General features: G+C 35.5%; 6 protein-coding genes, 2 long non-coding RNA genes, 1 other non-coding gene and 2 pseudogenes across 20 annotated transcripts; 8 read left to right on the top strand and 3 right to left on the bottom strand.

Annotated features, from left to right (window-relative positions):
• Window positions 1–9,409: 9,409 nt before the first annotated feature.
• On the top strand, window positions 9,410–13,018 carry LOC125216261 (annotated as a pseudogene).
• Window positions 13,019–19,235: 6,217 nt separating this feature from the next.
• Window positions 19,236–19,945, bottom strand: LOC125209632. The gene is made up of 2 exons (XR_007174333.1): window positions 19,472–19,945; window positions 19,236–19,398 (listed from the first exon to the last, which is right to left on the bottom strand). It is a non-coding gene; the product is annotated as an uncharacterized LOC125209632 (long non-coding RNA).
• Window positions 19,946–20,953: 1,008 nt separating this feature from the next.
• On the bottom strand, window positions 20,954–23,845 carry LOC125210073 (annotated as a pseudogene).
• Window positions 23,846–24,382: 537 nt separating this feature from the next.
• Window positions 24,383–25,802, bottom strand: LOC125208871. Of its 4 annotated transcripts, XR_007174255.1 has the most exons (4): window positions 25,727–25,802; window positions 25,480–25,634; window positions 24,678–24,965; window positions 24,383–24,593 (listed from the first exon to the last, which is right to left on the bottom strand). It is a non-coding gene; the product is annotated as an uncharacterized LOC125208871 (long non-coding RNA). The 4 variants fall into 4 exon arrangements; XR_007174254.1 differs by lacking the exons at window positions 25,480–25,634; window positions 25,727–25,802 and adding an exon at window positions 25,301–25,445; XR_007174253.1 differs by lacking the exons at window positions 25,480–25,634; window positions 25,727–25,802 and adding an exon at window positions 25,125–25,271.
• A 1,773-nt stretch (window positions 25,803–27,575) lies between these two features.
• On the top strand, window positions 27,576–27,657 carry TRNAS-AGA. The gene has a single exon. It is a non-coding gene; the product is annotated as a tRNA-Ser (tRNA).
• A 3,502-nt stretch (window positions 27,658–31,159) lies between these two features.
• On the top strand, window positions 31,160–36,147 carry LOC125215085 (probable sulfate transporter 3.3). Its single transcript, XM_048116396.1, has 11 exons — window positions 31,160–31,622; window positions 32,174–32,381; window positions 32,547–32,718; window positions 33,569–33,634; window positions 34,329–34,442; window positions 34,564–34,680; window positions 34,766–34,892; window positions 34,976–35,262; window positions 35,350–35,540; window positions 35,618–35,783; window positions 35,867–36,147. The coding sequence occupies exons 1-11, from the start codon at window positions 31,286–31,288 to the stop codon at window positions 36,023–36,025; spliced, it is 1,944 nt and encodes a 647-aa protein (XP_047972353.1). The 5' UTR covers window positions 31,160–31,285; the 3' UTR covers window positions 36,026–36,147.
• A 1,128-nt stretch (window positions 36,148–37,275) lies between these two features.
• Window positions 37,276–39,461, top strand: LOC125211871 (nudix hydrolase 25-like). 2 transcript variants are annotated; one of them, XM_048111817.1, is made up of 5 exons: window positions 37,283–37,443; window positions 37,960–38,010; window positions 38,263–38,355; window positions 38,584–38,678; window positions 39,068–39,461. In XM_048111817.1, the coding sequence occupies exons 1-5, from the start codon at window positions 37,378–37,380 to the stop codon at window positions 39,279–39,281; spliced, it is 519 nt and encodes a 172-aa protein (XP_047967774.1). In that variant the 5' UTR covers window positions 37,283–37,377; the 3' UTR covers window positions 39,282–39,461. The 2 variants fall into 2 exon arrangements, with proteins under 2 accessions (XP_047967775.1, XP_047967774.1); XM_048111818.1 differs by lacking the exon at window positions 38,263–38,355 and having other exon boundaries at window positions 37,276–37,443.
• Window positions 39,462–48,786: 9,325 nt separating this feature from the next.
• On the top strand, window positions 48,787–52,977 carry LOC125214352 (mitogen-activated protein kinase 9-like). 7 transcript variants are annotated; one of them, XM_048115349.1, is made up of 13 exons: window positions 48,787–48,905; window positions 49,408–49,529; window positions 49,824–49,912; window positions 50,174–50,582; window positions 50,664–50,791; window positions 50,878–50,937; window positions 51,104–51,253; window positions 51,374–51,529; window positions 51,613–51,750; window positions 51,833–51,906; window positions 52,177–52,275; window positions 52,362–52,624; window positions 52,696–52,977. In XM_048115349.1, exons 4-12 carry the CDS (start codon window positions 50,177–50,179, stop codon window positions 52,621–52,623), a joined length of 1,473 nt encoding a protein of 490 aa, XP_047971306.1. In that variant the 5' UTR covers window positions 48,787–48,905; window positions 49,408–49,529; window positions 49,824–49,912; window positions 50,174–50,176; the 3' UTR covers window position 52,624; window positions 52,696–52,977. The 7 variants fall into 7 exon arrangements, 6 of the variants coding, with proteins under 6 accessions (XP_047971306.1, XP_047971303.1, XP_047971307.1 ...); XM_048115348.1 differs by lacking the exon at window positions 48,787–48,905 and adding an exon at window positions 49,182–49,334; XM_048115346.1 differs by lacking the exon at window positions 49,824–49,912.
• A 909-nt stretch (window positions 52,978–53,886) lies between these two features.
• LOC125214351 (ATP-dependent DNA helicase homolog RECG, chloroplastic) lies at window positions 53,887–60,584 on the top strand. 2 transcript variants are annotated; one of them, XM_048115342.1, is made up of 18 exons: window positions 53,887–54,015; window positions 54,335–54,428; window positions 54,873–54,955; window positions 55,035–55,134; window positions 55,486–56,055; window positions 56,131–56,243; window positions 56,379–56,610; window positions 56,697–56,860; window positions 57,226–57,307; window positions 57,461–57,550; window positions 57,833–58,066; window positions 58,331–58,402; window positions 58,485–58,637; window positions 58,714–58,857; window positions 58,996–59,154; window positions 59,293–59,376; window positions 59,474–60,046; window positions 60,123–60,584. In XM_048115342.1, the coding sequence occupies exons 2-18, from the start codon at window positions 54,390–54,392 to the stop codon at window positions 60,213–60,215; spliced, it is 2,985 nt and encodes a 994-aa protein (XP_047971299.1). In that variant the 5' UTR covers window positions 53,887–54,015; window positions 54,335–54,389; the 3' UTR covers window positions 60,216–60,584. The 2 variants fall into 2 exon arrangements, with proteins under 2 accessions (XP_047971299.1, XP_047971300.1); XM_048115343.1 differs by lacking the exon at window positions 53,887–54,015 and adding an exon at window positions 54,045–54,062.
• Window positions 60,585–63,676: 3,092 nt separating this feature from the next.
• Window positions 63,677–65,896, top strand: LOC125216684 (homeobox-leucine zipper protein HOX3-like). The gene is made up of 4 exons (XM_048118444.1): window positions 63,677–63,871; window positions 64,404–64,582; window positions 64,661–64,740; window positions 65,527–65,896. The coding sequence occupies exons 1-4, from the start codon at window positions 63,793–63,795 to the stop codon at window positions 65,738–65,740; spliced, it is 552 nt and encodes a 183-aa protein (XP_047974401.1). The 5' UTR covers window positions 63,677–63,792; the 3' UTR covers window positions 65,741–65,896.
• Window positions 65,897–67,074: 1,178 nt separating this feature from the next.
• Window positions 67,075–68,787, top strand: LOC125210025 (probable aquaporin NIP-type). Its single transcript, XM_048109605.1, has 5 exons — window positions 67,075–67,322; window positions 67,410–67,631; window positions 68,015–68,212; window positions 68,289–68,350; window positions 68,431–68,787. The coding sequence occupies exons 1-5, from the start codon at window positions 67,194–67,196 to the stop codon at window positions 68,645–68,647; spliced, it is 828 nt and encodes a 275-aa protein (XP_047965562.1). The 5' UTR covers window positions 67,075–67,193; the 3' UTR covers window positions 68,648–68,787.
• The last annotated feature ends 1,033 nt before the right edge of the window (window positions 68,788–69,820 follow it).

Raw genomic sequence — 69,820 nt, 5'->3', positions numbered from 1 at the left:
TTAAGTATTTTGTAACATGAAGGATTAGTACACATTCAATGATGTAATTTTCCTACCCCATGGCTGATTTCAACACCACCTGCGGCTGTCCCAGATGCCGCTCCAGATCCAACAACCAAATTAGGCTTGTCTCCTGACAAAAGTAAATAATGCGTGAATTATGATTTAATAAAGCAAAAACCTCTGTTTACAAAGCGTTGTAAACTTTACAAAAAACAGAAACACCATCATGCTCACCTCCAACACCATCAGCTCCGGTCTCCTCGGCATTAGTGTTTTCCTCTTCCCTAGAAGAACCCTCTGCCCGTTGTTCTTTCTGCGTAGCAAAAGGGTCCGGACAATCAAATCCATCCAAGACGAACGATGGCCTATCAAATCCCCGGCTTATTGTTTTCTTTTTGTCGTATGCCTGCATCATCTTCTCCATTTCAGCAATCCACTCGGGACTGTACTCTTCCTCGTCTTCCCTCGCTTGTGTTAGTGTTGTCACGATGTCCTCATCTTCCACAGGCTTTTCATCTTCCATCCCTAACAACTTCAACCCAATCTGACTCCCCAATCGGAAGCACCCATCTTCAAGCAGTTCAATAGGTATCTGCTTAAAATCGTCGACCCACCTCGAAATAGCGTGTCCCATCAAAGAACTCGAAGCGACAAAACGATCTCTGAGTCTCTTCGCCTTGTTCCTGCTGGGGGTTCCACTCACTCCCCTTTCCATAGCGTCCACCCTCCTTGCTTCCTCGTCGGTAAGATACTGATGTTTGTCAATGCGGCCCTCTAACCTCCCCGTTCCGAACTGATCAAGCTCTGCATCTTCCCTTTGCTTGAGGGTCTCCGCTGTCCAACCTTTTATAGTGGGCCAAGCACGCTCGACTCGCCTCCGTATGTGAACTACACGGTCCACGTACGCACACTGACACAAAAACAATTCACAGTAAAGGCTATTTTAATGCAACATATTGGGTTCATTAATGCAGCAAAAAGTAATGCATGTACTGTAACATATAATGCAATGCCACAATTACCTACCAAAAGAAAATGGATTGGCCCGGTGAAGTATGCAGTATCCCCCCTGGCCCAGCCCGGATAAGTGACTTCCAGCACGGATAAGACGTAACCGCACCAATTCATGTCACTGATAGCCTCCACATCGTCGATAAAGTGTAGTATCTTTGGCTTGCAATTGCCATCTGACGGAGTCTCCATCAAGGCATTCTCAAGTAAGAACATGAATAGACGCTTGAAGACCGGACCACCATCAGTTTCTTCCTTAATCATATTTGCAACATCTGTCGCGTTCAGCTTGTACCGAGACTTTTTACACCGCGCAGCAACCATATCGTTGAACTCGAAGTTTGATTGATATTCTTCTTTGCGTGCAATCTGAATCCGCCCTCTCGGGAAGCCCAATGTAAGGTGGACATCCTCCTCATCTAGTGTTAGGCGGTCGCCACCAGATAATGGAATCTCGCACCGAGCCAGATTTAACGACTTCAACACCCGGTAAGCTAGGTAACCTGGGTACTCCCTGATGTTGAACTCTAGGACAGCGCCGAATCCCAGTTCGATCACGGCTTCCTTCTGACGGGGAGTCAGGTTTTGTATACACGATATGAACTCGGTTGGGTTTTGACGACAGTAAAGGTGGTCGGCTTTCTTCCCCCTGGGTTTCTTTTTCTCCAATTCTTCATTGCGTGAACTTGTTGCAGCCTCTTCCTCGGCTAACCTTTTCCGCAGTTTCTCAGCGAATCCTATGGGAATAACATCGTCTACGGCTTGGTCAAACTCAGTCCGACGGTGCTTGGAACCTGCCCAGAACAGGTAAAAACATGTTTTAGATCAAACAATCTATGCGTTGAAGTAAGTAATGCACGCCATGTATTTGTCAATGCACAGAACTGAAGCTGTAATTCACAAAACACAAACATTCCAGCATATGATTTGCTAAAGGGATGGATCCCACAAATTCATGCCAAGCTGCCACATAACAAAATTGCCAAAATACCCTATGCGATTAAGTAAGTAATGCATGTCATCTTTTTACCAATGCACAGAACTGAAGATATAATGCATAAACCCAAGCATACCAATACATCACTTGCAAAAGGGATGCATCCAACAACTACATGCCACATCACCACAGAACATAAATTCCATCTACTCTATGCGTTTAAGTAAGTAATGCAAGCCATCTATTTTGTAATGGACAGAACTCAAGATGTAATGCACAAACATGAATAATAATCCACAAAAATGATGGAATGATGCATAACCTTCATTCTGTTCTGGCTGGCTTTTGTAAAGGCGTTGTCTTTTAGTCATTGTATATCTGCGCGACGATAGGGAAAAAATCGGTGAGTTTTCACCCTTAACTCCGTGCGGTTTCACCCAAAAAATGCTGAAAAGTGTAAAAAATGCCCGAAAAAACAAGAATACAATAAATAGAATGCTCACAATACCAACGTCTCCAACAAAACAACAACGTCTTTTTTGCATTACACCTACGGCAAAACCCAGATCCAAAGCAGAGAAGTAATTGTTATATCAAGGATGAACAAAACCCTATCCCTACCAACCGCAATTTCAACTTTCCCAACAAGATCGAGCCAAAGAATTTTGTGCATTATTTCGATTATAAACTAATAATCGATGTTTCAGAGTGTTTGTGACTTCAATCGATGTTTAGGACTGTTTGTGCCTACCAAACAAAAAAAACAGAACCAAACCTCGATTTTGGGAGGAGATGTTTCGACTTCCGATGACGAAGAGCGCGTAGTGATTTCAAGTAGGGAATCGTCCAGCGACGTAGATTCCACGGCGGGAATGGTGCACCAACGGAGCGTTCGAGGCGGCCGGCGTTCGTAGAACTTGATTCTAATTCACCGATCGGCGGCTAGGGTTTTGTGGATTTAGGAGAGAATATTTGAGAAATAGTGTTGATGGGATGGAGTGAGAGAGAGGGGAGTTGAGAGGTCGATGAAAATGCCGCGTTAATTTCGGACCTGCCGTTTTGAAACCGATTATGTAGTATGTTGTTTTACTGCTTTACCCTTTTAATGCACGAAAATGGACAAATAATGCAATACGGGATCAGATTGTCACTTTTAATCTACTCCATCCATTCCATCAATCTAATGGTTGATATTAAGAAGAGGAAAGACACTTAGGGTGTAATAGGACCTTAATGCTCCCCTATATATATATATATATATATATATATTATATATATATATATATATATATATATATATAGAATCATAATTTAGAGAAAGCCATTAAAATTGAAGTTTAGACTTCTAATAATAGTCATTAAATAGTATTATTTTGTTATTTTTAATAATTTTTATTCTTATCACAATATAATTTATATAAAATAATAAATTTGAAATACTAATTTCGGGTTTATGAGTACCCGATTAGTTAGGTTCAGGTACCCGCACCGGGTATTAGGGTACCCGAACTCACATACGGGTCGGGTATTGAGTATGATATTTTTGAGATTTTGGGTTCGGATACCCGAATTTTTGGGTTTAGGTACCCGCGGGTACCCAAATTTACATGTCTACACGTATGCATCATCTCATATACAACTTGTAAGTTCATAATCTAAATTAAATGAGTTATGAGAATAATTTTGCTTGGAATTAAAAACCAAAACTGAATTTCCATTATCACATTATCTAAATTTTAAAAATAGTAATGTGAGAAAGTTACGTGGAAAGAAGATTCTTTTTAATTTTAGTATCTATACAATATATACAGGGGAGTTTTGAGATATTTAGAGAAATATTCTTTTAAAATAAAAATTATTATTTAAATAAAACTGTTTTTTAGTAAATATTTATTTGTTATTGATACAGTCGGTCACTTGGTGGTTAAATAAGTGGATACTTATTTGAAGTTAATGAGTTAAGAGAGTTAATGGGTGGTTAGTAGTTATTGTTTATAGTAATTTTTTTATATTTATCAAGTGAAGAGAGAGTAAAGTAAGAGAGATGAAAAAGTAGAAATAGAGATGTTTTTATTTTAGGAAACGTTTCATTTATAATGAGACATACTCCCTCCGTCCCCGATTAAGAGTCACACTTTTCCATTTCGGTCCGTCCCCAATTAAGAGTCACACTTCATTTTAACCATAAATGGTAGTAGGTCCCACATTCCACTAACTCACTTCACTCACATTTTATTATAAAACCAATATAAAAAAGTGGGTCCCACATTCCACTAACTTTTTCAACCAACTTTTCTTTACATTTCTTAAAACCCGTGCCCGGTCAAACTGTGACTGCTAATGGGGGACGGAGGGAGTACTAAAAAGGAAAACGTTTCATTTCTGATGGGACAGAGGGAGTATGTTTTTCCGCCAATTGTTTTGAGATTCAGTCGATTCCTAGAAGCCATCAGGCTATTCAACAACTTTACAATGAATGCTGCACGTTCTGGGTTAAATCAACATATAAACCTTAATCCTGAGATGGCAAATGAGATCAAGGTCAGATACAATTTGCCTTGCCCTAATCTAAATCCATTTTCAACTACACCTTGCTAACTCTTTTGAAATGGCAGCAAGTGGAAACCCGGATCAAGAGACGGATGGGGATTGGAAGCCATATTTCAGAGAGGCGGCTTAAGTTTGTGGGGTAAGCATTAGTAATACAATTTCTTAATAAGGTAACAGTTACAAATATTATAATTAGGAATATCAAATATTTCGAGTTGATTACAAATTAAATCACGACGGTTTCATTTCATTGAAGACATAACAAACTAATCCATATATTGGCTTTTCACATCTATACATATATTCCTATAATTTGCATGAACAAAATTTATTCGCATCACATATATTGAAATAGTATTATGTAATATAGTATATTGATTTTTTTTTTTGTTTTTGAATATACTCATACATAATCCTTATCTATTTTTTAATTATTTTCATAAAAATCTATTGAAATTTAAAATATTTTCATGTCAATCATCTCTTCATTCTATTTTGTTAGTATTGTTTTTAAATTTTAATTCTTATGATTTTCGTTTTCATTTGGATTTGATTGATTCCAATGAGGAAAAAATATCGATTCTTGATTGAAAAAATTCTCTCTTCGAAATTGGATGCTACTGAGATCACCAAAAGAAGCAGAATGAGTTTTTCAGATCCCACACAACCACCAAATCAGTTCGTATCACCGATGTACTCCGGCGGCGACGACGCCACATACTAGCCGCCATTCTGGGCCGGCTCCGACCAGCACCAAATGCAACAGCATCCCAACAATAGTGGTCAAATGTTCATTTAGTGTATCACATCTTATGCTTTGTTCTACGGATGATCATTTTAATGCATATTGATTATTGATTTTGTTTCTTATTTTATTAGGTGAGGTAGACGACTTTAAATATGACAAACGAGTTATGCTTCAATGTTGATTTGTATAGATTTTTTACTCTCATATAACTAAAATTGTTAGTCATATTGTTCATTGTTAATATTGAATCTAAATTTGTTCAATTAATTTAATGTGTGCATAGCACAGGCGTGATACTAGTTTATATTAAAATAGTGGATTTTATATCAGTATAAAAAAGTGATTTTTTAAATGAAACTAGTATCACCCACGTGCGTTGCACGATCCATTTTTTTTCATTTAAACTTATTTTATACTGTAAACTAATTTTATAAATTCATAAAAATATTATTGTATGAGATCTGAAATCATAAATATATAAAATAAAAAATAATTATTAAAAAAATATAAAATCAAACAAAGAAAAAAAAAGAACACACAAATATATTGAATGGTGATTTTGGCAAAAATATACATACATATTATTATTAACATTATGATAGTTTAATTAAATTATTTATATCTATTTTATGATTAGTCAATATCAATAACTTAATAAAATTTAAATTTAAATGAAAGATATTCGAAGTGTATTGGCATAGTCCATTGTAAATTATTTTCAGGTACAATTTTATAATTCAATCACTAATAATATAACGATAATTCACGATCATGACTAAAAATTGAAATAATTTTTTTTTGCATCCAATTTAACCTTCCATTCGATTCGACATCCAAATTGGCCGTTTGAGCATTGGGAGATATTACTCTATAACTATAGAGTATAGACTCATTCCCATAAATCTCTCCATTTTCTGTAATTGTCTTGTCTAGGCCTGTATTTTCAAGAGAATCCATTCTTCCTTCCCCACGATATACCACTATTATTTGTGTCAAGTTCCAAGAGAATTCATTCTTCCTTCCACACGATACACTTAGAACCATTGATGTGAGTGCATATACCGTTAGACATATTATTCACCTTAATTTGAGCTTTATCATAACTAGTATCACCCACGTGCGTTGCACGATCCATTTTCTTTCATTTAAACTTATTTTATACTGTAAAATAATTTTATAAATTCATAAAAATATTATTGTATGAGATCTGAAATCATAAATATATAAAATAAAAAATAATTATTAAAAAAATATAAAATCAAACAAAAAAAAAAAGAACACACAAATATATTGAATGGTGATTTGGGCAAAAATATACATACATATTATTATTAACATTATGATAGTTTAATTAAATTATTTATATCTATTTTATGATTAGTCAATATCAATAACTTAATAAAATTTAAATTTAAATGAAAGATATTCGAAGTGTATTGGCGTAGTCCATTGTAAATTATTTTCAGGTACAATTTTATAATTCAATCACTAATAATATAACGATAATTCACGATCATGACTAAAAATTGAAATAATTTTTTTTGCATCCAATTTGACCTTCCATTCGATTCGACATCCAAATTGGCCGTTTGAGCATTGGGAGATATCACTCTATAACTATAGAGTATAGACTCATTCCCATAAATCTCTCCATTTCCTGTAATTGTCTTGTCTATGCCTGTATTTTCAAGAGAATCCATTCTTCCTTCCCCACGATATACCACTATTATTTGTGTCAAGTTCCAAGAGAATTCATTCTTCCTTCCACACGATACACTTAAAACCATTGATGTGAGTGCATATACCGTTAGACATATTATTCACCTTAATTTGAGCTTTATCATAACTAGTATCACCCACGTGCGTTGCACGATCCATTTTCTTTCATTTAAACTTATTTTATACTGTAAAATAATTTTATAAATTCATAAAAATATTATTGTATGAAATCTGAAATCATAAATATATAAAATAAAAAATAATTATTAAAAAAATATAAAATCAAACAAAGAAAAAAAAGAACACAAAAATATATAGGGTGATTTTGGCAAAAATATGCATACATATTATTATTAACATTATGATAGTTTAATTAAATTATTTATATCTATTTTATGATTAGTCAATATCAATAACTTAATAAAATTTAAATTTAAATGAAAGATATTCGAAGTGTATTGGCGTAGTCCATTGTAAATTATTTTCTTTTATATAATAGTTGTAGGTACAATTTTATAATTCAATCACTAATAATATAACGATAATTCACGATCATGACTAAAAATTGAAATAATTTTTTTTGCATCCAATTTGACCTTCCATTCAATTCGACATCCAAATTGGCCGTTTGAGCATTGGGAGATATCACTCTATAACTATAGAGTACAGACTCATTCCCATAAATCTCTCCATTTTCTGTAATTGTCTTGTCTAGACCTATATATTCAAGAGAATTCATTCTTCCTTCCCCACGATATACCACTATTATTTGTGTCAATTTCCAAGAGAATTCATTCTTCCTTCCACACGATATACCACAATTATTTGTGTCATGAATTTCGCTCACTCCAAGCCAATGAAATCAATCCCACCCATCTACATGATGATTTAAATTGGTAGTCGGATGGTAAATGTCGTTTTTTTGGCAAGACTTCAACTTCAATAATTAAAAATAACATATTTTCTAGATATTTACATGAAATAATTAAAATATTAAATATATAATTGATTCAATACGATACACTTTTTGTAATTAAAATAAATTTAACATACCATTTGGCTTGTAACTTTTATTTTTAGGATTTATGTACACTATGCTCCATGCCGCTGCACAAACGAAAATTCATCTTTCCGATTTGCATCACCTTTTCTTCCAATAGATATCGCTGACCATTTCTTATCGGAGAAAGAGAACCATCGCCTTTCGGTTCGACGACTGCCACAGCATTACACCTCTTTCTGACGCTGAGTTCGTATCCCCGTTTTTCTTATCCTCCTCGCTTGCGACCGCTGCTTCGCCACCGCGTTAATGATTTGCAGTGATCACGTCGTTTCTCAATTATCTCGAACGACAGTGAACGCGAAATCGAGATCATCATCTCCAGCATATTTTAGCAGACCTGGCTTTTCCTCCCATTAAAACGGCACCGCCACATGCGTCATAGGAGAACTTTGATACAAGAATTATTTTGGAAAGAGTATTTTTAGAGAATTTGCATGCATTGTTTCATGCTAAGAGTGTCTTTAATTCAAATGACTCCTCACTTTTCATATTCCTATATACATTTCTCATTTCTATATTAATCCTTAGCTATGTTAATGAGTGTTGATTGAAAACAAAAAAATCACTGATTATAACACCAAGCAATGGATAGTTAATGCCAATTAGCCACTCTTCATTCTATTAATCAAACACTCACAAACTCCTAGCAAGTTTGGAACAACAACAAATTATCATGGCAAAATCAATCAATTAGAAACATAATAAGTAACAAACTGTAAATCAACAAAAAAATTCAGGAACATACTTCACTCAATGGTGGCATTGACAAAGCGCACTGCTCACCAACCCCATCCTTCTTATCAACCTTCCACTTCTTAACTCCATGTCGATGATCCTCCTCCACGGTATCACGCATCTTCCTCTTTTTTTAACCCCCTATATTCTCACTCTTCCCCTACTTATCCCTCACTTTCCACACATTTTTCTTCCGGTACAACAACTTCTCAAACTTCCATGACTCGTTAATTATACATTATAAAACCTCCCACTCATTATAAAACCTCCCACTCACTTTCCTTTTAATTTACACTCATTATAAAACCTCCCGCTCACTTTCCTTTTAAGTTTAAATTAAATGGCATTCTTTTCACATCTATATAACTGACGCCTATTAAGTTGAATAAATATATTCAAACAAAGTTTTAATTAAAGTATAATATTTAATATAAAATGGCAGTTTTGTAAATATCCCCGAGACTCTTCTTTTATATATTGTATAGATAATATATAAAAATGAATAAACTTCTTGTCTAAAGATAAATAGCTAATTATTTATTCTGAATAATCCACGTAAATATAGAAAATCCCCCACGATAAAAAGTGAATATTTAAACAGAGTAGGTTGAAATTTTCTAGTACACCAGTTTCTAGCAGCGGCTTTCAAATTCCAGATATTTCTCTGGCCTCATCAAAATGGCCGCTTCATCACTCCTCACTCTTCACTTCTTACGCAAACATCAACCATCGCAATTAACACAGCATTCTCCAAACAATCTTTCGACGCTAGATTCATTGAATCCGAAATCGCAACCGCCAGTTGCTGGTGTTGTTTTAAAGGTATGATTTATGTTACATTCTCCTGCATTTCTGTTGATTGATCATCGCGCATACCTAATTACGATATCCGTTGGTATAATTTGTCTTCATGAGGTTTCAATTTAAAAATCTGTAGAAACAGAGTAGCATTATGTCATGAATTTCATCGAACAAGCTGAAATTCTCCCAATTATCGTATGCTTTATGTGTGCGAGCGTGTGATTGTTGTGTTCAAATTGATAATTCTTCGCTGATGTCGCAGTTTTTTTTTTCTCGCATCTGATTACTGTGTTTTTGAATTTCGTTGCAGCATATTTCAATTAACTGTGAGCAGAAATGAATCCCGAGAATTTCACACACAAGACTACTGAAGCCCTCGCTGCGGCTCACGAGCTCGCAATGAGCTCTAGCCACGCTCAATTCACTCCTCTTCACTTCGCTGCAGCACTGATTACCGATGCAAACGGTATTTTCCGGCAAGCAGTGGCCGGGGCAGGTGCCGGCGAAGATTCGGTTAACGCGGTGGAGAGGGTTATCAACCAAGCGATGAAGAAGCAGCCGTCGCAGACGCCGCCTCCCGACGAGATACCGGCCAGCACGTCTCTGATCAAGGTCATCCGCCGCGCCCAGTCGCTGCAGAAATCGCGCAGCGACACGCACTTAGCAGTCGATCAGCTGATCCTAGGGCTTCTGGAAGATTCCCAAATTCAGGACCTTTTGAAGGAGGCTGGCGTGGCCACCGCTAAGGTGAAATCGGAGGTTGAGAAACTGCGGGGTAAGGAGGGGAGGAAGGTCGAGAGCGCATCCGGAGACACCAATTTTCAGGCGCTGAAGACCTATGGCCGTGACCTCGTGGAGCAGGCTGGGAAGCTCGATCCGGTTATCGGAAGAGATGAGGAGATTAGGAGAGTGGTAAGGATCCTCTCGAGGCGGACTAAGAACAATCCGGTTCTAATTGGAGAGCCAGGAGTTGGTAAGACTGCGGTGGTGGAGGGATTGGCACAGAGGATTGTTCCTGGCGATGTCCCGAGCAATCTTGCCGATGTGAGGCTGATTGCATTGGATATGGGCGCGTTGATAGCCGGAGCTAAGTATAGAGGGGAATTTGAGGAGAGACTGAAATCCGTTTTGAAAGAGGTGGAAGAAGCTGAAGGGAAGGTTAATACTGTTCATCGATGAAATACATCTGGTTTTGGGGGCGGGACGGACAGAGGGGTCGATGGACGCTGCGAACCTCTTTAAACCAATGCTCGCAAGGGGGCAGTTGAGGTGCATTGGTGCGACGACGCTTGAGGAGTACTGGAAGTATGTCGAGAAGGATGCTGCTTTCGAGAGGCGTTTCCAGCAGGTGTATGCGGCGGAGCCCAGTGTTGTTGACACGGTTAGCATCTTGAGGGGTTTGAAGGAGAAGTATGAAGGGCATCACGGTGTTAAGATACAGGATAGGGCACTTGCAGTGGCGGCTCAGTTGTCATCGCGTTACATCACTGGTGTGTGTTCAGGCTAGGCTGTGATATTTTGCGTTGTTGTCTCGTATGCTGTTTTCATTGTCTAACGTTTTTTGAGTGTAGTGTAGGACGGCATCTTCCGGATAAGGCGATTGATCTTGTTGACGAGGCCTGTGCGAATGTGAGAGTCCAGCTCGACAGCCAACCGGAGGAAATTGACAATATGGAGAGGAAGAGGATACAGTTGGAAGTCGAACTCCACGCACTAGAGAAGGAGAAGGATAAAGCTAGCAAGGCTCGTCTCGTTGAGGTGAGTTTGTTTTTGCAATTGAGTATGTGCTTCTGCTGCATAATGTGCAGGAATGATGTAATGTATTAACCTTTTCGACTAATTTTGTAGGTGCGTAAAGAGCTCGATGATCTGAGGGATAAGCTGCAACCGTTGATGATGAAGTACAGAAAGGAGAAAGAGAGAATTGATGAGCTCAGAAGGCTGAAACAAAAGAGAGACGAGCTCACATACGCCTTGCAAGAAGCCGAGAGGATATATGATCTTGCGAGGGCTGCAGACTTGAGATATGGAGCCATTCAGGAAGTTGAAGCTGCCATTGTGAATCTTGAAGGTGGTGCTACTGAGAATGGGATGCTTACGGAAACTGTGGGGCCGGACCAGATCGCGGAAGTCGTGAGCCGCTGGATGGGTATACCTGTGACACGTCTTGGCCAGAATGACAAGGACAGGCTGATCGGTCTTGGTGAGAGGCTGCACCAGCGTGTCGTGGGGGAGGATCAGGCAGTCACTGCTGTTGCTGAGGCTGTGTTGAGATCGCGGGCTGGTCTTGGAAGGCCTCAGCAGCCGACTGGTTCGTTCCTGTTCCTTGTCCAACTGGTGTGGGCAAAACGGAGCTAGCCAAGGCGCTGGCTGAACAACTCTTCGACGATGACAGCTTGATGGTGAGGATAGATATGTCCGAGTACATGGAGCAGCACTCCGTTGCTCGGCTGATTGGCGCTCCGCCTGGGTACGTTGGGCACGAGGAAGGTGGCCAGTTGACCGAGGCTGTGAGGAGACGGCCTTATTGCGTTATCCTGTTTGATGAAGTGGAGAAAGCCCATCCGACTGTGTTCAATACCTTGCTGCAAGTTTTGGACGATGGCAGGCTGACCGACGGCCAAGGCCAGACCGTAGACTTCACGAACTCGGTGATTATCATGACCTCGAACCTCGGAGCAGAGTATCTTCTGAGAGGATTAAGCGGGAAGTGCACCATGGAAAGCGCTCGTGAGTTGGTGATGCAAGAGGTGAGGAGACAGTTCAAGCCGGAGCTGCTCAACCGCCTGGACGAGATAGTGGTCTTCGACCCTCTGTCGCACGACCAGCTGAGAAAGGTGTGCCGCCTCCAGCTCAAAGACGTTGCAAAGCGCCTGGCAGAGAGGGGCATCGCCATGGGCGTCACGGAAGCAGCACTCGATGTCATATTGGCCGAGAGTTATGATCCGGTAAGATCCATTGTTTGGTTTCTGCATATATATCGATATGATGTGTTGTGTTGTGTTGTGTTGCTGACTGTGGTGTTATTCATGCTCTCAGGTATACGGTGCATGGCCTATAAGGAGGTGGCTGGAGAAGAGGGTGGTGACGGAGCTCTCAAAGATGCTGGTGAGGGAGGAGATAGATGAGAACTCGACCGTGTTTGTTGACGCTGCAATAGACGGATCGACACTAAATTACCGGGTCGAGAAGAACGGAGGGCTTGTGAACGCAACGACAGGGGAGAAGTCGGATATATTGATCCAGATCCCTAACGGCGTGCGATCTGATGCAGCTCAGGCGGTGAAGAGGATGAAGATCGAAGAGATTGATGATGATGACATGATCCACGCTTGAGTGTGTCAAAAACAAAATGAGAAATATAACTGTACTGTAATATATTTTGTACTGTTCTAATCAATATTTATATATCCCTACTTTTGGCTATATCGAGATTACCAACTAATTTATGTTTGATTATCAGGTCACTATCGTTAAATTCTAACACTAATTTTAATTATTTTTATCTATTGTGAATCAATTTAGAAAAAAGTAATGAGGAAAGGTCAATTTTTTGGTTTTAAATATATAGTTGAAATACCAATTTGTTCAAAATATCCATTTTTTAAAAATAGGTCCATAAAAAATGAAATTCTTGTCATAGGGGTAATTTTTTTATGATTCTGTCAAAAATTGACGGTCAACTCCTGATTAGCGATATTTTGACTGTATTAGTGGATTTTAATTAGTACAAATCATCTTTCTTTCTCCTTCTCTTTAATCTCAAGAACCCTAATTTTTTCTGCAAGAACACACTACCTCAACTCCCAGAATTCTCTTCCAAATTCACTATTGAAAACCCTATGACGAAATCGTCCAAGCAAAACCACCCTTCAAAGCTAAACACCCATTTTCTGACTCGCATGAGTCTCGATTGCTGAGTTAACAATCATTTTCTGACGATGGTGGAAGCAGCCCAGTCTAGAGGAGCCGCTTGACGGTGAGCTGCGAAAAGAGAGACAGGAAAACGAGAGGGTGTAGCGTGAGCAGGAAAACGAATGAGAAAGACAAGGGAAAGCCGTAACGAATAGAGAGAAAGAGAGGGAGGCAGATCTGGAACAGTGTGAGGGCGACGGTAAAGCGTCATCACACGTTGGCTATGACGGAGAAAAAGAGCAGGTAGGGGACTGACGGAGGCGGCCGCTGGAATTGAGACAGAAAATAGAGTGAATTGGTTGGGATTGAGGAGATAGAGAGGATAAGCGAGAGAATTGAGAAAGAGAACCGGCGGCGCCGCAACAGTAGCGGTGGAGGGGCTGAATTTCGCCGGCGGGGAGAGAATTTTAACGAAGGAGAAGGAGAGAGAGATGTGAGTCGTGAATTTGGAGTTTGTCTCTGATTTTTAGAGACGGAGTCGATAAGTGATGAGGCTTAAGCACCACGCCGGCGAAGACAGCGGCGAGCGCTGGAAATCCGTTTCCGAAAGGGGCGTACCCTGGTTATGCCGGCGATTTGCTGGTAGAGACAGGTTTTCTGACGAAGGTGGCTAGTTTTTTAATTTTTTTTAATGCTTAATTTTATTTTATTTACTTAATTATATATTAATATTCTAATTAGGTCAAAATGTGGTTAATTAGTGTTGACCGTTAATTTTTTAACGGAGCCGTTAAAAAATGACTACTTTGGCAATATTTTTATTTTTTATGGACCCGTTTTTCAAAAAGTGAATGTTTTGGACCAAATTAATATTTCGGCTATATATTTAGGACTAAAATTGACATTTAATCAAAAGTAATAGTATATTACAGTTATCTACTCAGAACATATATCTACACTATATTTTCACACATTTTAAAGGTTCATCACGTATACAAATCGGTCAAATCATGTGACCATGACCAATCATGATTCTAATTTCTAACCATACGGGAGTGAGTAGTTGATAGTTGCAATATAAATTGGATTAGAATGGTATTTATAATAAACAAAAATTATTTCCAACTTATTTTTTAATCTTTATATCAATTTTGGTATCTTTTGTTCAATTTCATTGTTTTTTATGAGTTGTTTACGATATTTGCATGTGAGAATAAAAGAGTGCGAGTGATCTTCATTTTTTGAGATTATTTCATAGTTGTGATTTAAAAAAATTATCTCGTAATATTCCAAGCTTGTAATTAGTAATGTTAGTGATTCTAGATTTTCAAAATCCCATCTACTAGTAAATTTTAATGGTGTCCTATTTTGTAGAGCACTCATTTATTTGAACATGTATTCGCATCTCTAAAATTATATCGAGATGATATTCAGTTCAAAAGATTGTAATATTATTTGAATGATTAGTTAAAGTATGATACTTAAAGCATGTTCTATTAAATTTTATTCATAAAATTCCAAATATAGATGATTTATCTTCTCGCTATTAGTCTTAACACCTAATCTCGATTCCATTCAATTCAAAACATGTTAATCTCGATCCATCGAAGACGAAATTATTAATACGCCAATATGAATTGAACTTTGTTGGTTTAAACCTCCAAAACGCCGTCGTTTCTCCACCTAGTATACATCGCCTGCTAAACCGTTATTCTGTTTCTTCTGCTAATTTTTCTTCAAATTTATCGCCATTTTCTCTAAAAAAACCTTCAAACTCTTCCCAAAAATCCACCCCTCTCTCTACACGCATTGTTCTGCATAAATTCATAGCAAAATGGCTTCGCTCGCCGCTCCGTGTCCGAAGGCTCCGTCGCCGCTGGCTTCACAAGCATATAAAAACATACAAATGTTTCATTTTTTATTTTGAAAGATGTTGATTAACAATTGAAAGACTTTTCAAATGGGAAAATATGTCACTCCAAATTGCTTAATAGACTTGTATTGTTCTGCACCTCTAAAAATGAAACATATGAGTGAATTAAAACATCAACTTAATCACATACGATGAATAGTTCACATTTAGCAAAACATATAATCTATGAACCAATTTTCAATGACAAACTACTACGGAAACCCGGGAGAAATATTTGTCTTCTATGACCACCTACTTAATCAATCCACTATCAAATTCTCATCTGAAAAAATCAAATTCAATAGCACACTAACAACCAATCACTCTCAAACTAGTTTAGAGGAAATGACAATACTATATTATTAGCCAAAAACATAATGTATAAACATCAAGTGCATTGTTGGTAGGCCTACTTAATCGGTCGATTCTGGTTCTAACCGGACCGATTGACCGGTTAATCAATTTTAAATTTTCATAAATCCTAGAACCGGAATCGGAACCGACCGGCTAAAATATGAAGATCAATCAGAAAAACATGTTCTTGTAAGTCAACCACCTTCTGTTTGCTTGTTTGCTGACATGAGAACAAATCAAAGAATCACCATTACCAACATAAACACTAAAAGGTTTGTGTCAAAGGAAGACTTATCTTTTCTGCAGCCCACGGATGAATGAAGTCGTGTGAGCTGCCTGTATCGACAAGTATGTTCACTGTGACTGCTTGAAGAGAGCCTGCAATATTAATTGATTTGGAGTGATGTCTTCCTTCCACGATATTCAAGTGAGATAAGTCGGTGGTGATGACATTATTTTCTGGTAAATCACTCTCAATTTGTTGCATATCGATGTCATCTTCGTCAACACCCATGTAAGCAAGAAAGTTATGCTTACAGGCATGTCCAGGAGCCCATTTGTCCTCACAGTAACAGCACAAGCCACGTCGAGAGCGGTCAGATTTCTCTGCACTAGGCAAATGGACAACAGGTAACTTCCCTAAATCATTGCGAGATCGGCACGGAACAGGACGCGACTGTTGTGAAGATTGCGGAACTGGAGACGTACTGTAAGGAACTCTCGAATCTCTGTGCGCCCACTGTCTCCGTGGATTATTCGATGAAGATGGCTGGTGGTCCGTTCGGCAAGCCGATAATTACTTGGCCAAGGCAAAAGCGGAGGCCAACGTCGCAGGACGGTGCAGCTTGACTTCCCACTGCAATGGTTCCTTAAAACCAGCAATATAAATGGGCAGGAGGATGTAATCCGGAATGCCAGAGAGCTTGTTTTGTAAGCGTTCAAACTCCAGTTGGTAATCTGCCACTGTGCCGTTCTGACACAATTTGGAAATTAATCCAATATAACTTTCGTAACAGCTCGGATCAAACCGATAACGAACCTCATTCAAAAAATCTGGCCACGTTACGAAATCAGTGTTAGAACAATAATTTTTGATCCATTCGGATGCCGGAGGATCAAATAACGGAACCACATAATGTAATTTGTTTGCATCGGGCATCATCGTATGATCGAAATAAAGGAATAGCAAAAGGCGGACCAGTATTCGGGCGTGGTGGAGGCCGAAAGTCCACTAGTCGGTGGTCAGAAGTAAGCAATCTGACTCTAACTTGGAGATTGTAGCCATAATCCATTCTAACTGGCCGGTCGGAGTAGCTCCGGGTGGGGGAACGGCCAACGTCGGAATGTGTTGGTCTGGCTGAACATCTTCAACTGGTTGCATCCAAGTTGTTCCCTATTGGGAATAATGGGTATGTTTTTCATGTTGGTAGCCATGAGAATCTCAATGAAAGCACCAGATGATACGACTTCACTCGTATCAGAAGTTGAATCAGGAATGAAGGAGGATAGCGGATCAGCTTCTGCGTGCAGAGGTCTGCTCCGTCAAGCAGAGTATTGGTTTGGAAAGAAAATAGAGAAAACGATAATTGTGGGAAATAACTTCTCATTCATAAAGATGTGTTGACAAGTTCCCATTTTAAATGCTAGGTCACTAGGGTGGTTCTGATAGAACCTCGTTCTATCAGGATTTAGCACACCGTTCGTAACGAGAACAAAAGAAGATAAACCTAGTTGAAGTGCTAGGTTTCAGAACCAAGAATGAGAATAGTAATTAATTCATATAAAGAGAAAATACTCAAAATAAGATTACATGAATAATTGATGAAATAATAGAAGATATGGAATATCTTAGATTGATATGCTAATCATTCTATCTTCCCTCCTGTGCGGCTGATTTGGCTCTAGGTTTTGCTTCCTTGATGGGTTGGGCTTGTGAAGACTTCGGGCTGCCGCTGCAAGGGCCGGCATAGAGCTACGGATGGCTGCACGCTGATAGACTTGTATCAGAGTCCAAGTCCCTATCAGGTTCGAACTACCTATCTCTCGAGAAAGAACCACAAAGAAAACCCGAGATAGAGCTTATAGATATGCTCGACTCCTTACTCTATTACACGATATGAAATAACCGAAGTAACTACAATTAACTAACTACTAACATAGTCTTTGAAATGGGCCGGAGCTCTTCTTTGTCGACGAGGTGGAAACTTTGAAGTTGATGCAGCGAGATCTTCCTCCTCCGAGTCGTCCTGACTCCTCTCTGCCTGTGATGTCAGTTCTGATATGGACGGATTTCTTCACGGCCCGTGAAAATGGGGGTTAGCTCGCACTGTTCATCGGTAATGCGGAGAATTCATTTCATGTCAAAAAGGTGATTTAGCAATTCTGATGCACCTAGAATTGGAGCAAATTCTCTTCTATGCCCTTTCTTCTTCATCGGCAACCTTCTCTTTCCTTTTTCTTTCCTGTCTATTTTACATTTGCAGAGCTTAAGGGTGTCTCCACCGGTGCCCTTCCCGCGACGGGCGACCTGACGGGAGCCATAGTGGGCCGGACAGCCGCCCACGCCCGTCCCGTGTGCCCCTGCGATGGCCTCGCCCCTCCCGTCGACGTCCGACTGGACGTCCGCCAATGTGGCGAAGGTCGGACGTCCCGGTCGGACGTCCGACATTTTAATTTTTTTAATTTTTTTTAAATAAACTCTATAAATAGGGCTCCCCCAACTTCATTTCATTCACACCACTTGTGTTGACAAGTTTCTCTCTCTCTACAAGTTTCATTTCTACTACAATGGAGTACAATAGGAACTCCCCCACCAAGGAAGGGCTAGTGGAAGGGCTAGTGGGAAGGGCTAGTGATGTGGTAGTGGAATGGGAAGGGCTAGTGCTGACGTGGCATGGGAAGGGCTAGTGGGAGGGGCACCACCAGAGACACCCTAAAGAAAAATTTTCTATGGAAGTGGAGGTATTATTTTCCCGGCATGAAAATTAAGAAAAATTATGTTAAGAGAGTTAAAGTCAATGAAGAATAAAGTAAGAGTAAAGTAAGAAAAATTATTTTAAGAGATGAAAAAAGAATAAAGTAAGAGAGTAAAGTAAGTGGAAAGAAATTATTAATTTTACTAAAAAGAAAAATGACTTTGTTACTTAGAACAAACTAAAATAGCAAGATGAATCTACTATGGAATATATAGGAAGTATTTTTTAATTACACGCAACAACTCTCTCTATTCACTTCTCTCGTCTCGGGCAGTATTCACGTGTATTACTGGCATGCATTGATAAGTTCATCAGAACACTTTAAATTATTCAGTACGTATCAAGTATGTTGCACGGTATCAATTCAGAAATTGAATGTGTTTCAAATTGACAGATTAAATTTGAAAATATATATGCAGTCCAAAAAAAGGGATATAGGAAAATTTCCCATTTTGACATTGCACTATAGTTCATGGCTTTCAGTAGGAAATTGAAGTGGATCATTATGCATTTTATTAGTGGATCATTATCCATTTTATTATTCCAATCATGTTCACATCAACCAAGCAAAGTGCTGTTGACAAATGGAAGTACTGAGATTTTATCTATTACACGTATATATGGGAAAGAAGAGATACATAAGAAAAATGAGGGAAAAGAAAAGAAACAAAATTTTGTTCAAAATCATTGAAGTCCATTTACATGATGTGTATAGCCCACGTGGTACAAGATGTCCTGCAGTTCAAACACTCGTGTCTCGGATCCATCGTGCAAAAGATCATGTAGAGATAGAGAGAGGGAGACTCACCTGACACCCATCTCTATATTCTTCGGGGAGCACCTCCGATGCCATTCCAAAGTAAACCTGGTGGGAGAGGCTTATCAGTCAATAGGAAACCAAGCATACATCACACATATATATAGTTCATACAAACTGCAGACTACACCAATGTCTGCATTCCCCATCTCAATTCTATATGAATAAAAGAAAACACGTGGCACAAACGCGCATACAATTCTACTTCAATGTCAGCTGAGTGGTCTAACATAACTTGATACATTGACCCGGAGCAAATAGATGGTGGTGCGTTTTGGAGCTATTACTGCATGGCTATGCAACTTTCAAATGACTAGTGAAAGTACGAGGGCAAAGATGCAGTATTAACCCGGTATACTATATGGTCGATGGCCATCAACCTCGAAGTCTCATGGCATGAATCAACCAACATGTGTGTGTTATGAGCGCATAGAAAAGTTGGATGCATTTGGCGGGTGATTGGTCATTACATACAATATATAATTAGCCTAAACTGAATTTTCACGAATAGCATAAGCAAATACAAAACAAACCCAAGGAACAGACCGGGGAAAAAAACAGAATGAGGGAAAAAGGGCCCCAACCCCGATTGGGGATCAAAATCCAGCATATCAGTTGCTTTCAAGCCCCTTTCTCTCGGCATTTTGTTCCTTCCCAAGGCAACAATTGCATGTCATGCAATGAAAAAAATCTATACCAAGACCTTTTCCAACACGGCACAAATTGCAGGATGGACAATGATAGACATCCCTGAAAAGCAAAAACCAGCAAAACTCGTTAACTCACCGAAGCAAGTTGTTATATCATTACAATGTTACAAATAGATTTTTCATTTATCATCCAACTGGAGAAGTGGAGACAATTGTAAGCAAACCCTATCCACATTTGATGGACTGATATGATCCTTTGAATTCCAACTAGCATGTAGAAACTAGAACTACTATATAATATAACAGACTACAAGAGGGAAACTAAAACTAATCAAAGCTCAAAAGGTTCATCATCGAAGAACTTGCAGCTGCTCAATAGTACTTTGCCAATGAAAGCCCGTTACAAGAAGGTTTCATGAAACCCTGGCCCCAACCGCCTTTTGTAAGCTTCACACAAACCCTTTAATTTTCCCTTTCCCCCCCCCAATATATTTAAATGAAAAAATTTCCCTTTTCAAGTGTAGAAAACTCAATGCAAAAAAATCTAGTCTTTTCCCTTTAAAATTATCCATTGAATGGGTGCTGACTTCATCATGGCAGAACCCCCTTTGCAACCAGTTTTCCGCAACAAGCGGCACCCCCAACAGTTTCTTCTGAATGCCGCACCCGGGAAGATTTGTTTTTCGGGATCACGATATGACGGGGTTCGCCCAAGTAAATCTTTATCATAAACCCTTCATATTTGGGATTGTGAGAACTTCTGCTGATAAGCTATCCATTTACTAAATAAAGGGGGTTCCATTGATCTAAGTAAGTTAATGGCCTAAGTTAACCAACCAAAATGACAAAACTTCCAACAAAAATCCAAAACATCAAACAATGGCCAAAGTTCAACCTCTTCACGCAGAACATGATGATCCAATGTTACTTTAATGGATTTGCACATGCCGTGAATCTTTGTAGCCAGCTCATTGTACATTATAAAATGATCAATACAACTCAAAGAAACCAATAAACTTTCGCTCAAAATGCCACTAGCAGCTTTTGTACTCAAATTCTCGTGAAGTTGGGAGAGCTCTGCCAGTGCAGATGAGATATCCTCACACAATTCTTCTTCCCGTTGTGGTCCAACGTGTAAGAATGGCTAACATTGTGAAAAGCTTCCTTTGATTCCAAGGCAGGAAAGACAATATCATCCTCTGCATTACTATGTGCTCTATACAAGCCCCATAGAAGACAAAATCTACCAGTAAACTGTCTCAGGGAAGTTTCATCACAATCACCTAGTTTTCAAGATTCAATCTAGAAATTCCAAATCTTTCCGGATTGCTTTGTGAAATTTAAAAATATTATCAATTGGCCTTGAATGGCCTCTTATACTGGAACTATTATCTGTTTCCCAGTTAAAAAGACTAGAGTTGAGAGAAGGAGCACTTGGACCAAAGGATAATGAGCGTAGAGATTTCACAGTAGCTCCAGAACTCATTCCTAGACTATTGCCATTCACTCCTAGGCCAGGATCACAACAAGACTGATTAGAAGCTTTTGGAGATTCTGTCTTTGAAACAGTGCAAATATTATTTTCAACTGAACACACTAAATTTGCCTGATCAATTGACTTCTCACATGTTTGGCCACAAGTTGTAGTGGAAGAACTTGTACAGGCACAGTTACGACAAGATCTGCCAGAATGCTCTTGTGTTTCTCCAGTCTCCTTGGCAAGATAACAACCAATTGCACTAGAAGTCAAACAGATTTTCCTAGGATAACCCTTGCATGCCCAGCCAGTATACAATGTAACCAAAGCAGTGTCAGATGCTGGAGCTGCACAATAACATCATTTGCTTAGAAGAAATAAAAAGCATCAAGTGTTGGAAATGAAATAAACTGATGAAAAGTTCAAAGTGTTAAGAAGGACTTCAAGGTGCACCTGCCACGTGCATGTTACAAAGAAAGCATCGAGCTTCCTCTTCACTAAATGAACCAACCAACCATGGTAAGACAGACTCAATCAATCTGAGTGGCATCACACATAAGCTCTGGTAAAGAAGTTTGCGCTGTCGTTCACGGCTGAAATTCTTACTTGCAAGTGGAAGTACCTGCAATCTAACTGACTGAGACATCCAGAAGCACTGAAATGAAGTATCATTAACATTTGAATGTATGAAACCAGTCTTTTATGAATGATAGCCAGCCTCTTCATCAATGCATCTTATGCACACTTCATAGAATTTTTTATTAGCACTCTTTCTTGATAAGATAAAATGACCTTTCTGCCAATGTATACAAGTACATGAAGAAATACAAAACAGAAACAACCGAAGAAATATAAAACAGAAACAACCGAGCATATGTCACATACCAGTTTTTCCTCATTCAGAAAATGCTTCTTTATCATCTCTATTATGTGATCAGCCTGTGAGCAGAGTTCAGAATAAAATTCAACGCATGAGTTAGCTCCAGCACTTTCAATACTTTCTATTAAGCATCGAAATTTTTCAACACTTTCTTCTGCTGCATGCTCCTCGACAAATGACATTTCTACAGCAGGGAATATAACTTTGTCCTCAGCAATGCTGCAGCAAATGCAAATAAATTTAACGTGCCATTCTATAAAGGAACAATGTCCAGAAAAGTACCCAAAAATCATTTGGACTGCATAAACCAGTCTAAATGAGAGGGAATATAGTACCAATGGAAAATACAGGCTTCAGCTATAAATTGAAGCCTTCTGTTGAAGGCAGATAGATCAGAAAAATCTCCAGTGAAATTTATACATCGAGCTGCTTCAGCGATATCAATCAATTCCTTCTGGATAGCTTTATGCCAATGCAATATATCATCCACTGGATGGTATTGCGAAGACCTGATAACACTACAATCAGATGGCAGAAGATCTCTTTCTACTGGAGAGCCTGGGATCATCTTCAGAACGTTTACGCTTGTTGCAAACATTTATCCAATCCATCCAATTAAAAATAATCTTCAATGACATAAAGAGAAGTGAGGAAACGAAGACTAGAAAGTCATTTCTCCTTGTGTTTCTAACCAAACTATCTAAACTCTTGAAGCTGTCTTTCATCTGGAATGATTCTGTGCAAGCATTTACGCATATCCAGCCTTTCATCTGGTGAAATTGATGAGGAAAGCCATGGCAGGAATTCTGCCATCATATTTACAGGAATGCTACACAAGAACTGCCAAACTGATGATGCCTGCTCCTCAAATGAGAACTTTTCACTAAGTAAGGGGAACACCTGCCAAATGGTAAACAACTATGTAATGCATCAGGTTAAGATGATGAAAGCATTGCCTGAATTTTAATCCCAAGCATATCAGAAGTACAAAGCCATCTTTTTCTACTCTTAAGTATATAATCTGTAGTCCAGAATGAAATGGTTCTAGCCAATGGATAAATATCATTACATTTGACTGCTGTATATGATATGGGAGTAACAACCTAGCTGAATTCCATTTCTCATTTTTATTGCACACAGAAAAATAGCTAAGGATAAGCAGATTCTATAAAGAAGCGTGGCCTATCTTAAGTATAAAACGACAACTGGAGATCTAGCTCCATAATATTTGATAAATGGGATGGACAACTTACACCTGACATGCAGCAGTAATGCAAATGAGTTATTGCTGATCCACAAAGTACCAAAGGCCATAATGTGCAGCCATATGGATATATTTTATACTCTCTTTTATTTAGGAATTTTCTCACAGCTTCGTTAAGTTTTTTATACAGAAATTCTCTTTTTCTCTTTTATAAATTAGAGAAGCGTGGGATCAAGTAATTAGTAGTGGGACACGTGGCGTGAGAGTCAGCAGAAGTGGGACACGTCAGCGGAAGTGATGTGGTGATGCATGACACGTGAGGGGCAAAGGCTGATTGTATGCGATGAGTGAGTTGCTGTGGTCTTGCCCCAAACTGAATCCGAAGTCGAACCCACCCGATTTTATTCTTCTGCGAATGAATTTAGTTTGTATCCTGTGTTTTTCATTTTATGAAAGTTGCGATTTTAATTCGAATTCTTGAATGTAAGTTTATTTTCACTTTTGCATGATTACTTCTTGGACAAAGATTTAAATCATGTCTTGAAAATCTTGCTTCGAATTTTCATCAAGGAATGCCGACAAAAGGGCTTTCCCAGTAATGACATCTCGATTTTCCAAGATTCGTCATGGATATCTAGCCAACTTATCATCAGATTCTAGCCCAAATTTGTAAAGCAAAATTAAACAAACATAAAAAAAAACAAATTCAATAGCTCGCAGTAAATTCCAATTTCTAACTGCTGTGGATCTAACAAATTCAATAGCTCGCAGTAAATTCCAATTTCTAACTGCTGTGGATCTTAGAAAAGTATGTACAACTATGACAAACTAGACAGCCTGTGAACAATCATGGAGAAACTTGACAGGCAGCAGCACTTGTAGCCAGACATCTACATTTTAGTCTGCACAAAACGAGAAAAACTCTTATATTGAAATCATTAAAACATATGAACAACGTTAAACGAAATCAAGAAATCGAAACATACCATCAATTCCCCAAAAATGAACACCTAATGAAGGTGTACGCTTCGGAAGTCCATTTCACACCTGTCAGTCGTAACTTGCCGCCCCATTTCTCTGACATCTTAAAAGAAACCGTATGCGTGACATTACTTCCAGCCTGTGTTACAAAGAACGGCTTATTTGTTACATAGAAAAACCCTAAACACGGGTGCGGCCCAATATGTACATCCTTGAGTTGAACTGCCTCATCCTCTTCGAACAGCAGTTTCCCTCCAGTGAAACATGGATAATCACTTCAATATTCAATTCATCTGTAAACCAGAAAACATAAGTTATATACCTTAATAATGTATACTAGAACCAAATAGAGCACAGGATCCAAAATTTTACAAAACAGATGTCTCATTACTTAATATGTAAACCAGAACGATCACTTAATAAAAAATAGAGCACAAGATGGAAAACTTTACCGGGACGCAGGCGCACAAGATGGAAAACTTTAAAAGGGGAAGTTAATATACAAACTTAACTTAATTATATATCATAAACAACGAAAACAAAAATTTATTTCAAGAGGAGAAATGACGCACATAACTAATTCTTAACACTTTACATTTGACCACATAACTAGGGTTGCTTTAATTACCTTGTTATCTCTGTAAATTTACAGTCATAGAGTATAACTAGTTAATTTGACTTTATATTATGATGATTGAACAGGCTTTATAGTTTTGTATCTAAGTAACAACATAGATACAAAACTAGTTATACAGTCATAGAGTATAACTATTTAATTTGACTTTATAGTTTAAATACAAAACTTACTAAGTAACAACATACACAACACGTCTTTACTCCAATCAACAGGTTTGAGATTCGAGTCATCCACACCGTATTCTCGAATCTTCTCCCACTAATATGTGCGGTAATCATTATAAAGATTGTTGTCATGCCAAGAATAGAGGACCAGTTCCTCGAACCTAAGCAAAAAAGCAAACAAAAAAGTTAAAAACCTTTTGCTTTTGGACGGTCCAAGAATATGCAATAAGAGTGGTGCAGAAATAAGCTGTACATTCATGTCAAGGCATTTGTAAGGACAACCACAATATGATTTTTCAAAGCAATTCTAAGATGAAATCATTTCCTATAACTCTTGAGGAAATTCTACAAATTTTGCCTTGATTGGCTATAGTGATAAGATCGCCTACCAAATAATATGGGTTCAAATCGTTTTTAGTGGAGCCAAATCGTGTTACAAAAAAAGAAATCATTCACATTTGTCTACATGTGATGCATATACATAGTCACATGCCATGGGAGCAAACGTAATAGATTCAATGTCCATTAATAATATATATTTAATGGAAGAATTCGAATTAAGGTAGGAAAATAAGAGAAGGAGAGGGATAGGAATATAATTATGATTTATCTTATTAGTTATCTAGTAAACAAGAGTTTTATATATATAGTTGTCTAACATGTGATTCGACTCTGTTAATACGAATAGTGATATGTGCCATATGAATGACTGAACGGATAAAGAAAACACAGAGTAACGTACGAATTTAAGTCATTTGGACACAGTTGATAATTTTGATGTCATTCGGCATCAACTGATGGAATTACATCAATCTAGGAACGAACAAACAAAGAAAACTTAGAAATGATATTGGACTTGGAATCTAAGCTAATTTCTAAGTTTCTAGTCGCCATTAATCATCATGATAGTTATATACATAAATACTCCACTTGTATGTATGATTCATCTTCAACCTAATTATTGAGCTATATATATACATAGGTATAAGGTTCGATTAAGCACAAAAATTTCTTTAAAAAATTGAACTACCTTCATGATACATATTCTTTACCGAATCCAACCAAATAGTCTGTCATACCATTGTGGGAAGTTAGGGATGGGATTGCCTAAATAGTAGGCCAATCATTCAAGATATATACAAAAGATTGTGTACATATTACTTTTAACATATCAAATTTTCAACCCCAACAAAGAAGAAAACATTCAAATTAAAGACAAGAAGAAGATGAAAGAAAGTAAAGCCCAAGTGTTCCTCCCCCATCCCCACACAAACACACAAACATGCACACAGTGTAAAATACCTATGAAGATAGATATGAAAGATGGAGATGTCATTTTAGTGCGGTTTCATGGTCCTTAAAGATAGATATGATAGATGGAGTAAAAAATTGAAAGGACAAGTGATCCACTAGGCTTTGAGATACATGCTATATTGTTTTATGTGATTGTGAAACCTAATCTTCAAATAGGCAAAATAGAATCTTTTTTTCAATGGACCCCTTATTTCATGCCCCAGAATATTCAAGTGTCATGTTTTTCTTTACAACATCCACTATTCGAAAATATAATACGAAAAATAAAAGACTAATACAGAAAAGAAAAGACTGGAAAAATGTAAAAACTACATTTTATTATGCTTGGTTATTACTAGTATTATAATACATCATGTGTCAAATGAAACAAATATAATTATGAATATCTATCATCTACATGAACTCTCGAGCACTAAATTATTCTCGTGCTTTTGAACCCTACATGGTTCAATTAATTTTAACCACTATACGCAACACTCAAAGCATTGTAAAATTCAGCACTACACTACACTGTTTCAAATTTATATAAATATTAATAAAGACATGTCATGTATCACCCGTAGATTGGACGACAGAACTTGTCGCAAAAGTGCAAGTGTGGTGTGCTTTGCGTTGAACAAACCGTCGGGCATGCTCTCATTAGGCACATCCTTTATTAAACGCCAGATAATGTTTGTATTCCATCTCCGATAATTTTGTATTTTGATTACAATGCATTTTTCTTATTAATTAATTGGTTTATGTAATGTTTTGACTAGTTTTTATTGAACGAAACCATAAATAAGAATGTGGTCGTGCCGGAGTGGTTATCGGGCATGACTAGAAATCATGTGGGCTCTGCCCGCGCAGGTTCGAATCCTGCCGACCACGTTATTTTTCTCCTATTTTTTTCCTTTTTTTTTAAAAGGTTAAAAAGGAAAATGATACTCCACATATTCCTTTTTGTAATTATTTCACCCCTCAAAATATATCTAATTACTAGATTTTTTATAAGGAAAAAGGATGTTAATCAAAGTAAAATATGTATGTTTGGTCATTGATTCTTTCCTATGCGAGAGAAATAATTAACTTGCAATCTTCTCTCTTGTTGAGTCCATTGAATATGTTAGCAACATTCAAAATTAAGGTCAAGTTACTTTCCCATAAAATTTCTAAAATTTGGCCTAATTAGAGCATATATTCATATTTTATTCATCGAATGCTGAAAACAATTGTAATGCACCGTCCAATAAAGTATAGCAGCAAATCAATCCAAAATCATGCCAAATTATTTGCAGGGAATATTATTTGGTAAGGCATGTGAACAAATTAATTATTGCTTAATTACAAAACAATCACACACACATAGTGACACACTCTATCTCTATAGATATATATATCTTCCACAGATATCTGGATACGATTCTGATTTCTGCACATCATAAAAAAGTAATCTTTTGTTACGTACAATAAATCCCTTGAAAATCAAACAGATGAAAATCGTAAATAATCGGATGAGGCGAGGCATAGTAGCCAAAATCGTTAATAATTGTATGGAAATATAATTAATTAGTATCATTTTGATTAATGAAGCCCGGACCAACATTGTTTTATGTGTACGTTATTGTATCAGATTAATTTAGAGTATTGATATATTTATAATTTATCGGAATAATAATTAGTTTTTCTGTTCTGAGTAAAAGCGTGATGATGATAATTGTTTGGTGGAAAAAGCTCTAATTTAATTCCAATAATTCAAATGAGTGAAGTCGATTAATTTAGCTAATAATTACATACTCATGACCAATTAATGCGTCCCATCAATATTGACGCAGTACTAACTTATGTCTATTTTTTAACCGTGTATAGTAGTTTGGTAAGTACAGTATATACTAGTAGCATTAGGTAGCTGATTATAATCAGTCACATCGTAATTCAGCATTGGTATAATACTATTATGCTGTGGAGTGTATAACACTAAATAGCTAAATTGACTTACATATTACTAAGAGATTACTACTACCATTTACTTTGTCTAACTCAACCATTAATTAATTCATACCTTATATGCTCCACATGACACCTGAAATATGTCATTACTTTCATCTACGATCAAAAGTTGTACTTATCTGTGGTCCATCCATAAAAAAATGATAATTTTCCACGGACAAAAATGTTACTACCTTCGTCCCACATTAAGTGTCATATTTAAAGCATCTCCAATGGTACTTCGGCCAGAAATCGGCCAGCAGTTTTTCTCCCTGCCACATCAGATTTACGTCAGCCATAGGCCAGCCGCAATAAAAATAATTCAAAAAATACTACATTTACGAAATTAAAATCACAATACGGAATTAAATTTACGACATATATACGGAAAAAATTCGTTAATTTTATTTAAATAAAAAAAAAAAAATACATTAACTAAAAATAAAAAAAATTACATAATAAAAAAAAATCCGGGCTTCCACACACGAGCCACCGCCCCACTCTACTCCTCACTAATTTATTAAAAAAATACATTCAAAAATGTTAGTATGCCTTGAATCCGTTATAGTTTGCCGCTAGCCGAACGGGGGCCTAGTTGTTGTTGTCCATCGTTAGATGTTGCTCTTGTACAGAAATTTAGAGAGAGAGAAAATCGCGTTTATATAGGTTTTTTTTTTTAAATAAAAAAAAATTGAAAATCGGCGCTGGCCGATCGGCACGCCACAATGGCGGCCAGCGCATCGGCCAGCGAACGCCGATATTTTGGCCGAATTAGCGCTGGCCGACTCCAATGGTTCGGCTAGCCGGTCGCTAGCCGACCATTGGAGATGCTCTTAGTGTGAGCACGAGTTTTAAGAAATGTAAAAAAAAAGTGGGTCGAATAAGTTAGTGGATTATGGGTCCCACTTATATATATATAGTAGTTTTATAATAAAATTAGAATGTGGGGTCTACTTCTCATTTATGATAAAAGTGAAATGTGACTCTTATTGTAGGACGGACCGAAATGACAAAATGTGACACTTAATGTGGGACGGAGGCAGGGACGGAGCCAGGAATTTATATTGGGAGGGGCAAAAATATGCATAGGCAAAATTCAAGTATTTTAGATGAGGCAATTAGTGAGAAATTAAACTATATAAATTTTATATTCTATAAATTATATATATGTGAGGAAAATGGAGGAGGGGCACTTGCCCCTTCTTGATACATGCTGGATCCGTCCCTGGACGGAGGTAGTATATTTTTATGGGACGTACGGTAAAAAAAAAGTGTATGTGTCCATGAAATAATGTCAACATTTTTCATTACACTCATATTCTATTATAAAATAAATATATATTGTATAAAAGTGAGAATCGAATTCCACTAATTTTTTTCATCCACATTCCGTCACATTTATTAAAACATATACTGAATCAAAATAAGACTTTAAATCGTGGACATAATTATTACATACTCCCTCAGTCCCCCCAAAATAGAAACTTTTGAAATGACACAGATTTCAATGCAAAATAGGTAAAGTAAGAGAGAACATGTTAGAAAAGTAATATGTATTTGAGGGAACATCTTTTTTGTTCCACGAACTTTTTTGGTCCACGAACTTTTTAGGTCCGTGAATTTTGATAATATCATTTGAGGTTCGTCAACTATGAGTTAATATCATTCGAAAACTTTTTTAATATTTCCAAGATTTTATGGACGAAAATACCCTCAATACCTTGAAGGGTACATACTTTTAATTAACTTATCACATACTCATATTTTTCAACGAATTTTCTAAATATAATTTGACCTTCAATATTATCACTTAATTTTGTGATATGCAAGAAAAGTTTCTTCAGCATTTTATAATTAAAGAATTTTAAAATATTTTTGAGGTATGGATGCTTGTAAAATATCAAAGTCACGGTCAATAGACGATACTTGAATGTTGATATATTATTTAAAAATAATATCAGTATATCAATATTCAAGTATCGTTTATTGACTGCGACATTAATATTTACGAGTATCCATATCTTTAAAATATTTTAAAATTCGTTAATTATAAAAAGTTGAAGAAGAAACTTTTCTTGCATGTCACTTTTAAAAAGTGATAATATTGAAGGTTAAATCATATTTATAAAATTCGTCAAAAATATATAATAAAGATATTTATAAAAAATATGAGTATCTGATAAAGTTTATTAAAATACCCTTCAGGGTATTTTCGTCCAGAAAAACTTGGAAATAGTAAAAAAGTACTTCAAATGATATTAATTCATAGTTGACGGACCTAAAATGATATTTTCAAAGTTCACGGACCTAAAATGATACTTTGACAAAGTTCGTGGACCAAAAAGATCGTTCCCTCTATGTATTTCCTTGTCTATTCCCTCTCTATATAGAAGCGAAGCATGCAGTGTCCTGACACAGAGTCACAGTTCTCATCCATGCAAATTGTAGAAAAGAAAACTCTCTCTCTTCATTGTATTAACATAGCCAAGTTGGGCGGGTAATTTTGTACACTAGCTAATATTAAACCAACATGGAACCAAACCCCTCTTCCATCGAAATCCCCATGGCCACGGAGCTCCACCGCGTGGCGCCGCCGCCCCCGCGCACCACCCTCGACAAGGTGAAGGGCCGCCTCAAGGAGACCTTCTTCTCCGACGACCCTCTCCGCCGATTCAAGGGCCAGTCCTCCCGGAATCAGCTCATCCTCGGCGCCCAATACGTCTTCCCCATCCTCGAGTGGGCCCCCAAGTACAGCCTCGGCCTACTCAAATCCGACGTCGTCTCCGGCCTCACCATCGCCAGCCTCGCCATCCCCCAGGGCATCAGCTACGCCAAGCTCGCCAATCTCCCCCCGATCGTTGGACTCTGTCAGTACTTTCTTCCTCCTTTCTTTCTTTAAAGTCGAGTTTCTTTAAAGTCGAGTCGGAAAATACCATGAATTATTTAAAAAAAGGTATCTGGCGAATGTTATTTGCACTATTTTTAGACATTTTTGCACCAGATGGCAAAAATGTCCAAAAATAGTGAAAAGTACAACAAATGTAATAAAGTTCTTCATCATATACCTTTGGTGCTATTAATTTCTACTTGGTATTCCAAATATGCAAGTGACATTCACCATATACTGCTTTTTGGTAGTTCACTCTTTCTAATTTTGTAATAATCTGATGTGACTATTGGAAATTACAATTTTACCCCTAGTTAAAATTACAATTGTTGGACTTTTGCAGTACTTTACTCCTTTCTTTAGAGTTGAGTCGGAAAATGCCATAATTTCTCATTTAGTACTCTAGTTTGATTCTTCAAAATTATAATTTTACCTTTGGTTAAAGTAATTAAAATAAAAAAGGCTTCATTCCTCTCTTGTGTATGCATGCATTAATGAATTTTTCGGGTTTGGATTGGATACGTTTTGTAGATTCAAGCTTTGTGCCGCCATTGATATATGCTGTACTCGGGAGCTCAAGGGATCTTGCGGTGGGCCCGGTTTCGATTGCTTCGTTGATCATGGGAGATATGTTGAGAAGAGAAGTCTCACCATCTCAAGACCCCATTTTGTTTCTTCAGCTTGCATTCTCTTCCACCTTTTTTGCTGGACTCTTTCAAGCATCTTTGGGATTTTTAAGGTTGGATTGATTCATGTCTTCTTCAACTACAACATTAAATTCAACTACATGAATAAGTGCAGCTCAGTCATTAATTATTCGGTTCCTGATGAAAGAAACAGACAGTAATAATGACTCGTAAATAAATAAATTCAATTAAATGACATTTGTTTTGTTTTTATGCAGGCTTGGATTTATCATCGATTTTCTATCGAAAGCAACTCTGATTGGATTTATGGCGGGAGCTGCCATTATAGTCTCCCTTCAGCAGCTCAAGAGCCTTCTTGGAATCAAGAATTTCACCAAGAAAATGGGCATAGTTCCTGTCATGAGCTCTGTGTTTCACAACATACATGAGGTTAACATTTTTCTGAAAATTATTATGCAAGAAAAATAATCAATTAAACTTTTATTTTGTATATAATTTACTCCCTCCGTCCCACAAAGATTGTCCCATTTTTCCATTTCCGTCTGTCCCACAAAGTTTGTTCCATTTCACTTTTACCATTTTTTGTAGTGGACCCCATATTCCATCAACTCATTCATACTCACATTTTATTATAAAACTAATACTTTAAAAGTAGGACCTACATCCCACCAACTTTTTCAACTCACTTTTCATTACATTTCTTAAAACCCGTGTCGGGTCAAAGTGAGACTATCTTTTTGGGAGGGAAGGAGTACTAGATTATAAGAAAAAATATTTGGTTTAAAGTTAGAATAGATTGATTGAGTGATCAAAGTCATCGTCAGTCAATGTTGCCATGCCTATAAAAGTTGATATGTTTTCCTTTATATACTAATAAACAAATGTAACAAAACAAATTCAAGGGTGTAAGGAAAATTTTGCACATGTTGGCACGTCATTTTGTCTCAAATAATTTTTGCTCCCGAGATTTAATAAATTGTGCTATTCAATAAGTTAAATAGATGCAGAATAAAGTAGATAAGTGAGTAAAGAATATAGTAATAAATAAATGAAGAGGTAGATGATAAAATAAGATAATAAAGTGTGTTAATTTTTTTAGAAAATGACTGAACTAGATTGAGACGATCAGAAGATGAATACGACTCAATAGCACGATGGGGCTAAGAGAGAGATTTGTATTATTTTTTTTTGGTAAAGAAAGCATGCTAAACCTGAAGATTTGTATCATTTTCTTACCACTAGTTTTAACTCATTTTTGTGGTTTTGATTTTGGTTGCAGTGGTCATGGCAAACTATATTAATGGGATTTTGCTTCCTAGTTTTGCTGCTTATGGCAAGACATATTGTGAGTATTAAAACTCTTCTTTTCTCTCTCTCCATTATGAGTTTTTTTATCTTCTTCTTGTGACTTTGGATAATATATTAAAGAGGGTGGATGATGTGGTAACTGATATAAAAATAATGAATTTTCGTAGATTAGATGTGAGTGTAAAAAAAGAAGACATGTCAAAAGGTGTAGACCTCTAATTTTGGACTATATCTAGCTTTAGAAATCGCTTTTTTCAGATATAATTGTAGCTCATTTGTCCAAGCAATGAAGGCCACTAAATAAGTTAGGAATATATATTTGTTTTTATCACTTGTTGTTTTGTAGCTAGTCTAGTCTAATAGGAGTACTATTTTCTAGTCTAATAAAGTGAGCAAACCTACAAAACTGAATTATCTTTAATCAATCATTGTAGACAGTGATCACCTAGTACAGAAAATATTTAATGTTGATTTAGTAAAATACTCCCTAATTTATTTGGTGCTAACCCCTAATTTATTCTTGAAATGTATGGAATTTTAAAATTATAGGAATAATTAAATTATGAAATTTGATCAAATCATGATTAGTCCCGCAAGAAATATTAAATTATAAAGTTTTAATTTTTATTTCAATTGTCACATTGATCAGAATTTGATCAATTTTTTCGTGATATAAATGACTTTTCTCTGTAAATTAGACAATATGTGATGGTCATTAATTAATTATGCAGAGCATGAGGAAACCAAAACTATTTTGGGTGTCAGCTGGAGCCCCTCTAGTCTCTGTAATAATTGCAACATTGCTTGTTTTTGCAATGAAAGCTCAAAATCATGGCATCACTATAGTAAGTATTCATCCACATTTCATATTTTATTCAAATAAAAATCTCGAATTCGCGGTATAGGTTTAGTTCAAGTGACTTATTATACGTTTCTTGTTACACGAATAAATTGTTTATCTGGTAGATTGGGAAGCTCCAGGAAGGGCTCAATCCACCTTCGTGGAACATGTTGCGTTTGCACGGTAGCTACTTGCCCCTCGTGGCAAAAACCGGCCTTGTCACAGGCATCATATCACTCACAGTAAGTGCCATGTTGTTATAATTAGTATAACTTATGACTTCCAATATTAAAAATCAAATCTTGAAATGGGAATGTGTGAAAACAGGAAGGAATTGCAGTTGGGAGAACTTTTGCTGCATTGAAGAATTACCAAGTGGATGGAAACAAGGAAATGATTGCTATTGGATTGATGAACATAGTTGGCTCCTCCACTTCTTGCTATGTCACAACTGGTAATTCAATTAAATTCAATTACACCAATTTAGTTCAATCATCTTCAAATTGTACTAATTCACCAATCCAACATTTCCAATAGGTGCATTTTCGAGATCAGCAGTGAACCACAACGCGGGCTGCAAGAGCGCGGTGTCTAACATAGTCATGGCAGTGACAGTGATGGTGACACTCCTCTTCCTCATGCCACTCTTCCAGTACACTCCTAATGTCATCTTGGGGGCCATCATCGTCACGGCTGTCATAGGCCTAATAGACGTCCCGGCTGCCTGTGAGATATGGAGGATCGACAAATTCGACTTCCTAGTCATGCTCTGTGCCTTCTTTGGTGTCCTCTTCATCTCAGTTGAGCAAGGCCTTGCCATAGCAGTTACTACTCAACTCTCTCACAATCATCATATAATTTTGTGAAAATTAACCAAATTTACAAAAAAAAAGTAACATATGTATGTTTAGGTTGGATTGTCTATCTTCAAGATTCTGATGCAGATCACAAGGCCTAAAACAATGATGCTGGGGAACATACCGGGCACGGATATATACCGTGATCTCCAGCATTACAGAGAGGCTGTCAACGTCCCCGGCTTCTTGATTCTCAGCATTGATGCTCCTATAAATTTTGCCAACACAACTTACCTTAAAGAAAGGTTGCTTTTTTTAACTCAAATTCAAATCATCAAACATTTCATGACAAAACACATCACATTTCACCATCATTTCTCAGGGTCACAAGATGGATTCAAGACTATGAAGCAGAAAATGATGACTCCAAAAACAAATCCCAACTCAAATATGTGATTCTTGATTTGTCAGCTGTGAGTGCATTAGACACAAATGGGGTCTCATTTTTCAAGGATTTGAGGATGGCATTGGACAAGAAAAACTTGGAGGTGAGCAACATTTTTTGTGTTCATTGAAATTTGAGATGATTTAGTATAATTTGTGTGTAACTTTTGCTTCTTTTTGTTCACAGCTTGTGTTGGTGAATCCATTAGGGGAGGTGATGGAGAAACTCCAGAGATCCGACGAGGCGAAAGAGTTGACAAGGCCTGATGGTCTGTTCTTGACAGTTGGGGAAGCAGTAGGTTCCCTTCTTTTATCAACCAAGAGCAATTCATCCAATTGTGTATGATTTTATCATGAATCTTGAGAGGCCAATGCATTATAAATCTCTTCCTTTCTCTGTTTTTCAATGTAGCATTTATGTTGTCATCTTCTCTTATTGAAGGCAGAATTCCACAGCCAATTTGTCAATAGTTGGGCCCTTTACCTATCTATAAATGTTAATGAATATTAAAAAGATTACTCTTTTAATTACATCATAGTACAAAATAAAAAGATTCACCTTTAATTTACACATAATGTTTCATGCTAGTAAAATGTTTTGATACATGGGCTAAGCCCAAATTAGGTTGGGCCCAAATTCAGTCCCTTGGAAAAGGTATTTTCATATTTCATGGGAATTTTTTGAATTAGAAGATAAATATTTCAATATCTTTATGAGAAATAATCTTAAAAACATACTGATGTTCAATTCAAAATTGGGTTCTACTTGTATGGAGATTATATTATAAAAATAGTGGAGCTTTATATCAAAAAAATGTCAAAGGGGAAAATAGATGACTTTTCAGATATGGCACCTGAAGAAGACTATCATAACTTGTTACTTTTATACATTTCTATTAAACAAAAAAATTACTAGTAACCTTATCATAAGTAATTAATACTAATAAATTACAATGCAACTGAACAGAAATTCCATCAGTATAAAGATTCTTCATTCCATTAACTTTTCAAATGTCAACGCCACCCTTTTCCCCCACCACCACTTTTCACCTTTATTTATTCTTCCACTTCCAACCAAATCTTTAAATATACCAATCCATTCAACGGCAACTTGCAATTTTAATTAGAGTATTGGATTTTTATTTTTTTAATCCTTTCATTTTTCATCACAATTTTATGTTGATATTCAATTTCTATAAAACCCATAGGAAATATGAGATTCCCACCAAACAATTTATAGTATTAAAATAAAAAAATATTATATGTAAAAAGTGACCATAAATAAGAATCATAGTATCAATTCTTTGAGGGGAAACGGCTCTTGAAATTTAATATTAACAGTGGAAATGAATGGTTGAAAATCAGCAATTATGAAGTAGACATTAATGAATTAGAGATAGGATAAGATTAGATTATTCATCATCGTATCTTTCTTCCACTAAATAATTAGCAATAATAATATTGAAGTTAATTAATTAAATAAAAAACTTTCAAGAATTGGATGCGCACGAAAAAGTCTCTCTGATCTCAACGCACTCCACGTCATCATCAGCTCATTCTTACACATTCAAAACAGTGGAAAAGAGGGTGTTTGACTTTCTGCTAAAGTGATATTCTGATAGTGATCTGTATTTTTCCAGAGATTCTCTCTCTCAAATTTGGAGACACAGGTGAAATTCAGCTAAGGAGAGAGAAACAATGGAGGGTCTGCCCTCTGGCTATCGCCCTAACGTTGGAGTTTGTCTCATCAATGATGATAATATGGTAAGTAGAAAAGGGATAAAGAAGAAAAACACAATCTTTGTTGCTGTCATGGGAAAAAAATGTGTTCTTGATTTAGTTTTGGTGTTGGTGTTGGTGTTTGTGCAGTTTTTGAGTGATTTGATAATGGGTGGTTGGTTTTCAGTTTGTTTTGTTGTTTCATGTCATCAAAATGCAATCTTTTTATCCTGTTTGATTAGGAATAATGAGGGTATGGAGAGATTTCATGTGATTTTCATTTGATAGCTCAAAAGATGAAATAGTTTTCAATGGTTGGAAGCTCCTTTGCTAACAATTTGATGGAAAAATTGTTTCTTTTTTGTGGTTGTGATAATTTCTGAAGTTGTTTGATTTATCCCAAAACCCTCTAATAGTTGGGGTTTTATATGCTTTTTGGAGTATTTTCTTTCTCTTTTTCTTGATTTTTATTTAGGCCCATGTTTAATAGGAAATCCCCTTTTAACATTTTGTAAATATAAACTCAAATTGATATCTAAATGTCTGTCTAATTATTTGCAGGTGTTTGTGGCTTCTAGACTTAATGTTCCAGGAGCATGGCAGATGCCTCAGGTAAAGCCACAGTTAGTTTGAACTTTGAAATAGAGCATTATTTGTGACTATTTTTGTTTTTTCACTTAAATTTCAATTTGAAGATAGTTGCTATAATATTCCACTGAGAGCGTCTGCTTGCTTCTGTTTGTTGAGCTTGCTTGTGTGGAAGGTTCTGGTAGTCGATTTATATGACTAAAATCTCTTCGAATACATTGATTTTTTATCTGAATATGCATTGTCAAGTGAAGAATTTGTGCATAACTTTCATAGGGTGGTATTGAAGAAGGAGAGGAACCGAGGTCTGCAGCGATAAGAGAATTGAGGGAAGAAACTGGAGTCGTGTCTGCTGAAGTAGTAGACGAGGTTTGTTAGAGTCGATGTCATGTTACTGGGATGTTTGCTTGGTTTATTGAATGTTTCTGCAAGTTTTTTTTCCAAGTTGTGAGTTGGAGGCCTATTAGTAGCGTGTCTTTCGTTCATTCTCAATATGCGATAACTATTGAAGAAACGAGCTACTGATGCTAATTCTTGGCTTAAAAAGTGTGAACAAGTTTGTTGCTCGTTTCTCAAGTCTTGTGAATGAATCATCAGGTTCCAGAATGGCTGACGTATGACTTCCCTCCGGCTGTAAAGTCAAAAGTGAATCGACTCTGGGGTGGAGAATGGCACGGACAGGCACAAAAATGGTAAGTTCATGGCTCGTTGCATTTGGTTAACATGTTTAGTATCTTCCAATTTGTTCATTTCTGGTTTTGTGTTGTTCAAATGCTGAAGAGTCGATTTTGAGATGGTTTGATCTACTTAAACAAGCACTTCTCGTTTACATTTCACGCGCCACCAAACAAGAAATCTTGATTTTCTGAGTTCTTATTGATGCAAAACGGCCTAGGCTATATTTAGTTATGTGGTGTCACTAATGAGATGTCTCTCTGCACGAAAAAAGTTACCTCGTCTCGTTGCAAATTTGGAGCACTAGCGTGCGACTGAATGATATGTTATCACTATGGTGATATAGTGTACATCCTCACCAATGACTTAGTTGATAAAAGTTACCTCGTCTCGTTGTAACGAACAGGTTTCTGATGAGATTCACAGCAGAAGAGAGTGAGATCAATTTAGCAAATGGTGAAACAGATCCAGAATTCTCAGAATGGAAATGGGCTACACCCGAAGACGTCGTTGAGCAGGCAGTCGACTACAAGAGGCCGACGTACGAGGAAGTCGTGAAACATTTCCAGCCTTATTTCGCTGCTGGAAAAGCTACAAAATGCTACTCAAGTAAATGGTGAAAATTACACCTACACTAGTCTGTTTTTTGGCTTATTTTTCTTGTGGTGATTGTTGTTGTTGTTGTTTGTCTTCAACTTTGCTGTAATTATTACAGCATGGACTCATTGTAAATGTATATGGGGCTTCAACTTCCAGATTAGGCTGCTGTTTGGTTTCTAATAAAAATGATTCCTCAATAATCTATTGTTTTTATATGTTTCATATAATTAGATCTATGCTCCAAGTGCTACATTGGTTTCTCCCTTATTTCTCCCTTATTTCTCCCTAACTCAACATTTCATTTTTACATCATTATTTTTTATATTATTTAATTTTCCCTACAAATGTATTTAATAAATAGACTAATAATGAACAATTCATCGTTGTATTAATCATTGGAAAATATAATACAACGAGAAAAAAAAAACTACAAATAAAAAACGCAAATAAACAAAGATTTAAAAAAAAAAATTAGGCTGCTGTTTGGTTTCTAATAAAAATGATTCCTCAATAATCTATTGTTTTTATATGTTTCATATAATTAGATCTATGCTCTCTACTTGTGTTTTCCTGTGCTTCAAAATGGAATTTTTGTTAGTGGGTTACTATCAAAAAGTCTCCATTGGCCAACCCAAAAATTTAATTAGTTAGTATAACTAATCTATTCAATTATGAAAGAGCATTCTTAACTCATACCTCAAACCAGGCCATAATTTTGTCACATCATTATTTTCTTCAAATTCTGCGTCGATATACCACTCTATTAATTCCACACCACCACTTGATTTTTGTAGTTCGTGCTTTTTATCATCCAATTTCAATTTTATTTTTTTAATTATCATTATTTATATAATTAAAATAACTAACTCAAAATTACATTAATTTAAATGTCAAATACTATTACATAGTTAATGTTATCTAAAATTACATTATTTAAATAGATATCCCTATCTATTCTTTATGAAGTAGTAATAATCCAATTAACGCATTTGATTAAAATTAAAATCATTTTCATACTCCGTTCCAAGTTAGTTAAGTCGTATTCTTTTTTTGGATTGTCCCAAGACAGTTGAATTATTTGCTTTTATGGCAAAAAATTTATCATTTCTCATACTTTATTCTCTGTTCATTTCTTTTCATTTCTTTTAATTGTTCATCTCTTACTTTACTCTGTTCACTTTAACTTTAAAACATCAAATTCTTAAATTTCATGCAAAAAAAAAAAATGTTCCTACTACATTGGGACAAGCGAGTAAGTAGTTTATAAATGTCAATTATTATTATTAAAAGATGGTTTTATTGTAAAAAAATATTGTTGCAGTTTATCACTATAACGCTCGCTCTGGATACAGCGGACCTCTCTCCAAGTCCGGATTCACATATGTCCACCGTGGCCTTGACCTCTCTCCCGTAACGCACAGACCGAATCGAACCCTTACATTCCCAGTAGGACACCAATTTTTTTTATGAGTTAGTGAGGCTAGTTTATTAAAGAACTAGTTTTCCACCCGCGCGATGCGCGGTTCCATGTATATATAAGTATTTTTAACTGAAAAAAGTTCTTTAATTCCATATAAAGTAGGTGGAGAATAAAATAAGAGATAGAATTACTAAAGAGGAAAATGACTCATTTATAGTGGGACATCCCGCCCAAAAAGAGAATATGATTCGCTTATCTTAAGACGAATGGAGTATGTTACTTTGAAACACATTAATTTTGGACATCCCGCCCAAAATTCATATTTTTTTATCCTTTATAAATTGATTTGCAGCTTTATGTACTCCATTGGTTGACATCCATTTATCATCATCATTCATATTTTTTATGAGCTATATATAAATGTAGTTTCTTTAAAATAATTTTATTGACTAATGGTTTAAGAAATATAAATGCAATTTTGAAAAAACAATTAAAAAAAATCATTATAAGTTTCTTGCTAATCTATAATTTATAATATATCTATATGTGATCTATAATTTATAATCTATAATCTATGAACATGTAAAGCAACAGTTATTTTCGGAGAAAGTTTTGGGAGGAAATCAAAAAGACTTTCCGCCAATTTGCAAAAAAGAATTGTATGATTATTTTCAATTGTATTTTAACTGCATTTGTATTTCTTAAAACCATTAATATGAAGTATGTAGAATTGAAAATTATGCAAAAATGTATTGAACCATGTGTTTTAATCTTTTTATGTCATTAACCAATGGTTTATTTCTATCTCACATGTTAAAAAATCTATAAGGATTGGCTCAATGTATACATTTGCCTTTTATTTAGGTTTTGTGCAAAACTTCTTAAAGAAGCTATATAATTAATGTAACTTTTGGACTTTTTTATTATCTTTGATTGATTGTAAATCATTCAATCAATCAAGCTTTTATTTCGTATAATGGACAATTTACTTTTTGCATCATATATGTATAAGAGAATCCTAGAGAATGATTATAATATTTTAAGATATGCTTTATGTCCATCAACTCAACTATACCTTTTTTATGATTTATTAGTGACTATTCAACCACACCATTATATATTTATTTTTATTATTTTTTTTATAATAATATTATTACATGAAATATTTATCATTGAATTGATAAAAAAAATACCATAAATAATAAACTAAAAATTATAAAATAAATAATAAACAACATAATAATTGAAATGCGAAATTGAAAATACATTATTGGTCCTCAAAACATACTATGAAAATTAGTAATAGTAATTGTGAACAACAAATAAAACTACAACCAGAGAAGAAGGATTATATGGGGAGAATAGAGGTGTATTTTTTTTTAATAAGAAAAATATAGCAAATGCGGTCTCTATTTATAGAAGATGAAAAATTATAAATTTTGGTATAATTTTTATTATTGTTTAATATAATAAATAAAAGATAAATGGAAATTTAGAAAAGTATTTATCAAGAGATTGTGCCATTTGTTATATTGATTTATTGATTTATTTATTGATTATTGGTTTATGGAGTAGCATCTTGTTAATCACATCAGTAACACATCTTCATATTTTGTATGTGTATTGTTCAATAACAACCTATCATGTCATGCATCTTAAATTAAATTTCTATAATACATGCTAAAAGATTTATACAATTTACTCAAAAAAATTCCTAAAACTGAGTAGGAAAACAAAAATTCTCACAACTTTGACTTTTATATATGTATATATATAGATGGATGTATAGAGTACATCAGCTCTTGATTCATCATTCTGGAATTTCAGAATAAAAAGCACATATATTATTCTGAGAACGGGGAGTATATGCTTATATTTTCATGTACTGAATGATTTATGGTAAATTGATATATAGTGCATGCTAATATTTTAGAACTATATATTTTATTCTGAAGTACTTATGCAACAAATTCATGATTACTAATGCAATCACATCATTGAGAACGGGGAGTATATGCTTATATTTTCATGTACTGAATGATTTATGGTAAATTGATATATAGTGCATGCTAATATTTTAGAACTATATATTTTATTCTGAAGTACTTATGCAACAAATTCATGATTACTAATGCAATCACATCATTGAGAATAAAAAGCACATATATTATTCTGAGAACGGGGAGTATATACTTATATTTTCATGTACTGAATGATTTATGGTAAATTGATATATAGTGCATGCTAATATTTTAGAACTATATATTTTATTCTGAAGTACTTATGCAACAAATTCATGATTACTAATGCAATCACATCATTGAGTAACTTTTGGGAAAATAAATATGATATGATTGCATGCATCATGCAAAATCTAAATTTGTATTGATCGATACATGCAAACATATTAAATTTGAGACTATAAAATTTATTAATGAGTAACAGCAAATGCAAAGTAAGTTTTCAATACACATGCTTATAAATTCAAATTAATAATCATTAAATAAACCAAATTTATGAATATTAAAATAAGTATATCTGAATTTATGAATAGAAATTTTGACAATAGAAAATGTGACTAACTTGTATCATTTACTAAAATAATATTTTTTTTCCCAAAAACTTGTCGATCAGCATTTAATGCATTTGGGGATTGATAAGTAATTACACCTTACAAAAACATCATTCACTAATTAATGTTCCTGCTCTCAAATCAAATCATCTTTCAATAAAGCTAAATAAATATTCCATTCCATATAGTATAATTTATTTTATCAATGAAAAGTTGAAAATCAGTCAATCAGTAATTAATGCAATTGATGGCACAAAACACTTAATTTTCTTTTCAATCTACTCAATATATAAATCTCAACACGGGTAAGTGGATATAATATGATTAGTTCATTCAGTTGTGATATATATACAAATTCTGAAATAGAATTTCATAGCAGGCTAGCAGCAGATTATACTACTCATTGAATAAATCATATTTTTCTTCTACAGACTGCTGGCTTAAAGACAACTGTGTAAATGATGCTCTTCTTTTCGATCATGTGAATGATGCCAAGAAGATTTATGTGAGAACAAACTATCTGGAAAACTCCGAAGAATATAAATTGTTAATATAGGATATAATATCATTTTTATACTGTAGGTAGGATGAAATATGTAAGTGGAGTAATAGATAGGAAAAAAAAAGTAAAAGCAAGACAATAAATAAATTAACTAATAATATAATAATCAAACAAAAAATAAAACAGAAGAAATTTAGATAATATGAGATTTAAGTAAACAAACCAGTTCATATTGCTTTTCCTGTCATTCGTATCATTTAACCTACAATACCTGCAAAAGCATAAAAATGATTAGTTTTATAAATCGGAAGCAAAAGTAGATAGTAGAAGATTCATGATTGCAAAACCAGTTTACAGAGCTTTTCATTTCTCATGGCGATCAATTCCACTGCAAAATAATCAAACATAAATACGATCAGTAGATCAACCATAAACAAAAAGATATTTAGAGATAAGAAAGATGACACTAACCTCTTCATGTGATGAATTCACCTGCAATATATGCCCAAAAAATTACAGTAGATCAACAATAGAAATAAAGATGGTTTAGAGAGAAGAAAATTAATGCTAACCTCTTATGCCGATAAATTCACTTGCAATATTTATAAAAATATAATTGTTCAATAGCTCAATAATAAAAAGAAAGAAGATTTAGAGAGAAGGAAATAATCGGTAGAAAAAAGATGAAAGAGAAGAAAAATGATTGTGTATGAATCTGTGTCTATGCAAGTGGTTTATATATAGAAAAACATGCGGGGTTATTTTCAATTTTTTTTATCTCAAAAAATGGTTTTGGCTCTCAAAAAACCTTGCATTAGAGAGGATCCCAATTTGAGAATTCCCACCAAAGCTCAACATGACAAGAGTTTCTTTATGTAAGAACGATTTGATTGATTGTTAGTATAGAGGCTAATCAACTTTGCTTTTTTTCAGAGTTCATGCCATTAGCTGTTGGATTCAGCATGTAAAAGAAAAAAATATTTATCAACCAATGAGATTGTGTCATTTATTACATTAATTTATTCATTGATCATTGATTTTATGGAGTAACATCTTATTACTCATTTCAATCACACCCTTCACATGCATCTATCATATCATACATCTTATAATAAATTTCTATAATATATACTAAAAGACTTATATAATATAGTCAAAAAATATTTCATGAAACTGAGTGGGAAAATGGATTGTTTGATATTTCGCTTTTATGTATGTATAGATAGGGCTTTATTATAAAGAAATGACAAAATAAATTAAAACAAATAAATAAAAGTCATAAGTTGCAATATAAAATACAAATAATCTTGGAATAATTTAAATTTTGGGAATTAGAGAACATTTCATTCTCATCATCCATGGTGAATAAATTCTTTAAAAAAAAGAGAAATTATAATATAGAAGAAAGATTATACGTAGAGAAAAATAGATATATTTTTTTAATAGAACTATAGCAAATGTGATCTCAATTTGTAGAGGATGAAAAAATATGAATTTTGGTATAATTTTTATATATATTTAATTTAATATATAAAAGATATTTGAATAATAAATAAAATATTTATTGACTAATGAGATTATAACAAATGACATAATCCCATTGGTCAATAAAAAAAATTGAGAGAGACCACTTGATCTTGCTTTATCCAATGGATAAAAAGAGTGTGATTTGACAAATTGACATCTTTTATTCTCTATATCAAATCAGTCATATATTAATAGTGTATATTATATGCTGATACAATTTTATAATATAGTTATCAATATTTTATGAAAGTGGGCGGGAAAATTTCCTTGCCATGTACTCTGGCTTTATATATTTATATAGATATATAGATTATATAGATATATAGATGTAACAAAATGCTATCATTGGAAATACTACTTAGTACGTACTATCTTACGTAGGAGTAGAACTCTTTTTTTTCTCTCGAGCTGTATTTACTAGTAAAACTTTTAACATTTTTTCTAGAAAGTTGTACTAGTATTCCCTCCGTTCCACTTTAGGAGTTCTGGTTTATCATTTTTGGATGTCTCATTTTAAGAGTATCGCTTAGAATACTCCATAAATGGTATTAGGCCCAACATTTTACTATTCTTTTTCTACTCATATCTTATTATAAAACTAATATAGAAAAGTAAGACCCATATTCCACTATTTTTTCATCAACTTTCTTTTATAGTATTTTTTAAAATCTGTGCCGAACTCAATCGGGACTCCTAAAATGAGACGGAGGGAGTAATATTTATTGAGAGAAGTAAAGTGGAGTGCTATTAGTGGTAATAATTTAAGGACATGTCGTCTCAAGACAGTAAATTTGTAAAAATTAAAGTGAAAAAATGAAGAGTCAGCGAGAGCCACCACCGCCACCGCCGCATGCAGCTGCAAGCACCGGCGCCCACGGCCGCGCACTTGAAAACCTGAAATCGCTAGTGCTGAAATGCGCCATCGCTTCATCTCCATCTAAATCGCTCTCCCTCCAACACACCATCTTGATCAACAAGTTCTTTCAAGAATCAGTCCCCACAACAATCCACACTCCTGATCACCCCACTTATCAATGGGTACTACTAATTTGCTTCCCCATTTTCTACAAATCTTGTTTCAATCATGCATTTTGAACATATACTTATGATGATGATTAATTGATTATGATGTTACTATGAATTAATTGCATATTTGCATGTACAGTTTTTTTTATGTATTTTTTGGTAATTGCAACATGAAATTATGTGTAGATGATTGAGGATGCAATAAGGAAGTTGAAAGAGGAAGGGGGTTGTTGTGATGAGGGGGGAATAAGTAGGTTTATTTTGAAGGAACATAGGGATTTGCCTTGGGCTCATGATGCTGTCCTTAACCACCATTTGAATAGGCTTTCTATAAATGGCACCATTACTAAGACCTATAATGGTTGGTACTCCATTGGCCCCCCTAAGCCCGGCCCCGGCCCCCGCCCTCACCCCGGGCAGAGGATTACTCGTACGACCAGCCTTAGCCCCACCGCTAGTTCTAGTCCAACGTGTGCTTCTAGTGACACTTCCGACTCTAGCTGGAGTTCGGAACTCAAGAGGAGAGCAACGAACAAGTGTAATCGTGGGAAAAGGAGCCAAGGAAGTATAGCTCGTCCCAAGTTGAAACGGGGTGGAGAACGTGCTTGTGCTCGGGGACGTGGCAGGGGCAGGGGAAGGGGTCGCGGGTGTGATGATCGTTGCAAGGAGGATGTGATGGGAGAGGCGTGTGTTGGCCGAGTGGAAGGTGATTTGCGCGTGGATGATATGCCAATGGTCGATATAATATGTCTATCGACAGATGATGAGGAGACGGGTCAAACTGAACAAGTCCCTCATGCACAAGAAAGTCAAGATTGTGTGATTCTTGCGAATCGAGAGGATCTAATTGTGCGAGTGGAAGGTGATGATGCGTGTATGGATGGTACGCCAACGGTAGAAATACTATGTCTAATGACAGATGGTGAGGAAACTGATCAAAGGAAGCAAAGGATTCAGCCACTGGAACAGAATATGGGAGATGATTGTTTTACCCGTGGAACTATTCCTTCATCGCGCGGGAGCAAAAAAGTTAGGCAACCGAGGGGAAACATCCAGTCAGGGCAGACTCGGAGGGGAAGGGGAAGGCCTCGTAAAATAGAAACACAGCATGTAAATCGGGTGGCACGAGAAGACGAAGACAGTATGGATGCGCTCATCGATGAAACGAGGCCAAGACGTACTAGAAACAAGTCCATTAACGTTGCGGATGGATCTAAACCATCGAAGGCTAGGCCTGCTCGGGGGAGGAAGAAAGTGAGTGCTCTTGTGTGAAGCATGTTACAGTAAGTTGCAATGATGACTTTGTACTTAGCTTCATTTCATATTTTGTTGGTGATGACTGAAGTTGAAGCCACTCATACTTGGATCACTTTTGGCTATCTAGAGACTCGAGTATGTTTATGTGATTATATCCATTTTGATGTTATAACAAATTAACAATGTAATTCATAATATATGGTAAATTGGTAATGAGGGCTTCTACTACTTTTATCTTTCTACTTCTTTTAGAGGGCCAAAGGATTTCTTCACTAAATCTACTTGTGCAAAAACTTTTTAAAGAATCTTGATTTGGCAAAAGTTAAAATAAATGCAAGTTATGAACTCTATAACCACTTGATCAAATGCATTATTTCCTATATTAACTAAAAGTAATTAAAGTTTCTTTTTTTGTTTATTTCTTTTGAGAAGTAGTACCAATGTTTCATTGCTAAACATTTCCTTTTTCTTATAATGAGAAAAGACTTGTACTACTAGTTACTTTTGCATGGCATATTTCATGATAAAAATATTAATCCCTTTACTTTATTCTCTCCACTTATTAAATTAATAAATAGTACTATTAAAATTCAATACTAAAAACGTTTAGCTATTAGGCGACATAGGGAGTGAAAAATTGATGTACTTGCTTGTAAATCAATGATCAATTTTTTAAAATTTATATACTAATTTTAAAATTTATTTGTAAATTACCAATATACTTATTAGTTTATTAGATTTTGCTATAAATATTTAAAGCAAAAACACAATTTATTAGCTCCAAAAAAGAATTGAATAAAATGAAATCAAACAGTAATGATCAAAACCTCAAACATCGACCGTTTTGCGTGTAAGAAACTGGACAGCTAAACCCAATCATAATCTGTTCAAGACAATAAAAATTCTGCAATCTGGTTGCGTAGATCATCTGTCACACGATCATATCCATTTCATCGAAGACTGTATTCAAATTCGCCGCCGTTTCAATCTTCACGCAATCCACCGACGAAAAGGTAAAGGTAAAGCCCACCACTTGCCGCCAAACACACACGCACCCACACGGGTGTGTGCGTTTTTTGGGAGTGAATTTCACGCGCACGAGACGAGATAGATAAGGCTCGCAATTCAAAGCATGATTTCATTATTACTATTATTTAAATTAAGTGAGTTTTGTCCTTTTCCACGGCCGAATGGACGCGGGGGAGGTTGTATATACATTGAATTTCTGGGCCATATTCCTTTCACCAGCTCTCACCTAATTGGCTCTATTTAATCATTTCCCAATTCCCCAATCCTGGGCCTTTTTTTATCAGCTTCACAAATTCGGGTGAATTTTATTGGTAATTGGTTGATCTGATTCATATCTCCATCTCTTTCACTCGCTCTACTTGATTCCAGTTCACACAAAATTCTTCATTTTTTTTTATATGGACCTCAATTTTTATTTTTTTGTGTTTTAGATCTCAATTTGGACTGGTTGGGGGAAAAAAAAATCAAATCTTGAATTAGTTTAATTGTGACATGTGTTTAATTGTATGCTGTATAAATAAAGAGCCATTATATTTTATATGGACCTCGAATTTTGCCATTTCTTGTGTATTAGCAGATCTCAATTTTGGCTGGTTGGGGGAAAAAATCAAATCTTGAATTACTTTAACTGTGACGTGTGTTTAATTGAAGTAGTATAAATTAAAGAGGCCCACCGCTCTGTAGCTGAGAAAGCATAATTTTTCACATGGTTTATCTTATCTCTGATATTATATAATAAGGTATTCAAATTTGCCCTTTCAATTGCATTTAATAACTGTATTTCCTAAGATGTCAACTCATTTTTATGTGTAGGTTGTATAAATAGAAGTATCCTACTTGAATGGAATTGTGATTGCCTGTGAATTTGAGCTGCCATTCTCCGGAAGGAAACCTCATTATCTCTCTTATTCTCCTTTTGGACACTAATGATTCAGGTAAGTATGTGTGATTGCAGATCTGGTTTTTGTGTTCAAAAAGAAATTAAAAAAAAATTCTTGTAATTTTTATCTTTCATGTTTCAATCAATAGCCCGTTGTGTTATGATTAGGATCTTGCTTAACCATCTGAGAAAAGGGATTTTTTTCAATCTTTGTTTTTGTGGGTGTGTGATCCCCCCTTTGAAGTTTGGGGTTATGTAGCACAAATAGGGGAATTTGTTTTTTTAATGTTTTGATGTATAGTTACATTTTATGAAATTATATTGTTCACTTCTTTGGAGTTGGATGTAGGGAATGCTGTATTGGCTGCAACTTAATATGATTATTTGTGATGTCCTTTGCAATGATTATGGCCTCTGTCTTCGCTCAAGAGCTCAACAGTATAAACTTGCTCTCTCATCTTCTTGAATTCTGCTGATAGTCTAAACTTTTTTCAAGTCTAGGATGAATGAATGCAACCAACCTTATTAAACTTTAAATTATAGTAAATTATAGTACTGATAATTGTAGTCAATTTATTTTTTGGGTATTGTCACAACATCACTACAACTTCTGTTCATTTGGTCAAGTTCTTATGATTCTCCCATCTGAATTTCATGTATGTTATAGTAAGTGGCTGATGTTTGTTTTTGGCTTGTCAGAACATGCCTTTCAAGGACTTCTTCACCGAGTATGGTGAAGCGAATTTGTATGAAATCCAAGAGGTTGTTGGTAAGGGAAGTTACGGTGTTGTGGCTGCTGCAGTTGATACCCACACTGGAGAAAAGGTGGCTATAAAGAAGATAAATGACATTTTTGAGCATGTCTGTGAAGCTACTCGCATTCTTAGGGAGATCAAGCTCCTCAGGCTGCTTCGGCACCCGGACATTGTTGAGATTAAGCATATCATGTTGCCTCCGTGTCGGAGAGAATTCAAGGATATATATGTCGTTTTTGAGTTGATGGAAACAGATCTTCACCATGTAATCAAGACGAATGATGACCTTACTCCTGGGCATCATCAATTCTTTTTGTATCAGTTGCTTCGGGCTTTAAAATATATACATTCCGGTTGGCGTTTTTTCCACTTAAGTTCCTTTAGTTCGTTGCACTTCTGCAGTCAATAATAAATCCATTTTTTATTTTCGACAGCAAACGTTTTCCACCGGGATTTGAAGCCCAAAAACATCCTTGCTAACGCAGACTGCAAGTTGAAGATATGCGACTTTGGGCTAGCTCGTGCATCATTTGGCGATGCCCCATCTGCTGTTTTCTGGACTGTAAGTAATTATGCTGTGATTTCATGGAGGTCGAGATTATTTAATTATTAAAATTTTAATTTTGTCGAAATGTTGTTTATCTGAAGGATTATGTGGCTACCCGGTGGTATCGTGCTCCTGAACTTTGTGGTTCTTTCTTTTCCAAAGTAAGTTCCCATGTCTGGAAATTACTTTGTGCTGTCTATGAAAATCTCTCTATAAAGTGATTGTGTAGACTAGTTGCTGAATTACAAGAAAGGTTAATGCTTTGAAAGCATACAAGATGTTGAGATTTCGTGTGTTCGATTTCCTTAATGTTGTTTCTTATTACAGTATACCCCGGCTATTGATATCTGGAGCATAGGATGCATATTTGCAGAAATGATAACTGGAAAACCGTTGTTTCCTGGGAAGAACGTTGTCCACCAGTTGGAACTCATAACCGATCTTCTTGGCACACCTTCTACTGAAGCCATCTCGAGGGTTTGTTCCTTCGTCATGACTAAACTTCTCTCTTTGCTTGAAAAATGAAAATCATGGTAGACAAATTGAAATTGACAAAACTTATCATTTGACAAGTTGAATCCTTTTTCTCACATATAGATTCGAAATGAGAAGGCCCGGAGATTTTTGAGTGGCATGAGAAGGAAAGCACCCATACCTCTGTCGCAAAGGTTCCCAGATGTTGATCCCCTGGCTCTTCGTTTACTTCAGCGTCTAATTGCATTTGATCCCAAAGATCGTCCATCTGCTGAAGAAGTAAGCATAGCTATAATAATTTTTCATCGTGAGGACGGATGTGTTTGCATTGGCATTGGTAAAATAACACCATATTTGTGCAGGCATTGTCAGATCCATATTTTTACGGGCTGGCAAATGTGGAAGATGAACCGTCAACTCAACACATCTCAAAATTCGAGTTTGAGTTTGAAAGAAGAAAGTTGACAAAAGAAGACGTGAGGGAACTGATCTACCGCGAGGTACGAGCATTACTAGTGAAGTGTGAATGATATTCTACTTGCATTAGCTGCTACTTACGTTGTATCTTAATTAAGCAAACAGATCTTGGAGTATCATCCCCAGATGCTCCAGGAGTACCTCCGTGGCGTGGATCAGATTCACTTTATGTATCCAAGGTCGGGCTATTAAAAGGAATCTGTGTTGACTCTGGTTTGACACAAGAGAATTCCAAACGCTTTATCGTTCCTAATTAATTACCAGTCATATATATCTCACTCGATTTTCTTTCTTCCTCCTGCAACGAGTCATTTCAAACGTTAAATGTCAGTATAAATTGATTTGTGTTCGTATGTGAAGTATATGCTGAAGTGAATCTATGATTAGGAGATCACCGTTGTGGTAACGTTAATATTATCCTCTAAACTTTAGAGTCTATGATGTTTCAGTGGAGTCGATCAATTTAAGCAACAATTCTTCCGTCTGGAGGGACAAGCCGGGAAAGCAGGCAGGCTGCCAATGAGGAGGCGCTACGCTTCCTTGCCCAGGTAAAGCACCTTGCCTGAATATGGCGTCCATCATGTTTCGTTCATATCCTAATTAACACCCTGATTTGATTTGGTGTTGGTGGCAGGGAACGCGTGTGTGGGCTCATTGACGATGAACCTGACCAAAGTGATTCTAGAAGCCGAGCGGTGGTGCCAGTTCCACGCCCGGCCCTAAGGAGTCCCAAGAATTCATTGGATATCAAAAGATCAGAAGCTCCAAACGCGAGCGCCAAAGCTAGGCCGACAAATGATCATAAGACATTGTGCTACAGCGCCCGTTGCTTGCTAAGAAGCGATAGCATCAGCGCTTCAAAATGCATCGGGGTGCAAGGAGAAGACTACCTATGAGGTTTGTGTCTTGTTATATCACTTACAACTGATTTAAATCAGCCTTGAGCTACATCTTGTTTCTTCGATCAGGTGCAATCGCCTCCCGTGTCGTCTCCTTATCAACGTAGGTTCGATTATCGAGCAAACGGGGCGTAGGTTTGACAGTGACAGCGTTTCTATTATGTAGAAGTTGGTTGATGAGGAGTGCAAGATTGTTAATTTATGGACGTTTTGTTATTGTTGTTACATCAACAAAGTGTGTGTATCATTTTAATTTGTTTGGGTAATTTGCATTGTAACGATTGAGCAATTCGTCTAGACATCTGATGATTGATGAGATGCTGTCATGAAATAGATTTGCACTTGTTTTTATTTCTTGGCTTCTAATCTTATTTATGAATTTAGCCCTTTTACTCTTTGATGCATGAATTCTCTTTTATTGATGAATATAATTTATCTACCAAAAGTAATTATCAATAAATATCATGGTATTGATAAAATGCAAATTTATATATTGTATAAATTCAAAATTCTTCGACACAACTTTAACACAGTTTAAATACAATATCAATGCAGTGTAAAATTTCAAGATTTTAATGTCAACACAATATTAAACACAATCGGACAAAAATTGTTACTGTCTCAATTAGTTTCATTTATGATTAAATAAGAAAAAAAATGGGTAAATTAGAAGAGAAACTAAGGTAAATAGTGAATAAGTTTTCGTAATAAAAAATAAGATTAATTTTAGTAGGTGATAAATTATGATTTTATTAATACTTTACTAGTAGATATTTATAATATTTTCAATCGGTGAGAACTAAGACAAGGAAATAAAAAAGCCAAAGATTCATACCATTTATTTTAGTTTTTCTTTAATTAGTAGTATCAAATTAATACTTGAATTAATAATCAGAACCATATCGGCCATTATTTGTATAATTAACGCTGCAAAACCATTTTTTCCCTATATATTTTAATGAAAGATCACTGATACTAATTTTTTCGAAAAATTGAAAAGTTTAAATCACGAATAACGAAATTATAGTAATGCTCTTTTTGCAAAAAAATATTATTTCAAGGGCTCTTTAGCTATCATTTAAAATAGTAGGGACTAGTTTTCAATTTTGAAAGACATATATTTCATAAATTAACGAGTAAAGGTTAGTTTTTATTTTGGTCCATAATATTATTTTTTGAATAGTTTAGTCGTTAACAAATAAAAATTAGTTACATTTAGTCTAATTTGGACTAAATCAAAAAATTGTTAAGGAGCAAAAAGTTTTTGACATTTAGTCTAAATAATTTGTTTATCAATTTGAACAGATTTCCCAATTTCTCAGCAATTACAGTAGCATTTATCCGCCAGCCATGGCTCTCATTTCTCAGTAGCCCTACTGCTTCCCCAAAGTTAGTATCTTTCTTAGATTACGGCTGCGATGGCAATGGCACTTCTGGTTTTATTCTTTATTTTTTAATTTATGTTCACAATTTCAACTCCTGGGATTCTGCATGTCTTGCTTAATCCTTGTTTATCTCATGAAGTGTTGAAATCATTTTTCGCTTCACTTTTTCCTCGCAATAAGTTGTCTCAGTAGATATGTTCACAATTAGCAGCTTCTGTGCTTAATTTGAGCTTGATTCAATAACAATTTGTTTTTAATTTGTGTTTAATTTATTCCATATAGGTTAAGTTTCATCTATCTAAAGTGACTCAATGGCTTTACAGGTTCGATGGCTGCATCATCTAGGCAGCTCTGTTTCAGTCTCTTGTCCTTTTATTTATGGCAGTGACACCATTGGCTTACAAATTGTGCAACATGGTATTTCCTACATTTTCCCCTTTGGTTTCATCTTTCGAGCTGCGTTTGTCGCTTGAATACCAACACAGAATCTTCCTGTCTATGAGTAGTCAACTTCTTGTGTTAAAAGAGCTCATTTCTCATGTTTTGTTGGAGTTGCTATGCTAACCAAATCTCTCATTGTTTTATATGCTCCTAATTATGATGTTGTTTAACTATGCACAAATCTGTCACAATTTTCTTCTAGTGAAAACGTATGCACAGCCTAATCTAGGATGCCCTTTTTTTTGTAGCCGTGGTAGGAAACTAACTGATTTGCCTTGAACAAACCTCAAATCGTTCCACCTTGTATTAGCATTGAACGTGTATCATAATTCCAAGATTCAATTTGCTTGGCAACTTAGTTGGCCGCTCATGCTTTTTGATAAGCTTTGGCAACTTGTACAATTAAACTTTGTCTGATAGGGTCTCAGTGATAAATGCTTGCGGCATGCTGTGAATTTTGAAGCTGAGAGAGCGGGCAGGATTATCTTTGGCAGATGTCTTAGGTTAGTGGCTTTAAACTACTGCTGTTCATGTTGTGATTTGTGGTGGAATATCTTATGAAGATACTTCATTTCTATGCAGGTTTAACAATTTGCTTGCACCGAATAATTTAACTTCATGCTTTCGGTCAAAGCATAAGTTTCCTGAAAAGTTGTTGAAGAGTTTAGATGGATATGAAAAGGTATGATGCTTGCAAAGGTTGCATACCTCATGACGGGAGTTCTGGGTTAACATACTTGAATGCAAAGTTGACTCAGTTCCTTTCAATTGAACGAACACATCTTTGTTTTTTTTGCTTAATGCATGAATCACTCAAGTAACTGACTTATTCTCTTGAATCTCTTCCCAGCTGTTCTAGATTCCCATTGTTTTCTTGTGTCAACAGTGAAAGAGTGATGAGATTTTGTTTTTGAATATTTATCATTATTTCTTATTTTAGTAGTGTCAACTGCTGGTTGTGTAAAATTTTTTTTGAAATTTTTACTCCTGTGTTGGGACTCTGATATGGTGGTACAACTTGTTTTTCTTTTAGGAATCAATGTTCATTGGTTACAATGGTCTTGATGGCTTAATTGGGAATAATATATCTAGAGAGAAGTTCAGAGAGACTTTAAAAGCTGGAAGTGCTGAATTCGATGTCACCTTGACATGCAAAAAGTTCCCTTCCATCTCTTTGGGTTACTTCCCAACTGTGGAATTGTATGATGGGCCTGCATACGATACTCAAGCCTCAGAATCACTGGTGCCTCAAGTTCATGAAGGATGCATTCCTAGTCATATTGATGCAAATTTGTTGGATCCAAATTTCATCTACCAAAACCTGGAAACGTTGTATGCAGAGGTTTTAAATATAAATAGGAATCATATCGTGGAAGATGACTTCAGCAAATCAACTGCAGACTCTCAGCCACTTGATCACGAGACAGAAGTCACAGAACCCATAAATACTTTGCAGTTGACGGTGGATGAACCCTGCATCTCTGCTGGCTCTGAGACCCAGTTACCTGCTGTCTCGGTGGCAGAAATTCTTGATGAAAGCATCAATTGCATTGGTCTTAGCAAACGCCAGTGCAATCAACTAGAAAATTGTGGTTTTTACACAGTGAGTTGTCCAGCGATCGTTACAGCTGCATAGTGTTTAAGATCACAGCCTGATGCTTCTTTTATCTACCTGTAGTTGCGGAAACTGTTCCATCACTTTCCTAGGACATATGTTGATTTACAGAATGCTGAGGTGGACATTGACGATGGTCAGTACATGATTTTTGTTGGGAAAATAATATCTTCTAGGTAAGCTTTATATAATTCTGCACGCATATGTATTTATGTCGATACTGAAATGGTTCCTTTAAAGTTCTCCAAAGCATAGTGTTGAACATCTGATTTCGATTCTAAGTTTCTAACAAAGCAACCTTTTTCATGCAGGGGTATCCGGGCTAGTAGTTCATTCTCATATCTGGAGGTTATTGTGGCTTCTGATGTTGCAGATACTGAGCCCAATTCTAATGGAACAGATGATGGAGTTAAAAGGAGCACACGGACTATATATTTGCATTTGAAGAAATTTTTCCGTGGAGCTCGTTTTACATGCATGCCTTTCCTTAGAAGTATTCAGGGAAAGCACAAGGAGGGCGATCTTGTGTGCGTCAGTGGCAAGGTGGACTGGTTTATATGAGTAACATATGAATTTCAAATTGCTTCTTGTGCATAAAAAGTTGTCCATAACATGTTGACTTTATGAAGGTGCGCACAATGCGAAGTAAGGATCACTTTGAAGTGAGGGAGTACAGTATCGATGTGGTTAACAACGAAGGAGATTCATGTGATCTTGCCAAAGGGAGGCCTTATCCCATATATCCTTCCAAAAAAGGTTTTAACCCTGATGTTTTTAGGGACATTATTTCAAGGTATGTCTTTTGATCTTTATCTCATTATAAACTATTTATGTTTCTTAGTTACCCTTGTTTATTTATATTTCCAGAAACCAGTTGGTCAGCTGAAGTTGGTCTTCTATGATCTATTTATGCCCCATCTTCAGTTTTCCTTGCATATTATTTCTCTTTCATTTCTCATTTAAACCCACCTATAGCATTAGATAATAAATTATTGGGACTTAGAAATTCCTACCATTGTTTTTCACTTCTTAAGCATTTGCCAGAGTTGGTAGATTTTGCATGCATAATCTATTATCGATTAAGTTTCCTTTTTTTAATGCTATCTGGTTGAAGCTTGTATTCTTTCTCTAATGCAGTGAACATGTATAATTTTTCAGAGCTTTAAAGATGTTGCCGGCTTATCTTGATCCTCTTCCCAAGGACATTATTCAGGAATTTCAACTACCATCACTCTCTGATGTATGTTCATTGGCTTTAAATTTCATTCTATATTTCTTTTCTCTGGGGACTACCTAGGACTTAGCTTGCAGATACTGCTTTACTTTGCAAGCCTGCATCATCGGTTGTCCATTTTGATTTTAAGCTATCTGCATATTTTGGTATATGATGCAGGCATATATTGGGATCCACCAGCCTACTAGTTTTAGAATGGCTGACTTAGCTCGTAGAAGGCTTATATTTGATGAATTTTTCTATCTTCAGGTATTTGCAACATTTTTCTGTTAGCATTTTACTCCTTCATTGTCCTTCTTTAATGTTTTTTATTATTATTTATTTTCCTATGGACTTCTGATTAATATCAAACCGAGATTCATATTGGATTAACAATATCAAGCCATGGCTACTGTCTAAGTTTATATACATATGAAATTTATCCTTCACCTGGTATTCCGGAGACCATGTTTCCTCCAGCTATCACTGAAAAATAGTACAAATATATTTGTTGTTTCAATAATATTATTTACTGATTTTGTTTTGTTCCAGTTGGGAAAGCTATTCCAAATGCTTGAGGGTCTTGGTACAAAGTTAGAGAAAGATGGGTTGCTTGAAAGGTACACGAAGCCAGAACTCAGCACTAGACTTGTGGAAGAATGGGCCGGTCTCACGAAAAACTTTATGAAGGTTCTTCCATATACGCTTACGACCAGTCAGCTGCAAGCAACTTCAGAAATCATATGGGATCTAAAACGACCAGTTCCCATGAATAGGCTGCTACAGGTTTGGTTTTGTCTTATTCATCTAAATTGAACTTCTTTCTGTTTCATGAAATAAAATTGGACACTGATTTCTCTTGAAAACATATTTTTCATTTTCTGAAGATACCATGTGCATCTCAAGGGTGTTTAACCAAGATGACCTTTCTGACCTCTGAATTCCCTATATAGAATTTGTAAAGGAGGCTTCGACCCTCATAAGCCTCTTCTGTTTTCTCATCCTTGTTTTCGCCTCTTCTTATTCTCATTCTTTTTGGAGCCTTTATAGGGTGATGTTGGATGTGGGAAGACTGTGGTAGCGTTTTTATCATGCATGGAGGTAATTGCCTCTGGATACCAGGTGAGTGATTATGACTTCTACTTTTACATTTTTGTTTTACATTGCGAAGTGCCCTTGTATGATTGTATTAAATTATCTCCAGGCAGCATTTATGGTTCCAACAGAGCTACTGGCCGTCCAGCATTACGAACACCTCCTAGGCTTGCTTGAGAAAATTGAAGATTCCAATGGAAAGCCCTCAGTTGCTCTATTGACAGGATCAACCTCAACAAAGCAAGCAAGATTAATTCGACAGGTAATTGCGGACCATCCTCGTTTATTCACTGGCTTTGCATAACATATCATTTCATATTTTGCAACGATTTTGTTAGGGTCTCCAAACTGGGGATATCTCCATGGTCATTGGAACTCATTCTTTAATAGCTGAAAAGGTGGAATTTTTGTCTTTGCGCATAGCTGTGGTAGACGAGCAACATCGCTTTGGTGTTGTTCAGAGAGGACTCTTCAACAGCAAGGTATCTCTTTGCTTCAAAACTTGCTGAAATAGTTTTGAATGCTTCTATAGAAATTCTTAGATCATTGATCATGTCAAATACTCATATTCTGTTCATGAATATGCAACTGCTATTCTGAAAAAAGATCGTGTTTTGCAGTTATATTTCAACAATTTAACCTCCCAACTGAAGTCAACTAGTTCTAGTGACACTGCAAAAAATGATGTCAACATGGCCCCCCATGTTCTTGCGATGTCAGCCACACCGATACCAAGGTCGCTTGCCCTGGCATTGTATGGCGACATGTCCTTGACTCAAGTATATGCTCTTCCATTTTAAATTATCAATTAGTTGCTGCAATATTTTCAAAGTCTGAACTTTTCATCGGTTAATTGATCTTCTCATATCTTGTACTGTTGTAGTTTGACATTTATCTTTCCATGTTCTTAAATGAAGATCACAGATTTACCTCCCGGAAGAACGCCCATTGAAACGTATGTTATCGAAGGAAGCGAAGTTGGATATGATAAGGCTTACCAGGTAAACATTGTAGCAGAAACACCTCAACTCCCTGGACTCTACTTTAAATGATGACTAGTGAATATGTATTAAGAATTTTCTGCATTGATTCTTGCAGATGATGATGGAGGAGCTAGGAGGAGGAGGGAAAGTGTATCTCGTGTATCCTGTAATCGACCAATCCGAACAACTGCCTCAACTCCGCGCAGCTTCAGCTGATTTCGAAGCTATCTCCAACAAGTTCTGCGGCTACAAATGCGGGCTGCTACACGGTAGAATGAAAAGCGACGAAAAGGACGAAGCACTGAGGCAGTTCAGATCCGGCGAGACGAAAATCCTACTCTCCACACAGGTCATCGAAGTGGGCGTCGATGTACCCGACGCGTCCATGATGGTGGTGATGAATGCAGAGAGATTCGGAATCGCGCAGCTGCATCAGCTCCGAGGCAGAGTCGGACGCGGAGAGAGGAAGTCGAAATGCATCCTAATGGCATCCACAAACTCCAGCCTCAAACGGTTGAAGGTTCTCGAGGAATCCTCCGACGGATTCTACCTCGCAAACATGGACCTCGTGCTCCGCGGGCCCGGCGACTTGCTCGGGAAGAAACAATCGGGCCACCTTCCCGAGTTCCCCGTTACGAGGCTCGAGATCGACGGAAACATTCTTCAGGAAGCTCATCTTGCAGCATTGGTGAGTGAGTGAGTGAATTTCTAACTAAATTCTTGAAAAAATTTAACAAAGTTACTATTTTTGTTGGTGGTTGCAGAAAGTTCTAGAGAGTTCTAATGATCTGAAGAAATTCCCAGACCTTAAAGCTGAGCTTAGCATCAGACAGCCTCTTTGCCTTCTTGGGGACTAAATCAATGGCATTGTAGGGTACAAAGTCAGAAGCAGAAGGTACAAATTATGTATGACGTCATATTCACCTAGTGCTGACGTATGAAAGTGTTGGTGAAAATCTAATGGTGTGAAAAAGGTGAATCTTAGTTAGTTATTAAGGTGTTTAAGGTTCTCTCTCAGTTTATGTGTAAGTATGTGTGTATCTAATGTTTTAACACAAAATTTTAGTGATTAGAAACAGAATATAAATACAAGGGAGGGTTGAAGTGGGCCCAGTTGTTATCCACTGATGCTGCATTGTTGGGCCTACTGTGGGCTGCCGACTGCCATGTAAAGCAAGAGCAATTCGTGGGCCCCATTTCCCTAATTTTATGTGATTGGCCCACTATCTCATGTCTTAACTAATCATTACATAATTGGTGCGCCCAAATATAAAATATCATCCTATTTTGTTGATATTTTCAAACATTTCCAAAAACTATAATCAATGCTTTCTCCTCATCGTCCAGGAACAGGAGTCGCAAGAAAAATGAATTGAAAAAGTTGAAAAATCTGAGTCCCATTTCTATATTCGATTTCCTCCAATTGCCAAAATTTGACATGTTTTGCTATTTTGAGTTATCGGTCATTTAAAGACATATTTATTTGCCTTTTTTCCACTTTTAGTAAATGGAATTCAAACTCATTAACTCATTATAATCACATTCTACTATAAAATGAATACTTAATAAAAATGGACCTACATTACACTTACTTTTTATTCATTTCTTTTATAAATTCAAACAATTTCTTAAAGTCTATGCTGAGTTAAATATATCTTTAATTGGCGGACGAAGGAGTGGTATTATATGAGCTGTGGATTAACTAATGAAATGTGAGGTATATTTATCGTATATAATCAAAGTAAGATGAGATGTCTACTGATGAAATTACTAAAATGACAAAATGAGACCTCTACTAATGGCTCATGGAAGGTATATTATAGGGTTGAGTTAATTTAACGATTATTTTTTCGTAGTTATTACAGCTATTAAAAAAAAAAGAATGCACTGAGTAAGTCATTGCATTCGAAATACATTGAATTTTTTGTACCGCATGAGATTGGATTCAATTAAATTCAAAATTTGTGGGCATTATATTGGTTCATTTATGTCACTATTCATGATATATATATAGATGTTATTCATGTGCATGCAGATTGGATTTAATGATTTACTATATTTCTAAAATGCCGGCAAACATATTATTATGTTTAGTGACTCGAAAAGCACCTTCAAAAGCGGAAGTTGAGTCTTTCAACAATAATCATCTGCATATAGTAAAGTTCATTTGTTGAGATTTCCTAAACATAAAATTGAGACAACACATATACTATGTGATATAATACTAAAAAAAATAAAATTGAAACAACATACGTGATGTGATAAATATGTGTGTGAATAATTCTATATGAACATATCCTTTTATATTTAAAGTGTAGCTATTCTTTTAAAAAAGTACTACTATTAAAGTTCAAAGGAAACGATTTTTTTGTTGAGAAACAAACAAATTTACAACCACTTTTCGTGATATCTACAAAATTATATCAAAACATATTTACTTGGACTTTAGCTAGGAAAATAATTTTTCCGTGACAGCAGTAATTATCTATTACACCCGTGGTGATTTCTTTTTGTAACTTAATTTTCACTTGAAAATTTAACTAAAAATTAGTTTGATCGAAATTAAGTTGATCAAAATACCACATTCATGAATTAAATAGTGTGAGGTCAAGAAACTGAGATATGGTTGTTTGACTGGTTCCCAAGGCTGCCTTCAGAAAAACGAATGAAAATATTTATTTGTTTGACCAAAAATAAGAAGAAAGAAATAATTGGAATTCAAAGTCTTAGAAGAAAATATTGTTTAGAGATAGTTACATGCATTTTCAATATGAACATGAGTAACTTATATATGTGGCCTCTTATAAATTGGTCGTAGAGAAGAAGTGTATTTTTTTACTTTTTAGAGGTCACAAGTTTAGAGGTTTGAGCGTCAAACTAGCTGAATTTTCTTTCTTTTGAATTTTTCAATATGCCATTCAAAATTTGAATCAGTTTTTCCATCTCTTCTGTAACGCATCATTCGAATATTTAATCTTTCTATATTATCTCCCCTGTATGTTTCAGGTAAAATGATTCATTTCTAAAATGAAACACTTTTTAAAATATTATTCTTTTTTAATTAAACAAATTTTTTTGTTATCTAATAAATGGGACATGTTTCTTGGGATGAATGGAGTATTATACAATATTATTCCATGCTGCTAGAAAATAATTATAGAACTTACCACAAATAAACACACAAATTGTTTACCAAGTTTGATACAATATGTATTTACGTTTATAGAGGATGTCACGCTAGATATTTCACCATATAATTTTCTATTATAATATACAAATGAGAGAACAAATATATATTTGTGTGCTTCTTTTGAGGTCTGTGTGCCTTTGTTTGGCTGATTGCTAGTTTAGTGTTGACTTTAGGCTTCTGGTACTTTGGACTGAGTTGTTGTGTGCCTTTGTTTGGCTGATTGCTAGTTTAGTGTTGACTTTAGGCTTCTGGTACTTTGGACTGAGTTGTTTTGGTTTGCTTGCTCATAGCAAAGGACAAATATATACTACTACAAGAAAAGCAGCGAACCCGAGTCATAGTGATACAAGAATTGAGTTTGAGCCTAAATATATAGTATATAATATATATGAAAGTTTAAATTGTCGTTGGACTGCCATGATAGTGGATTGTTTTACTTCCTTGCAGGCTCCAAACTCTAATAACTGCAACGTCGTGTTAACACTAGTTGAACCATATTGCTATGTTCGTGTTGTATTTGTGTACATGTCGAGCAAATTCTTAACCACCTGTGTTTGTATACGATTTTACCACACTGATTCGATAGTGAAGTGAGACATAAATTACAAAATCCTATTAATCCGTGGTCACCTGAACAAGTCAACATTATATACCTAGATAATGATATTAAGAGTGTGGTTACACACCACCACTAACTCATAAAATATCATCAATTATTATTATATATCAACCTCAACATACACAAGAGGAAAAATTGAAGTTGGAGATTTGTATGGTGTCTTGCAAATCATTTCATCAGCTGACTAATGGACCGACAAATCGGGCTTAAACAAGGGGACCCTCAGCTATGTCACACCCAACTTTAATATCCAAATTGAAAATAAAAAAAAGTTGCAATAATTATTAAATAGTAGCCCATGAGCTAATTGGGCAGGCAAATTAAAGCGATCAAATCAAGAAAACCGGTTTATGATCAAGTGTTGAATTGATCATATATTTATGTAAATTAATCATTCCAATCTATTTCTCTTTCAACAACTCCCTTATTATAATTTTGACCTTTTGACACTTACTTACCTTTATGCATTTCCTGTCTCCATTCTACTTTTATTTTTATGCTTTTGTCTGAATATATATCATTCAAGATCCCACAAATTCTTCTTGTCTCTCTCTACACAATATAAATTCACCCATTATTGTGTCTTCCTCCTCCAAATATCTCCTAATTATTATTTGCAGATTTCATGGAGATTTTGCCTCCTAATTCTACTAGCTTGGAACTATCCATAGCCATGCCTGGTTTCTCCTCTTTCCCATCTTCCGGTGAGTCTCTCTCTCTCAATTTCTTGGAGTTTTAAGACTTTGATTGTTCAGACGATGAATCGCAACTCAGTTAGTTAGATGCTTACCTTCCGATCAATGAATTAGGGTTTTTAGATATCATGTGCGTAAATCTTTAAAAAAAAAAAAAAAAAAAAAAAAAAAAACCTTCTATTTTTCATTGTAACTATGTTTTTGGATCCTATTGGCATAAATTAGGGTTTCTTGAAACTAAACATTTATATGGAGTACTAGTTTTTCCTTTTTCCTCTTGATGTTAATTTATTCTCTTTTTTCTTGGTAATAAATTTCTTGTTTTTTTTTCTAAGGAGGTGACACATATTTTAGGTGGTTTTTATTTTCTTGCATGGTGGTAGCCAATCACAAACGAGTGAAACCTTCTATTATTCTCCTATTCTTATTCCACAAAATTATTAATATTCTCCTATACCATATCTATAAAATAATAAATTAGATGGCTTGATTCACTACTTTTCTTGAATAAATCAATAATCTATAAATATGATACATATAGAGGCAAAAGGTGAAATCAAATTACTAGACATAAATGAAGCACCATCAAGATCAGAAGAAGAATGTGTGGTAGATGAAGATGAACATGGCAGCCCGGTTCGGAGGAAGAAACTCCGGCTTGCAAAAGACCAGTCTCGTCGCCTCGAACAAAGCTTCTTACAAAATCAAACCTTAAACCCTGTATGTTTATTAATCTTGTGTATGTGTGTTTGTAGAGATTAATTAAATTAATTAAGTATGTTTAATTTGACACTGCAGAAAGAGAAGGAGGCTTTGGCAATGGAGTTGAGATTGAATCCAAGGCAAGTGGAGGTGTGGTTTCAGAATCGTAGAGCAAGGTATTCAATTATTTACTTTACTACTATAATTTGGGAAAATGAAAATAATATTTGTGGAAATGTTAATAATTATGGGAATATAGACAAGTAGGTCTAGTATTGTAACCTGAATCAGATTCTGCAGCCCATGTTGTTGGGTCAAAATCATAGGGTGAAATTGATTAATTTCTACATGAAGAAATCACAATCACCAATAATTTAATTAGGACGTACGTGTCAATTAATGTTCAGGATGAGAAATGGAAATGAGTCAAGAATTAATCTAAAGTAAATTGTTTTTCTTTTTGGTAACTTTTTTGAATGTGAGGACTGGAATATGCTAGGGTTTTCAAAAGTCAAATTTTTTTTTTTTTTGGAAGTAAATTACACTTCCACATAGTTTTAATTGACCGTGAATTGAATGTAAAACGCATGCTCAAACTCATCTTATAACGATACAAAATTGAAAATGCAAAACTAGTAAAGTGGCTAAAATTTTGGCATAAAGAATAAATTTGTCTGCATCTTAAATTTTTGCTTGTGACACTTCCATTTATATCTCTTAATTTTAGTTGGAATACCAAAAATGAAGACGTTTCTTTAGCATGGATAGTGTAATTAGAAACACAGATTAGCATTCTTGATTGAATAAAAAATGTCCTTATCCGTTTTTCAGTGTACACTTAAACTTTTGTCAAATATCGTAAATACATGGTTTGAAAAATCAATTCTATTTAACATGATAATCCTATATTTTTTATATTTAGCTCATCTTAATTATCTTATATAATTAATTAATTGAAATAGGAGCAAGACAAAGCAAACAGAAATAGAGTGTGAATACCTAAAAAGATGGCTTGGAGCACTAACAGAGCAGAACAGGAAGCTGCAAAAGGAGGTGGAGGAGCTCCGCCTCATCAAGGCAGCGCCGCCTCCCGGCGCCCGTCAACCGCCGTCGCCCTCCGCCCTCACTATGTGCCCCCGCTGTGAGCGTGTCACAACCGCCACCGCCTCCATTTAGTAATACATAATTAAGTATTAATTAACTTTGAATTAATTTCTAATTAGTGAGGCACTAATTAGCTTATGATAGCAACAATTAATGGAAACATATATGTGCTCAAGTAGTGTTGATATCATATTGTATAGAAGCTGCTATCTTTTTTTTTCGCTTTAATTATGTCTCATAATTGTATTAATTACTTGCATGGTGCACCTTAACTCATGTTCTAATCAAACTTATTTGTATATAATTACTTTATCTTTTCTTAAATATTAGTATAACTATAGTCAAGTTCCCATATTATTTGTGATACTTTGCTATAGGATAATCAGGAAAACTATATATGATAAGTATTTGAAAAATCATAATTGGACGTCAGCCCTAATAAATTAAACAATATCTTTACTCATACCAAGAAAATGATATTGTTTAGTTCAAAAACATCGACACTACACATAGATGACCGAATTTTTTTCACAATAGTACCCAACTTCATATTCTTTTTAACTAATTTTTAAAATAACAGGTTAGACCAAAATTTGACTAAACTTAACAGTTTTTCGACTATTAATTTTCCATTTTACTATTGTTATCAACTTCTTGATTAGGAACTGCAACTCATACACGAAAGATTGCTTTGATAAAATTCAAATAATACTACAATTTTATCACAATAAGAATTGATACAATCATTATGATTGAATCATACACACTCCCGAAATTTAAATGGTGCTATAGCTTAAATTCAAATAATTAAAAAATCCCCAAAGTTAATTTTGCCGTGATACAATTAAGTGCATGTTAATTTGGAATAAAATTATCATTCGTAATGGCTCAAAACTAGTCTAAATGGATCATTGATAGCTTTTGGGCTTATATGTCCAAATAAGCCCAAATTCAATAAAGTAACTCAAATAAACTGTCAATCCAACATGTTAAATTTCCAAAATTCTGATATTACTTTCTTAGTAATATGAATGCATAATTAGGTACATTTGAACTATTACTATTTGTTTCGCTTTTAAAGAGGATTAATAATGGTTCTTCGTCTATCAACGCGGGCCCTCAATCTATTGATTGGAGGAAAACCGTGCTTCATCGTCTCTACAAATACTTTTGTTTATCACTGGTTTATAATTATGTGTTTGAAAAATTGGTTATTAAAACATAATCAAAAGTGATACTTTATCACATTATATTCAAGCAATTACTAAATGCTGGAATATTAGCCACAAAACAAATTAGCAAAACACTATCGTCCTTAGCCATTCCTCAAATCAGCAATACCATCCATGCATCTCCGCTTTGTTCGATTACACTACATTATTAATTTATATATCTCCCAACTAAAAACTCTTCTCAAATTCTTTCTTTTTTTTCTTAAGCTTTTCCAATAAACCTAACCCAAATTTTCAAATAAAAAAAAAAGTAAAAAAGGAAATTTTGAGATTAAAAAAAGAAGAAGTAGAAAATGGCTGAGCACGACGGTCTTGAAGAGGGCGGCGTTCGATCAGCAGAAGAGCAATACAGAAAAAGTCTAAACGATGACGAAAGCACCAGCTTCTGGTCCTCAGCTGTTGTTGTTGCTTTGATTCAAAAAGTATGATTTTATTTATGTAATAAACTATTTATATTTGCTCAATTAAATGAGAAATAATTTTTCTAATTTAATGTGGGAATTAATTAGGTGATTGCGGAAGCAGTTGGGACGTACTTTTTGATATTTGTAGGGTGTGGTTCAGTTGTTTTGAATAAAATGTATGGCACGGTGACGTTTCCAGGAGTTTGTTTGGCGTTTGGGGTGACTGTTATGGTCATGATATATTCGGTCGGTCATATCTCCGGTGCCCATTTCAACCCGGCCGTCACCATCACTATGGCCCTTTTCCGGCAATTCCCCATTAAACAGGTACATATTTCGACTAATCTTATCGATTGGATTAGGGTTGCATAGTTGAACCTGAATCGAGTTGATTGTTTTGATTTAATTGTTATTAACATATTTTTCTTTTTTAATGGATTATGAATATAACATTTTCAAGATATATATGTGTAAAGCACAAGCTAAGTATTTCCCTTTGAATTTATTTTTTTGGAGTATTAAACTTGGGAGCTAATGAAACAAATTTTAGTAAAATTTAATTGTGTCATTTTCGCTAGTATTGCCCAAAAATCTTGAGTCCATTTTGGAATTCCTTGTTGATGCAACATTCTGATTATACGTATTATCATACTAGGATTCTTGGGGGCAATTCTAGAAAGTTGTCTTTTCTTTAACAAATGATCTTGTAGGTGCCATTGTACATACTGGCACAATTGCTGGGGGCACTTATGGCAAGTGGGACATTGTACCTTTTGCTAGATGTGACTGATCTAACTTCCTTTGAAACTGCACCAACGGGTTCTGCCATGCAATCCCTTGCAATGGAGTTTATTGCATCATTTCTCTTGATGTTTGTCATTTCTGGTGTTGCCACTGACAATAGAGCTGTAAGAATCTAATCCCAACAATTTAAATCATGCAACTAACTAACAATTTCATCCAAATTTTATTCCCTTTTTTCAGATTGGAGAAATGGCCGGAATTGCCATTGGAATGACTCTATTAATCGCAGTTCTTATTGCTGGGTATGTACTAATAGTTTAATAACGTAATAACTAATTAAGATAATTATTCTAAATATTTTAATTAATTATTGTTGGTATAGGCCGATCTCAGGGGGTTCACTGAATCCTGCAAGAACAATTGGACCAGCTTTGATCTTACACAAATATACAGATCTTTGGGTATATATAATTGGCCCAATTTCGGGAACAATATTGGGCGGATTTGTGTACAATTTGATCAGATTTACGGACAAACCACTTAAAGAAGTCGCTAAAGTACCCGCAAATTTTGTCAAGAGTGCTTCTAGGGCTTGGTAGGCCTAAGTCAAGTTCCATCCACCGTGTGATCATCTTCGTTCTTAACCAATGATATTTGAGTGTTAGAGATTAGATGCAGCCGTATTATTCAAGTTAGGGAAAGACCATCTTCTGACTAAAACTATGTATTATAGGAATGTGCTGCAAAATATGATATGTAATAAAAAATTGTTAAATTGTCAAATTACTTCATACCGTTTGAAGGATATCAATTTGTAGCTAAATTAATCATATGGTCGAACACTCGAACTTAAGTTGAAGATCACATGATTTCTGAAAGAAACATTTTTAAATGAAATAAGACTGTCCTTGAAATTGTATATCCATCAAAATTATGTTATTCCACATGGGATGGTAACATTTGTTGTCTATTTCTTAAGCTAATATGTGTAGAGGGAAAAGATATTGAATTATTAGGACTACCATCAATTTGATAATTAATGTAAAAATCAAGACTATGGCTAGAGATTCAATAGATCGATAAAATTCAAGAAATTTTGGTCAATGCATTAAGGCCTAAAATTAAGGCTTGACTTTATTAGGTTGGACCACTCGCTAGGCCATTGATGGATAATAAAAACTCTATCTACATTTTCTCATTGAAATTTGCAACACTTTATACATATATAAATTTCCAATACCAAATATGAAATTAAAGTGCTATAAATTGGAAAAATAGCATAGCAAGGCTTGTCGCTGTACAAGCGCCAAAGGGTTCAGTTCCTTCATGCATATGTCGGTCCTATTGAGACATTATGCGTGTTTATTCCGACCACGTTGTCATGAAAAACCACATGTTTGGACAAAAAAGAATGACTAATTGATTATTGATTATATCAATTACATTATTTAATGTCGCTAAATTTTACAACATATCACAATGCATATACAATAGGAGTATTGTTTTAGCCTTTTAGGTATCTCTCTTCTCTAAATGTCAAAATTTACGGACATATACTCCGTTCTTCCTATGGAAATAGAAATAGGCATTTTTTGGAGGATATGGTTAATGCGTATTCTCTTTTGGTATGTTTTCTTTTGTATGTCCAAATTTAAGTGAAACCTTTTCTCTTTGCATCTCATACTATATTCTCCTATTTCTATTACTTTATCATTTCTCCTGTTTTATGCTCTTTTTTTAACTTTATTTACATTCTTACTTTATCCTCTTTT

This window comes from Salvia hispanica, chromosome 3 (genome assembly GCF_023119035.1).
Source record: "Salvia hispanica cultivar TCC Black 2014 chromosome 3, UniMelb_Shisp_WGS_1.0, whole genome shotgun sequence".
Classification (NCBI taxonomy): Eukaryota; Viridiplantae; Streptophyta; class Magnoliopsida; order Lamiales; family Lamiaceae; genus Salvia; species Salvia hispanica.
The sequence above is the reverse complement of the archived record's forward strand: the minus strand, read 5'-3'. Positions and strand labels throughout refer to the sequence as shown.

Excerpts from the sequence above, each read along its gene's own strand:
- LOC125214352 (XM_048115346.1), top strand. Across the intron at positions 51,254-51,373 it reads CTACTGAAGCCATCTCGAGG|ATTCGAAATGAGAAGGCCCG; the intron begins GTTTGTTCCTTC and ends TCTCACATATAG. Across the intron at positions 51,530-51,612 it reads ATCGTCCATCTGCTGAAGAA|GCATTGTCAGATCCATATTT; the intron begins GTAAGCATAGCT and ends ATATTTGTGCAG.
- LOC125215085 (XM_048116396.1), top strand. The coding sequence starts at position 31,286 with ATGGAACCAAACCCCTCTTCCATCGAAATCCCCATGGCCACGGAGCTC. Across the intron at positions 34,893-34,975 it reads TTCTTGCTATGTCACAACTG|GTGCATTTTCGAGATCAGCA; the intron begins GTAATTCAATTA and ends CATTTCCAATAG. Across the intron at positions 35,263-35,349 it reads AGCAAGGCCTTGCCATAGCA|GTTGGATTGTCTATCTTCAA; the intron begins GTTACTACTCAA and ends ATGTATGTTTAG.
- LOC125216684 (XM_048118444.1), top strand. The coding sequence starts at position 63,793 with ATGGAGATTTTGCCTCCTAATTCTACTAGCTTGGAACTATCCATAGCC. Across the intron at positions 63,872-64,403 it reads CTCCTCTTTCCCATCTTCCG|AGGCAAAAGGTGAAATCAAA; the intron begins GTGAGTCTCTCT and ends TGATACATATAG. Across the intron at positions 64,741-65,526 it reads TTTCAGAATCGTAGAGCAAG|GAGCAAGACAAAGCAAACAG; the intron begins GTATTCAATTAT and ends TAATTGAAATAG.
- LOC125214351 (XM_048115342.1), top strand. The coding sequence starts at position 54,390 with ATGGCAGTGACACCATTGGCTTACAAATTGTGCAACATG. Across the intron at positions 54,429-54,872 it reads CTTACAAATTGTGCAACATG|GGTCTCAGTGATAAATGCTT; the intron begins GTATTTCCTACA and ends TTTGTCTGATAG. Across the intron at positions 58,403-58,484 it reads TAATTGCCTCTGGATACCAG|GCAGCATTTATGGTTCCAAC; the intron begins GTGAGTGATTAT and ends AATTATCTCCAG.
- LOC125210025 (XM_048109605.1), top strand. The coding sequence starts at position 67,194 with ATGGCTGAGCACGACGGTCTTGAAGAGGGCGGCGTTCGATCAGCAGAA. Across the intron at positions 68,213-68,288 it reads TTGCCACTGACAATAGAGCT|ATTGGAGAAATGGCCGGAAT; the intron begins GTAAGAATCTAA and ends CCCTTTTTTCAG. Across the intron at positions 68,351-68,430 it reads ATCGCAGTTCTTATTGCTGG|GCCGATCTCAGGGGGTTCAC; the intron begins GTATGTACTAAT and ends TTGTTGGTATAG.
- LOC125211871 (XM_048111817.1), top strand. The coding sequence starts at position 37,378 with ATGGAGGGTCTGCCCTCTGGCTATCGCCCTAACGTTGGAGTTTGTCTC. Across the intron at positions 37,444-37,959 it reads TCATCAATGATGATAATATG|GTGTTTGTGGCTTCTAGACT; the intron begins GTAAGTAGAAAA and ends AATTATTTGCAG. Across the intron at positions 38,679-39,067 it reads CACGGACAGGCACAAAAATG|GTTTCTGATGAGATTCACAG; the intron begins GTAAGTTCATGG and ends TGTAACGAACAG.